We start from the raw sequence: 72,089 nt of genomic DNA, 5'->3' as shown, positions 1-72,089 counted from the left end.
ATGGACCTCTGTACCATGGAGAAGAAGCAGGAATTTGCAGAGAGAAAGGTCCTCGGTGTGTAATATGCCATCTGCCACAAACGAGACATCTCCTAGGGCCACAGCTCTCCCATCTTCTCTACTGATTGGTCCACTACTCTGGACTATGAAAGTACCAGGTTAAAGGAGACCTGAAATGCGGCCAGAGGCTCATGAAGCATCAAACCACATCCTGCAAAGATGCAGGAGCTCCATTTGATATTTATGAAGCCCTCGTGGAATCTCTCCCCTCCCCGTATTGGAATTTGGTAATTGTCATGGGGGGCAATTACTAGTCATCTCTTTCCAATGATTAATCAGCAGAAGAGGCCAGACATGTGTGGAAACCCAAGCCTGAGCAGTTAGCCTGGTCCTCCCCAGTGTAGGAGGGGGACCAGAATGTGCCAAAGAGCATGAAGTCCAGACATCATTATTCTTTCAAAATTCAGCAAGGGGGAATTTTCACCTCCGGGGGAAGTCGGCTCAGTTTAGATGAAAAGGACACCATCAGCTTCCACTTGTGATGTAGAAATGGTCACTTCCTAATGCTTGTGTATCTTTTGAAGACTTAATACACTTCAAAAAGAACAAGGAAATAGTTCCCTGGAGCATGTCTTTTGTGACTCCTATCTTTTCTGGAAGAGAAGATGGAGCAGAAAAAAAAATGTAAATATGATAGGGAAGGCTCCAGGCCCCAGGTTTTGCAACTGAACAGAACTGAGTTGCATTTTTTGACTCTGTTTAGTGACTGCATGATGAATGATTTCCACTTCTATATTTCTGCAGAGTGGATAACAATATCAACCTCATAGAACTGATTTTAGGAATAGTTTTCCCATTAAAAGAGTGATAAACTCTCGATAAAAGAGTTCTCATATGATCAGCAATCACTACAATGTAAAGGTTACTATTGTTGTTTTACTCTCTGGGTTCCTTATGATCTTCCATTTGCAGGTGCAATGGTTTTTGAACACGTGACTGTCCTTATCATCCAGTGTTTAAAGTACAAACAGTACAAACAGTACTTTAAAATTCCGAAAGGGCAGGAAGCCCTTCTGTTTCTTTCATATCCTCCCAAGGACCTACAGGTTAGCATATGCTATCTCCCTGATGTTCAATCAAAACTATGCTTGCCAGCAGTATAAAGGTGATAAGAGGCACATGGTTTGGTGGAAAGGGCTCTGGGTTTCGAGTCAGAGGCCATGGTTTTTAATTCTGTTTCTACCACTTACTTGTTGGTGACCTCAGGCTGTTCCTACTCAGTTATCCTCTTTAGAACCCTGTGAGACAGATGCTGGCATCTAGAGTTTATAGTTGAGGAAATTCAGGCTCCATAAGCATTTGGGTGGAAAACACTTAACAGGCATAGCTATAACTTTCGTTATCAAAGGGTGAAGATTACACGCTTGGGTATAGAAGCGTGTGTATTAAGGTGGTTTTCAGGCTATGTGAATGGATTTTCACTAAGCCCTTCCCAGTCTCATTCCTTCTGAGAGGTGGGGTTCATCAGACAGGACAGGCCCACATGTGGACAGGCGAACACAGTAAACTGGCCCACAAGGTGATCCTGCCTATGCTTCAGACTGCTAGGCAGAGTCTGACATGAAAGTGAACGGTCCAATAAGATGGTTGAAAAAAAGTTTAATGTACACAAGGGTAGGTAGGGTTCAGGGAAAATTCTATAGATAATACTTAGGTGGGACAAACTTTGGAATTCTAACAGCCCCACTAGGCCTGAAAAAGGTACGGGGAGTGGGGGTAAGCAGTTTCTGGAAAACACTGTGTGTCGGACAGCACTTGAAAACTTTGGGCGAGTAAGCCACGCACCACCAGCCCAAAGGGATAGAGGGAGCTGAGGGAACAAACACCTCTTCCTCTTGTCATCCAATGAAGTTGAATTCATCCTGCAGGGGACCTGTTAATGGAAGTCAATGTCCTGTCCCCAGGCACAGAGCAAGTGAAAAAGGGAGGGGAGTGAGCAGAGTGGATCAGGAGGGGTCTACGGAAGGCACTCTACATATTGATTGTGTTACCATGATATGCACAAAAAGGTAAGTAGGCTTCTTTATTTATCCAACAAAGCAGGGCAAGTGATGGAGAGTTTCCAGGATCCCATGTGCCTCTGAATGGAGCAGTAACTTCTCTGGCCACTTCTAAAACTCAGATATTAGAAAACAAGCTAACAAATTGGACCCTTAGCAGTGAGATCTCAGTGGCCTCTTCTTTGGTGCTCGATCTTTTCAAATCATCAGTGTTTTAAACAACCAATCTTTGGATTTGGATTTTTCTGCTGAGGACTTGGGCTGCACTGATACGATCTCAGGACAGTTGGTCAATTCAGTGGGAGGAGAAACTTCAGTAGCCATGTGTTAATCTTCGAAAAGCCAATTGCTCTCATTTTCACTCTTTAATCATTTGCTTCAGGCATTGTGCCCTGTTGGTTCCTATTTCATTCTTGGCTACTCACACCTGAGTACCCACAGGTATCCATCTTCCCAGTCTGGTTGGGGTCAGTCTGAGTCTAACGGTGACTGAGTCTGCAGTACAATGAGAACCTTGTGAGCACCAGTTTGTGGGGGTTAGGATTAAGTTATTCACTTAACACAAGAATGGGGGGAATGGGCCTTACTCCTTTAGTTCTTTTGCTTGACAGCTAGACCCATATCTTTAGGATCAACCTTGAGGACAAATTTGTCCAAGATACACAACTTTCGTTTCATCCCCTTCTTCATATGCTGAGTTATCTCAGTCTATGGCACAAGTCTTCTGCCTTCATCTTTACCCTTAACTATATACATTCATTCATTCAGTATTTATGAGAGCCTGTTCTATCAGTCATGCAGTCCTTTGTCCTCCTGTTTGGTGGTCTTGATTATCCTCCTAGAAGTAGGATATAGAATTCAGCATAAACTCCACCCAACCCCAAACCCAAGGTCTTGTTGCCCTTGATCAAACACTTCCTGAAGATTGACAGTCTATCATTCTTTGAGACTTCCAGGTAAAAAGAGTCCCTGGACCACTTGAAACTACACTTTCCCAGCTAATTGGAAGTCTAACTACTACTTTCTGCTTGGCTCACAACTGCCTTAATCACTTCTGCCTGATTTCCCTGGCCCTCTGGATCAGCATTTACAGAGGGTCACACCTGGCTCTCAGGCCCCACTTTCTCCTGGTCATGCTGTTTGGAGCCAGTCATCATCTCTCACAGGAGAGTCCTCATGATTGCCAGGGAGCTCTAGAGCAGTTTCTATTTCATAGTCAAAAACTTTCAGAAAATTCTGTGAAGGCTTTCCCAACCACCTTAGACAGAAAAAAAAAAAAAAAAAAGAGTTGGTGGGAGGGACATGGCCTGTTATTTTGCTTTACCAACCTCTAGATATTTACCATCTTCTTTTTAAATGAATCTTTCTCTTCTGGAAGTTCTGTGAGATTAGGATCAAATTGTGTTTTTAGGGATTTGCTTAGGATGGATAATCATATTAGACTAAATGATCATCTGCCCTGATGACTCCATGACAGGGTAACAGAATGAATGAGTGTTAATCAATTGGAAGACATGGAGATGACAAAGGTAAGGTTCCTGACCACATACAGGCCTTTACAATCTTTGATAATCATGATCTAGCAGGTAAATGGTCATGAACATGCTCCACTTGCCTACATGCTCAGAGGAAGAAAGTATCAACTGAAAGAATAAGAAAAGAACTGCAGAAGCCCCAAGGAAGGAGATATTCTTTGTCCAGAAGGCCCACGGAAGTACTCCAGAGGAGAGGGTTCCTGGGGGGAAAAAACAAAAACAAAAACAAAACAGTTTCCACTCTTCCTTGTCTTTCAGAAGTAAGATTTACTAAAAATCCCCTTAGAAGGTCCTATTGGGCTGCATTGGTATTGAATTCTCCTATTTTCAGGCCGACTTGGTATGATGCTTCTCAAAGAGGTATATTATAAGTGAATTGATGTTTTTCTCAGACTGTAACATGTTGCCTTCACTGTATCTCCTATGCTTTTCTCCCCAAGACAACTAGTGCAAGCAGGTCTGACTTCTCCCTAGCAGTTCAGAAGAGATTATTTGCTTGTCCATAGAAAACGAAACAGGTTGATAGCATTGGAGTTTCAGGCACTGTGGAACCTGACAGCTATGGAAGGTCAGTATTTTGGAATAGAGGTACCTCTCTCATCCATTCAGAAAAAATTCAGTTCAGTTTAGTCGCTCAATCATGTCCGACTCTTTGCAACCCCATGAACCGCAGCACGCCAGGCCTCCCTGTCCATCACTAACTCCCTAACATCACCCAAACCCATGTCCATCTAATCGGTGATGCTATCCAGCCATCTCATCCTCTGTCGTCCCCTTCTCCTCCGGCCCTCAATCTTTCTCAGCATCAGGGTCTTTCCCAATGAGTCAGCTCTTCGCAATCAGGTGGCCAAAGTATTGGAGTTTCAGCTTCAACATCAGTCCTTCCAGTGAACACCCAGGAATGATCTCCTTTAGGATGGACTGGTTGGATCTCCTTGCAGTCCAAGGGACTCTCAAGAGTCTTCTCCAACACCACAGTTCAAAAGCATCAATTCTTTGGCACTCAGCTTTCTTTATAGTCCAACTCTCACATCCATACATGACCACTGGGAAAACCATAGACTTGACTAGACGGACCTTTGTTGGCAAAGTAATGTCTCTGCTTTTTAATATGCTATCTGGGTTGGTCATAACTTTCCTTCCAAGGAGTAAGCGTCTTTTAATTTCATGGCTGCAGTCACTATCTGCAGTGATTTTGGAGCCCAGGAAAATAAAGTCAGCCACTGTCTCCACTGTTTCCCCATCTATCTGCCATGAAGTGATGGGACCGGATACCATGATCTTAGTTTTCTGAATGTTGAGGTTGAAGCCACCTTTTTCACTCTACACTTTCACTATCATCAAGAGGCTCTTTAGTTCTTCTTCACTTTCTGCCAGAAGGGTGGTGTCATCTGCATATCTGAGGTTATTGATATTTCTCCCAGCAATCTTGATTCCAGCTTGTGCTTCTTCCAGCCCAGCGTTTCTCATGATGTACTCTGCATAGAAGTTAAATAAGCAGGGTGACAATTTACAGCCTTGACGTACTCCTTTTCCTATTTGGAACCAGTCTGTTGTTCCATGTCCAGTTCTAACTGTTGCTTCCTGACCTGCATACAGGTTTCTCAAGAGGCAGGTCAGATGGTTTGGTATTCCCATCTCTTTCAGAATTTTCCACAGTTTATTGTGATCCACGCAGTCAAAGGCTTTGGCATAGTCAGTGAAGCAGAAATAAATGTTTTCCGGTACTGTCTTGCTTTTTCGGTGATAAGTATGTGTAATTGTTGGAGAGGAAATGGTAACCCATTCCAGTATTCTTGCCTGGGAAAATCCCATGGATAGAGGAGCCTGGTGGGCTACAGTCCATGGGATTGCAAAAGAGTTGGCCATGGGGTCCCCAAAGAGTCAGACACGACAAAGAGACTAACCAACAAAATGTGTAATTGTACCTTTGGAGGAGGGGTCCACTTAATATCACTAGTCAGACAGCTTTGATTCTTGTCTACTTCCAAACATCCTTGAAATAAATTATCCAGATACTTTTCCAGTTCATGGACAAGAGATCCCTTTCCTCTCTTTGCTCACAACACAGACAGGAGTCAGGGAGGGTGGACAGCATAATAAGAGTATTGCTACATTTGCTACATATTGGAGAGGAGTGTGCCCTTGGAACTCGAGGCTCAGCACTCGGGCCTGCCATGCTCACAGAATGACTCAGAGATTACATTTTTATAGAACAGCCACTTCCACTCACCTAAAGTGATCTTTACTTAATAATAACAGAGCCGGTTAAGTTGCTATTCACATCACCCACAGACCATCTTGGAAAAATCTTATTTTAAACTCTTTGGCTTCTCCTACCCAAACAGGAGAGAAAATGCTATGCTTTCCTCCAAGAGCTCGTTATCTAGAGAATCGGATGTTTCCACCAAAGATTCAGGAAGTCTTGAAATTATGGCTCTTCAGGCTTTTCCTGAAGAAGGGAGGGGACAGTATTCTGAGATTTTTCATATGTTTGAGTCTCATCTCCTCTACTGAGCTTTCTCTGACTATTCTAGTTCCATTGATAGTCTCCTCAAATTCATTTTCTGTAGAATCTTGTTGACAACCATGAATGAATGGCTTTGGGGCTGCACATAAAGGCGTAGTCATTTAATTTTTACAATAAAATGTATATTTATGTATTAGTCTTACCTCTAATTTTATCATAAGTCCTAGATGGCAGGGGCCATGCCGCAATGTGTAATTCTTTATATAACACATAGTTGCCTATGTAACATAGCATCTCACTTAGGGACATGCTTTTTATCTAGGGAAAAAAGAGAATATAGGCAGTTCATTGGGTTGGAGGTACCTCTCTATTTTTATTACACTTGGCTTCTACTTTTTCCTTTTATCAATGTATTACAGTATCTTAACATAGTGCCTGGCACTAAATGGGTGCCCAATAAATGTTTACAGAGTCATTAAATGATACGAGGACTCAGAATTCAATGGTTATTTTTTCCTAACTTCTCCCTCACAGGAAACAAACAAACAAACAAACAAAACTCAATAACCTGTTTATATCTAGAAATGTTAGAATGGGAAAAGATGTTGAAGATGCTACCTTTTCATATTCTTTATGAACACTAATTCCATTCACAACACACTTAGCGAAAAATCAAGAAGCTCTGTACTTTTCAGGGCAGTTCAGTCTAACTAGAGACACCTCTAACTATTGCAAAACCTTCCAATGTGTGTCCTATTCCTAAGCAATAGGTTGCTTCCATAGAGTTAATGACCAAATCCCAAAACTAAAGAAAGAAAAGAGGAGACTGTCCTTAGTGTTCTGGAAGAAGCCTCCCACATTTGGGGTCTGAGCTAATAAAGAGATGATGAGGCAGCCTTGCAACCACGTACCACAGTCTCTAATTCCACATTGCTCCTCACAACCCATTCCCAGTCTATATGCGTGCATGCATTGTGCTCAGTCTTGTTCGACTCTTTGTGACCCCATAGACTGTAGCCGGCCAGGCTCCTCTGTCCATGGAACTTTCCAGAAAAGAATAATGGAGTATGTTGCCAATTCCTACTCCACCCAATCTATATGAGAAGAGGCTAAAAACGGAAGCTGAATGTGAAATTATTTAAGTCATGTGCCCTTGAACTCATTTTTAGCCACACACCAGGGTATGTAAGGAAGTTTCAGGAGAACCAGTGCAGCTGTTGAAATATACCTGCAGGAATGGACACCAAGCTTTCACTCCCAGGCTGCATGCTTATCGAGCTACACAATACATCAAGTCCACAGTGGTGCTGCCCAGGAGTGATGAAGGGAACTTGACATGAGTATTTTGAAGTTTAGGATATACATAAAGATAGAGATTGTGCCAGATTCCTTCCTGGACATTTTTTACAGAAAGTGGCTTGCTAGAATAGGTCTAAATCAGGAAATTTAATATGGACTATGTGTGTGTAGGGGGGTGGTTCTCCTGGGAAAAAGATGGGACAGTTTCCACTCCAAGAAAAACTCAGAAGTTTCAGAAGTCCATCCAAACATTCAGATGAGAAGACGAACACCGTCAGCCCTATGAAGAGGGCTTGGGAGCATGACAGCTCCCTGCTTCTTCCTTCTCCCAGGAAACATGAGAACTCCCCTCTGAGACATCCAAATACTACCCCAAGAAATCTAGGCTTACAATTTACAGGGCCATCACTGGATCAGGGATGCCACAAATAGCAGAAGAACCAGACCAACCTAGGGACCATATCGTCAAGACCACCTCTTCCAATATATTTTGTCCTCTTATATCAGTCTCTGACAGGAGCAGTAACAGTAACAAGAACAACCTAGAGAGGGAGCAAAGAGGAACAAAAGCATAAACTATATAGGCCCATCACACTTAAGATCCTGAGCTAGGTCAAAGCTGAGCTGAGGGGAAGGAGATAGATGATAACATTTAAATTTAAAATGGACTTTATTGAATTAACAAAAAAATACTGCAGCATATATCATTGAATTTTGACAAAACATTGGATTTATCAAACCATGGTTGAAGGCATTCATTAAAAATGAAAAACATGTATTTAAAAATGTTTGTACACGACTAATTTTGACCATTCAAGAAACTAGCTATATTACCATTGAGGCAAAATAAGATTCCCTATAATGTCCACCCATTGATCTTTGTCCTTCCGTCTAAAGTCACACTCAATTTCCTCTTTCATATAAGGACCCTTGAGCTACCAAAAGATGGTTGCTTTTTCTTCTCTAGACTGAACTTGTGCTGTTTTATTAACTGTTTTCCTAGGCTTTTGCTTCCAGATTCCTTACTTTTCTGTGGCTCTCCTTTGAATAGTGTCCTGTTTGTCAGGATCTGTTTAAAAATGTGGTGACAGACACTATATCTAGCATTCCTGCTAGCCAGAATAGAATAGAATGGGAAAGTGTTCTTTCTCTTGATCTGGAAGCCATGTGTATTTGTACATGCTCAGTCACGTCTGACTCTTTGTGACCCTATGGACTGTATCCCACCACGTTTCCCTGTCGATGGAATTTTCCAGATAAAAATGCTGGAATGGGTTGCCATTTCCTCCTCCAAGGGATCTTCCCGATCCAGGGAGTGAAACTGGGTCTCCCGCATCGTGGACTGATTCAACAAATAGCAAACAAATAGCAAGCAAAAGACAGAACAATAACAAAAGAAAACTCTAGAGTAGCTACCTTACTTTCAGACACACAGATTTCAAGGAAAAGAATATTAGCAGGAATGAAGAGAGTTATTTTTAACATACTAAAGCAGTTAATTCATCAAGAGGACATGACAATTCTATATGTTTATGCACCTAATAACAAATTCCAAAATACATGCAGCAAAAACTGACAAATAAATCCACTTTATGTTTGGTGATTTCAATATCCCTCTCTCAATAACTGACTTAACAAGTAAAAAGAAAATCACTAAGAATATGAAAGACTCGAACAATCCTATTAGCCAACTTGACCTAATTTACATTTATAGAATATTTTATCCAACAATATCCAACGGCAGAGTACCGTTCTTCTCAAATACACGCAGAATATTTACCAAACCAGACTATATTCTGGGTTATTAAAAGTGTCTCAATAAATCTAAAAGAATTTAAGTCATACCAAGTAGGATCTCTGGCTGTTGTGAAATTAGATAAAAAATCAATTAACAGAAAGATATTTGGAAAAAATAGTACAATATTTGCTTACTAAATTGTTCCTTTGAATCATCCTTAGGTCAAAAAATAAATTGAAAAGCAAATTAGAAATTATTTGAATTTAATGAAAAACTTGGGGACAAGATCTAAATGTTAAATGTAAACTTACAGTTTCTAGAAGAAAAGAAGAGAAAATAGTCGTGATTTTGGATTTAAGTCAAATATTTTTTAGATAGATATGATACCAAAATAATTATTTACAAAAGAAAAAAAGGCAATTAACTGGACTTCAGTGACAAAAAATGAATGAACTATTGGTATATGCAATAATATAAATGAATCTCAGAATAATTATATTGACTGAAAGAAGTCAAAAAGTGATTCCACTTATATAAAGTTGTAAAAAATGCAAATTAATCTATAGTGACAGAACACGCATCAGTGTTTGCCTGGGGAAAGGGTGGGGGTGGAGTTTGACAGAGGCATTGCAAAGGAGGAGATAATGACTATGTTCATTATCTTGATCATGATGATACTTTTATAAGTGCATACACATGTCAAAACATATCAATTATACACTTCGAACATGAGCCATTTATTGAATATCAATTCTGTTTCAGCAAAGCTCTTAAAAAAATCCTTTGTAGTGAGTCTTCTCATAAACCCATCTCACAGATGCAAAAGCTTAGCTACAGAGATGGAAGTGAGGTCTTTCAGGTTTTATATCTAGACGTGACCAAGCCAGTATTTGAACCCAACTCTGATTTTAGAGTTCATTGCTACACTAGAATAATTCTTTCCACTTAAAATGTTACCTCAGCATTCAGGAGGCTCATATTAAGCTAGTATTTCATTAGATGACTGAGAACTTTCTCGTGTAAGCTGTGAACACGTGGTGTAACCTGATGCTCAAGGCTGAGCTTTTGTCAGTTCTCTGTTTTTGCTCCCTAAGTGATATCAATCAGCTCTGTATGGTCAAACACCATCTTTATGTTTGATAACTTTCAAATTTGCACCTTCATCCTGAAGTTCCAGACTTCTGTATCCTATGCCTTAGACACAGAAAAGAATTACCCCTAATGCTATGGACTGAATATCTGTGTCCCCTCCCCCAATAAATCCATATGTTAAAAACCTAACCCAGCAATGTGATAGTATTAAAAGGTGGATCCTTTAGTGGGTAAGTCATGAGGTCATGGGGCTGGGGTCTCATCCCTTTCTCCTTCTGACACCTGAGGACACAGCTAAAAGACAGTCTTCTATGAACCATGAAGTGGATTATCACCAGACCTGAAATCTGCCAGGACCTTGATCTTGGCCATCCTGCTTCCATAACATGAGAAAAGAATTTCTGTTTATAAGCCAGCCAGTCCATGGTACTTTGTTATAGTGGCCTGAATGGACTAAAACATCTAACAACAACGAAATATATGCTGAGAGACACTTCACTGACAAAAGGGACCCATTGAAGGAACCATCTCTAAAAATAAAGTAGATGAGTTTATAACAAGAAAAACCTTGCCAGGCTTCATCTCATAAACACCTGGAAAGTGAAAGTCACTCAGTCATGTCTGACTCTTTGTGACTGCATGGACTATACAGTCCATGGAATTCTTCAGGCCAGAATATTGGAGTGGGTAGCCTTTCCCTTTTCTAGGGGATCTTCCCAACCCAGTGATGGAACCCTGGTCTCCCACATTGCAGGTGGATTCTTTACCAACTGAGCTATCAGGGAAAACACCTGGAAGTGGACAGGAAAAAATTTTCTTCATTCTTTCTCATCTTACTCAGGTCTCAAAGACCCACGTCTTCATGTTCTTCATCAGAGAAAGTGACTCTTCCATTAGCAGGAGTATAATCCACATATCCTGCATGTTGGCCAATGCTAGAATCTTTTAGGCTTATTGAGAGCTATAGTGGGAACAAAGTCAAAGAAGCATGTCCTGATGACTCAGAGGAGGATCACTCCAAAAACATCTACTGCAGGATGAAAAGAAAATTCAGGAAACTGTTTGACATTTTCAATGAAATGCAAAATAATTGGTTTCCAAGGAAAAAAAAAGAAAAAACAAATGATAAAGAAAAGAAGTAAAATAAATAGAGGCAGAAAATTATAAGGTAAGGACCAAATGGGACAAGATATAACCAGATGAATTTAAAAGGAAAAGAAATAACGTTGGAAAGAATTACAAGAAAATTGAAAAATGAAGAAGCAAAATTAAAATCCTTTTTTTGAGAAACTGGCACAGACCAGGGACTCTGGAGAGACATGGTGACTAAATGCATTTTAATATCCTGGATTGGATCTTTGATCAGAAAAGGAACATGAGTAAAAAATTAATGAAGTTTAAATAACTGGAGTTTTGTTAATAATAACGTTATGTTCTGTGACTTCCCTAGTGGTTCAGATGCTAAAGAATTTGCCTACAATGCAGGAGACCTGGGTTCAATCCCTGGGTTGGGAAGATCCTCTGAAGAAGGGAATGGCAATCCACTCCAGTATTCTTGCCTGGAGAATTCCATGGACAGAGGATCCTGGTGGACTATATATAGTCCATGGAGTTGCAAAGAGTCAGACACGACTGAAGCAACTAACACTATGTTCTAAGGTAGGTTGAATAATGCCTGCCCCCTCCTCCCACCTCAAGATGTCCACCTCCTAATCCCTGGAATCTGAAAATGTTACCTTACATAACAAAAGGAATTTTGCAGGTGTGATTAAATTAAGAATTTTGTGATGAAGAACTATTCTGGACTATCTGGGTGAGCCCAATGGAATCACAAACGTCCTTCTAAGAGGAAAGCGAGAAGGTCAAAAGTGCAAGATGAGACCACAGAAGCAGAGATTGGGATGATTTGCTTTGAAGATGGAAGAAGGGACGGTAAGGCAAAGAAAGCTGTCAGCCTCTAGAAATTGGAAAAGGCTAAGAAGTACATCTGGCCTTAGACCTCTGGCAAGAATGCAGACCTGCCATTACCTTAAATGTAAACTTCTGAACTCAGAGGAAAGGGTTCCTGACAGTCTGTTACCATGGAAGTAAGAAACTGATACACTTACTAGTGTCAGCTTCCCAGTATGACAAATGTTCCACCATAATGTACAATGTTAACCTTTGGAGGAACTGGGTGAAGGCATATAGGAATTCCTTGTTTTATCTTTGCAACTTTTCTAAAATTTAAAATTATTCCAAAAGAATAGCACATTTAAAAACTTCTTTTTTGGAGCCTTAAAAAACAGAAATCAACACTGAAAAAAAAAATCACTTAATCAGTGTAGAGATCAACTGTGAGTCCCTCTTGGACTACAAAAGAAAAACACATAAAAATGGTCACCAATAAATTACAGATGTGGAGATTGCATTTGGACAACTGGTGTTTTAGAAGAAGATATCAGAACGACAAAAAATAGAAACAACCGACTTACTGTGCTAGAAGAAGATATTTCAGACTAAAGAAAAATCTAAGATTCTAAACCTATCTGGCTCTCTTTCTCCTTAAATAACAGAAAGGAAGAAAAAATCCTATAAAATGTCATGCAGAAAAGCTAATTACTATGGTGGGCACCACTCAAGTTGACTCCTAGATCTAAATGATTTCCTCTTGCTGAGTATGTCCTTAGGGTACAGTGCTAGGTCCCCTGCCAATTGGCATTCCATGTCATTCCAAGGCTGTTTGATATTATGATATAGCTGGCTTAAGCTGGACCAGTCTAATTTTTTTCTCTCCCAGAAATGGGAAACTTCGAATCAATTAATTGTTGAAAGTTTTCAAGTTAAATTACCTTAATAGCATCACCCTACAAAGATCTATGAATGTGTGTGTGTGCTCAGTGGCTCAATCATGTTGATTCTTTGCAACCCTATGTATTGTAGCTTGTCAGGCTCCTCCATCCATGAGATTTTCCAGGCAGGAATACTGGATCAGATTGTCATTTCCTACTCCAGGGGATCTTCCCAATGCAGGGATCAAACCAGAGTCCCTTGTGTCTCCTGTATTGGCAGGCAGATTCTTTACCACTAGTGCCGCCCATGAAGAACTTGTAATTACCTTCTTTCCTGACTTTTCCAAATTTAGGATTTCAGCTTTTCCTTCAATTCTGTAAAATAATCCTTTCAATAAATACCTTGTTTTCTTAAGTTAATGTCTTAGTCCACTTGGGCTATTATAACTAAATACTAATAAAAACAAAAATTTATTTCTCACAGTTGTAGACTGGGAAGTTTAAGATCAAGGTGCCAGAATAATCACCCTCTGTTGAAGGTCCACATTCTGGTTCATAACTGGTGACTTCTTGTCTGACTTCACATGGAAGAAGTGTAGACAAATCACTCTGGGCTCTATTTCTTTAAAAAATAATCTCATTTGTGAGGGCTCCATCCTCTTGACCTAAGCACCTCCTAATACCGTCACAATGGACATGAATTTGGGCAGACTTGGGAAGAGAGTGAAAGACAGGCAAGTCTGGGATGGTGTAGTCCATGGGTCTCAGAGTCAGACATGGCTTAGCGACTGAACAAAAAACAACAACAAATACCATCACATGGTGCATTAAGATGTTAATATGAATATTTTTTTGCAGGGTGTGGGGTACAAGCATTTAGACCATAGTAGTTAATCAGTCATTTTCCTTCTCTTACAACCAAAAATAACTTTATACAGTTATAAAAGAGTGAGATTATACTGGCCTCAGAATTCTCCTCTGTAACATCGAAAATCAGAAGGTAATGGAGCAACCTTACATGAAATTATAAAGAGTGGGAGCCTATTTTGCAATAATTTTATAGTTATTAAAATTTTCTTGGCAGAGAAAGACACATATTATATGATATCAGTTATATGTGGGATCTAAAAAAGTGATACAAATGAACTTATTTATAAAACAGAAATAGACTCACACACATGGTAAACAAACTTATGGTTACCAGTCAATCCTAGAGGAGACCAGTTCATTGGAAGGACAGATGCTGAAGCTGAATCTCCAATACTTTGGTCACCTGATACAAAAAACTGACTCATTAGAAAAGACCCTGATGCTGGGAAAGATTGAAGGCAGGAGGAGAAGGGGACGACAGAGAATGAGATGGGTGGATGGCATCACCGAATCAATGGACATGAGTTTGAGCAGGCTCTGGGAGTTGGTGATGAACAGAGAAGCCTAGTGTGCTGCAGTCCATGGGGTTGCAAAGAGTCGGACACGACTGAGCAACTGAACTGAACTGATGGTTACCAAAGGGGAAAGGGGGGAGGGGGAATAAATTTGGAATTGGGATTAACAGACATACACTGTTATATATAAAATAGATAACCAACTAGGGCCTACTGTATAGCACAGGGAACTATATTCAATGTCCTGCAATAACCTGTAATGTAAAAGAATCTGAAAAAGAATATATATTCACATATATATATTCATATATATGTATATATGTATGACTGAATCACTTTGCTATACACCTGAAATATAGTAAGTCAACTATGTTTCAATAATTTCTTTTTTCTTGGCAGATGCACACCTGCCCAGGTAATATAGCACCCAGATATACTTCTAGCAAAAAATTACTTGAAAATGCATTACTATCCTGGACAAAATAAGAGTGAAAAATGGGAAAACTACTCCAATATTCTTGCCTGGAAAATTCCATGGACAGAGGAACCTAGTGAGCTATAGTTTATGAGGCTGCAGAGAGTTGGACATGACTGAATGACTGACCACACACACACACAGTATAGAAGAAATAGTGATGTCATGCAACCAGTAACACATAGAATTAAGTCTTAAAATTTCAAATCTGGTTCAAAAGGAATGCATGCATTAAAGTGTCTTTTGAAAGGGAGAAATTATATTGTAAGGTTTAATAATTTGAAACTGATAAAGTAGCTGCAGTTTTATTAACAGATTATATTACATTATACTAATGAAATTATATTAACAAAAATGTGCAAAGGTGAAAGGGAAAGAATGGAATAAATAAAAAATGTTCCCAAACTCTTGCCTGAGGGATATACAAATATAATGCTGATTCATTTTTCACTTTGATAATTAAAGATAAATAGATTTAGAAAATGCTTTTGAGAAACATCACAAACAAATCATCAATGTAATAAGTTATATAATTTAAGAAGAATAGGCATGATAAAAACCAAGCTAAATGTAAATCACATAGTCAAAGACATTAAGTAAAAAAAAAAAAAAACATAGAAAACTCCAAATGATAAGATTTTAAAAGTAAGACTGAACTTTTAATGACGGCAGTGGCTAAAACTGTAAATGATAGTTTAAATGTATTTGTTGCTGCTGTTCAGTTGCTAAGTTGTGTCCCACTCTTTGAGACCTCATGGATTGCAGCACACCAGGCTCCTCTGTCTTTCACTATCTCCTGGGGTTTCTTCACATTCATGCCCATTGAGTCAGTGACGCTATCTAACCATCTCATCCTCTGCAGGCCCTTTCTTCTTTTGCCTTCGATCTTTCCCAGCAACAGGTGGCCAAAGTATTGGAGCTTCAGCTTCAGCACCAGTCCTTCCAATGAATATTCAGGGTTGATTTCCTTTAGGATGGACTAGTTTGATGTCCTTGCAGTCCAAAGGACTCTCAAGACTCTTCTCCAGCACCACAATTTGAAAGCATCAATTTTTCAGTGCTCAGCCTTTTTTATGGTCCAACTCTCACATCCATACATGTGTACTAAATATATTAAACTCTTCAATTAAGTCAAAGAGTTGGAGATTGGCCCAAACAGTAAAGTAAATTGTTTCAGTAAGAGAAGACTAAACAAGACAAAACTATGACAAAACTAAATGTGAATAATGAAAAGAAATGAATAAACATATACCAAAGGAAATTTTTTTCAAAAGACAGCTTATTAGACAAATGAAAATTCAAGGCAAAAAAGCACATTATATAGAAATGGAATTCTGCACATAAATTTCAAGCTGTTCAGCATATTAGTGTAAAACACATCTTTTTTTTAAAATAAATTCATTTATTTTAGTTGGGTGCCAATTACTTTACAATATGGTAGTGGTTTTGGCCATACACTGACATGAATCAGCCATGGGTTCACATTTGTTCCCCATTCTGAACCCCCCTCCGACCTCCCTCCCCATCCCATCCCTCTGGGTCATCCCATTGCCCCAGCCCTGAGCATTTGTCTCATGCATCAAAACTGGAATGATTTTAGTGCTTATGAAACTTTATAAACTTTTATCATTTAATAGGCAAAAAAATTCAATAAATTTCAACAATTCCTATAGGTGATATTCTTTATTAATAAGAATATATAGTAATTCTAGAAAATAATAACAAGTTTATATTTTAAAATCCATAGTCACTCATAATTAAAAGCCATGAAAAATTCCTAATTAACTCTTTGTTCAAAGAGAAAGAAAACCATGTGATTAGAAACTGTGTACAAAAGAATAACAAAATAAATGTTTCATGTCAAACTATGGGTTATAGCCCAAACTGTATTCAAAATGAAATTATTAATCTTAAATGTTTATATTTTTTTAGTTTGAAATGATGAAAATAAATTGAGTATTCAACCAAAGAAGTTAGAGGAGGAACATTTCACATGAAAATTAACGAAAAGGAATTAATAAAGTTTTATTTTATTTTTAAAATTTTATTGAAGTATAGTTGACTTACAATATTGTGTCAATTTCTTCTGTAGAGCAAAGTGACTCAGCCTGAATTTATATATGAGTGTGAAGTCATTCAGTCCTGTCCAACTCTGCAACCCCATGGACTGTAACCCATCAGGCTTCTCTGCCCATGGAATTTTTCAGGCAAGAGTACTGGAGTGGGTTGCCATTTCCTTCTCCAGGGGATCTTCCCAACCCAGGAATCGAACCTGGTTCTCCCGCATTGCAGGCAGATGCTTTACAATCTGAGCCACCATGGAAGCCCTAATATATATATATATATATATATATATATATATATATATATATTCTTTCCATATTCTTTTTCATTGTCACAGGATGTTGAATATAGTTAGTTCCCTGTGCTATACAGTGAGACCTTGTTGTTTATCTAAACACTATTTAAAATAGCCAAGACATGGAAACAATCTAAATGACCATTGACAGATAATTATATAAGAAGATATCCAAAGGAATAAAGAGTTTTTAAACTACTGAATTCAAAAAAACAGAGGAGGAATTCAATATAATAGGGTATCCTCTTTTCTTTACATCATATTGCTTCTATACAAATAAATAATACAAGTATTTATTAGAGAATAATCTAGCTGATGTTCAGTGTACTAACATTAAAAGAAAAGAGAAATAGAAAGAGCAGAGGATACATCACTAAGTTGGGTTTTGACCAACATCCAGACTCAGACAATGCTGGGAAATCCCATGTCACAGCACTTCTGGAGTCCCAATTGGGAAAAGGTCCCTGACAGCATGTCCGCGCCATGGGTGAGACTTCGAAGATTGCAGTTTGGGGTTACCGATTATAATCCCAGGATACAAACTGGTATCATCATAAATCTGTGAGAGAGAATTGCAGCTCTGGTTTCATGTTAATGCTGTTGGCTTTGTTGTATAAAACTTGGAACGTTGTTAAGTCTGGGGCTTTGTTGGCCAGGCCCCTTCCACGGGCTCAACAATCTCAACACTTGTCCCCCATCTAATCTAAGATTCCAGTGTCCCAAGGCTTGCACTCAGAGCAGATTGTCACTCAGAGTCAGGGCAGTGTCCAGGCAGGTTAGAAGCAAGGTCAGAGGCCTGCTCTGCTTTGTCTCTGAAGCCTGAACAAGACTATTTAACTTCCCTGTCAGAAGGGTGAGCTTCCACTAGGAATTTAAGAAACACACTTTGGCCGAAAGTAAATCAGAATCCACTGTACTATTTGTAGTTCAACAGAACACTGGTCTAGGATCCCCAAATGAATGTACATGCTGTCACCTCCCAGCCTTACCTCTTCTGCTACTTGGTCTTAACAAGTAACCTTGTCAAATAAAAATAATACTACAGCGAGCAATTATACACAGTATAATCACGATGATAAAACAGTTATTGTGTCTTCTTTTTGCCAATTTATATTTTACCTTACTTGCTGCCGTGTACAATACTGGGTCACCTGAAAAGCAGACTGAGAATATTGATAGAACAAGAGCAAAGGAAGGGCAGCCCAAATCATTGGCTGGTGAAGATTTAGACATTTTGTATTTCAGAAGAGTTATCAGAGTAGTCATCAGATTTGTGTTGGGCTTCCTTGGACTTATATTAGTTTAGTATTGGTTTTACTGAGTTACAGAATGGTTTTAGCTCCTAGGACACCTACAGATTTTCAATGGGCTCTCTCCACAAGCTTTATCTCACATCATTCCAGGTGGTAAAGATGATAGGTTCTCTGGAGGCACAGAACTCTGGCTTTACATCCTAGCTCCACCAGTTTCAAGCTGTATGACTTTGGCAGTGTTTCCTCTTGATTAAATGGGGTCTTTGGCTGATATTCTCAACAGCAAATAGGAGTAGGTTTCCTATGAGAGTTTGGTAGAACAATTAATATACAGTGCTTGGTAGAGAGCAGGAATCTGGTACATGTTCATTTCTTTTCCACTAATGGGTGCAACCTTCTGTGTGCTAGGCATGCCCCTCATTTTGTAGGAAAGATAAGGACCCTTCTCCCAAGGATAAGGAGTTCTTAACCAGCCTCAATACTCCCCACAAAACTAAGAACACTGTTTTCTTACCATGATTCAGTTCAGTTCAGTTCAGTCGCTCAGTCGTGTCCGACTCTTTGCGACCCCATGAATTGCAGCACGCCAGGCCTCTCTGTCCATCACCAACTCCCGGAGTCTACCCAAACCCATGTCCATCGAGTCGGTGATGCCATCCAACCATCTCATCCTCTGTCGTCCCCTTCTCCTCCTGCCCCCAATCCTACCCAGCATTAGGGTCTTTTCCAATGAGTCAACCCTTCGCATGAGGTGGCCAAAGTATTGGAGTTTCAGCTTCAACATCTGGCCTTCCAATGAACACCCAGGATTGATCTCTTTTAGGATGGATTGATTGGATCTCCTTGCAGTCCAAGGGACTCTCAAGAGTCTTCTCCAACACCACAGTTCAGAAACATCAATTCTTCGGCGCTCAGCTTTCTTCACTGTCCAACTCTCACATCCATACATGACCACTGGAAAAACCATAGCCTTGACTAGATGGACTTTTGTTGGCATAGTAATGTCTCTGTTTTTAAATATGCTATCTAGGTTGGCCATAACCTTCTTTCCAAGGAGTAAGCGTCTTTTAATTTCATGGCTACAGTCACCATCAGCTGTGATTCTGGAGCCCCAAAAAATAAAGTCTGGCACTGTTTCCACCGTTTCCCCATCTATTTCTCATAAAGTGATGGGACCAGATGCCATGATCTTAGTTTTCTGAACGTTGAGCTTTAAGCCAACTTTGTCACTCTCCTCTTTCACCTTCATCAAGAGGCTCTTTAGTTCTTCTTCACTTTCTGCCATAAGGGTGGTGTCATCCGCATATCTGAGGTTATTGATATTTCTCCTAGAAATCTTGATTCCAGCTTGTGCTTCTTCCAGCCCAGCGTTTCTCATGATGTACTCTGCATAGAAGTTAAATAAGCAGGGTGACAATATACAGCCTTGACATACTCCTTTTCCTATTTGGAACCAGTCTGTTGTTCCATGTCCAGTTCTTACTGTTGCTTCCTGACCTGCATACAGGTTTCTCAAGAGACAGGTCAGATGGTCTGGTATTCCCATCTCTTTCAGAATTTTCCACAGTTTATTGTGATCCACACAGTCAAAGGCTTTGGCATAGTCAAGAAAGCAGAAATAGATGTTTTTCTGGAACTTCTTGCTTTTTCAATGATCCATCGGATATTGGCAATTTGATCTCTGGTTCCTCTGCCTTTTCTAAAACCATCTTAAACATCTGGAAGTTCACGGTTCACGTATTGCTGAAGCCTGTCTTGGAGAATTTTGAGCATTACTTTACTAGCATGTGAGATGAGTGCAATTGTGTGGTAGTTTGAGCATTCTTTGGCATTGCCTTTCTTTGGGATTGGAACCCATGAACAGTACCATGAGAACCCCATGAACAGTACCATGCTTCACTCACCTTTTTCCTCATCTTTCTGTTTTTGTCAGCTCTAATGACCTGGAAGAGGACTGACTCCTGTAAAGTTCTAGTGAGAATAAAGATTTAGTGGTAGTAGTGTTAGTAGCTCAGTCATGTCCAATTCTTTTGTGACACTATGGACTGTAGCCCACCAGGCTCCCCTGTCCATGAAATTCTCCAGGCAAGAATACTGGAATGGGTTGCCATTCCCTTCTCCAGGGATATTCCCAACCCAGGGATCAAATCCAGGTCTCCTGCTTTGCAGGCAGATTCTTTACCACCTTAGCCACCAAGGAATCCCCTGAGAATAAAAATTTGGAATCCCCCCAAACCTCAATTAACAAGGGTAATTTCTGGCATATCCCTTGTCTTCTACCCCTTACAACAGCCAGCAATATGAAACTTTCACCTGCTGCTTCTTCCCTTCACCACCTCCCAAATGCTCCTAGACCACAGGTCCCTTAGCCTCACAAACAGTTTAGGTCAATCACCACATCCACCATCCAGAGGACATTCCAGCTTCTCCCGGGGCATGGGACCCTTAAATCATTAAAGCCATTCAATGTTTTTCAAAATGAAAACACTTCCTCCCTTTTGAAAGTTTCTAGCTATCAAAAATATCTGAAATATGCTCTTATGATCCCCCTCCAAAAATTCTTAGATGACATTTTTGTAAAAACATTTGTTCTCTACTTTTAACTCTCTCAATTCTCAGTATCTGTATATGGTAGATATTAGAAAGGGAACAGGGCTGGTTGACAAATCCCAGAATTTGCCTAGAATTTTCCTTTCTGGAGCAAGCAGTCTTGGGCCTTTTCTATTATGATGAATTTTCTCCCAAGATGAGAAATAGATTTCTGATACGCCCTTGTGTATCTGAATCTCCTTGATGGAAACAGCCAAACTCCATTGTTCTGTACACTGATGCCACAAACCTGTTCTCTTGAGGCTTTCTTGGCAAACTCAATCTCAAAGGGCAAGTTTTCCTATATGGAGGCTTAGGAATCTCTTAGAAAACTATGTATATTTTATATTGAAAAATAGAAGACAGAAAGACAAAAGGGAACACAAAGTGTGGAATTTAGTAAATCATTATCAACACCTGTTATTAACAGTAGCCATGTCAAGAAATAGAATATTATCAGGCCCCTTCCTCATAACATAACCCATCTACCCTGCTAAAGGCAGCCATTATCCCAACTTTTATGATAATCACTTCTTTGCTTTACTTTATATTCTATATTAGTTTCCTAGAGCTGTCATAACAAATAACTGCTAACTGGATGGCTTAAAACAAGAGAAATTTATTTTCTCACAGATCTGAGGACTAGAAATTTGAAGTCAAGGTGTTGGCAGGGTCATACTCTTTCTGAAAGCTCCAGGGAAATTTTTTTCCTTTACTGTTCCCAGCATCTGGTGGCTTCAGGCAATTTTGGCCCTCCTTGGATTGTAGATGTATCACTTTAACACGGCATCCTCCCCATGTGTCTCCACATGGCCTTCTTATAAGGACATTCATCTCTGAATTTGGGCTTGCCCTAATGCAGGATGACCTCATCTTATCTTAATTACATCTTCAAAGACTCTGTTTCAAAAAAAATGTGACATTTCCAGGTGTCAGGAGAACATGACTTCTGGGACATCACTATTTGACCGAGTACATACTCTTAGCACTTAAATACATGCATTCCAAAGTACTCTAGCTTCATTTTCCCTGATTTTTGACTTTATTAAATGGTATAACATATACACAGTAGTATATCTCAAATAGAAAACCAACAAGGACCTACTGGAGAGCACAGAGAACTACACTCAAGTTTTTGTAATAACCTAGAAGGGAAAAGAATCTGAAAAATAATATATATAACTGAATCACAGTGCTGCACACCTAAAACTAATACAATATTGTAGATCAAATATATTTCAATTTAAAAAAGCACAAATTACAAAGAAACATAAGACCTCAATAAGAGGACCTCATTCATTCTGTCAGTATTTTTGTTAATTTTATATATATATATATCTGTATATTATATATATACATATAGTATATATATATTATATATAATTTAATGTATATATATATATAGCAGTATTCCTGAATCTTTACAGTCATCATCGACTCTTTGCAACCCCATGAACTATACAGTCCATGGAATTCTCCAGACCAGAATACTGGAGTGGGCAGCGTTTCCTTCTCCAGGGAATCTTCTAAACCCAGGGATCGAACCCAGTTCTCCCACAAGCAGGTGGATTCTTTACCAGCTTAACCACCAGGGAAGCCCTAATAAGAGATAGGTAGGCCTTTAAAAACTTAAATTTCCACATTTGTAAATGGGAAAATATATTAATTATGCTACCCAGTTTTTGAGACTCTAATGATGCAATGTATATGTAATACATTATAAAGTATTGTGGACTTAACAAGTTAAATTAGGAAAATGGAAGTGGAATTTCCCAGTGGTTCAGCAGTAAAGAATTCACCTGCCACTGCAAGAGACACAAATTCGATCCCTGGTCCAGGAAGATTCCACATGTCTAGGAGCAACTAAGCCCATACACCACAACTATTGAGCCTGTGCTCTAGAGTCCAGAACCCCAATTACTGAGCCCAGTTACTGTAATTACTGAGGCCCATGTGCTCCAGAGCCTGTTCTCCCCAACAAGAGAAGCCACTGCAATGAAAAGCCCATTCACCACAACTAGAGAGTAACTCCCACTCCCCTGCAACTAGAGAAAGGCTCATACAGCAGTGAAGGTCAGGCATAGACCTAAATACATAAATAAATAAAATTATTTTTAAAACACATTTATAAAAAATAATAAAATGAAAATTTAAAAAATAATATCATACAGTATGTATTCTTTTGCACCTGGTTTCTTTCAATCAACATTAAGTTTATGTTATTTAACTATCAGTATCAGTTCAGTTGTTCAGTCATATCTGGCTCTTTGCAACCCCATGGACTGCAGCACACCAGGCCTCCCTGTCCTTCACCATCTCCCAGAGCATGCTCAAACTTATGTCCATTGAGTTGGTTATGCCATTCAACCATCTTGTCCTCTGTCATCCCCTTCTCCTCCTGCCTTCAATCCTTTCCGGCATCAGGGTCTTTCCTAAAAAATTGGCTCTTCACATCTGGTGGCCAAAGTATTGGAGCTTCAGCTTCAGCATCAGTCCTTCCAATGAATATTCAGGACTGATTTCCTTTAGCATGAACTGGCTGGGTCTCTTTGCTGTCCAAGAGACTCTCAAGAGTCTTCTCCAACACCACAGTTTGAAAGCATCAATTCTACTGGCACTTAGGCTTCTTTGTGGTCCAACTTTCACATCCATACATGACTACCAGAAAAAACACGGCTTTGACTATACAGAGTTTGTCGGCAAAGTGATGTCTCTGCTTTTTAATATGCTGTCTAGGCTTGTCACCTTGGACTGCAAGGAGATCCAATCAATCCATCCTAAAAGAGATCAATCCTGGGTGTTCATTGGAAGGTCTGATGTTGAAGCTGAAACTTCAATACTTTGGCCACCTCATGCGAAGGGTTGACTCATTGGAAAAGACCCTAATGCTGGGTAGGATTGGGGGCGGGAGGAGAAGGGGACGACAGAGGATGAGATGGTTGAATGGCATCACTGACTCGATGGATATGGGTTTGGGTAGACTCCGGGAGTTGGTGATGGACAGAGAGGCCTGGCGTGCTGCAATTCATGGGGTCGCAAAGAGTCGGACACGACTGAGTGACTGAACTGAATTAGGCTTGTCATAGCTTTTCTTTCAAGGAGCAAGTGTCTTTTAATTTTGTGGCTGCAGTCACCATCTGCTGTGATTTTGGAGCCCAAACAAATAAAGTCTCTCACTGTTTCCATTGTTTCCCCATCTATTTGCCATGAAGTGATGGGACCAGATGCCATGATCTTAGCTTTTTGAATGCTGAGCCTTAAGCCAGCCTTTTCACTCTCCTCACATTCATCAAGAGGCCTTTTAGTTCCTTTTCACTTTCTTCCATAAGGGTGGTGTCATCTTCATATCTAAGGTTATTGATATTTCTCCTAGCAATCTTGATTCCAGCTTGTGCTTCATTCAGCCTGGCATTTTGCATGATGTTCTCTGCATATAAGTTAAATAAGCAGGGTGGGAATATACAGCCTTGACATACTCCTTTCCCAATTTGGAAGCAGTCCATTGTTCCAAGTTCGGTTCTAACTGTTGCTTCTTAACCTGCATACAGATTTCTCAGGAGACAGGTCAGGTGGTCTGGTATTCCCATCTCCTGAAGAATTTTCCAGTTTGTTGTGATCCACATGGTCAAAGGCTTTAATGTAGTCAATGAAGCAGCTGTAAATATTTTTTTGGAATTCTTTTGCTTTTTCTATGATCCAGTGGATATTGCCAATTTGATCTCTGGTTCCTCTGCCTTTTTTAAACCCAGCTTGAACATCTGGAAGTTCATGGTTCACATACTGTTGTAGCCTAGCTGGAAGATTTTGAGCATTACCTTGCTGGCATGTGAAATGAGTGAATTGTGCTGTAGTTTGAACATTCTTTGGCATTGCCCTTCTTTGGGATTAGAATGAAAAGCAACATTTTTAAGTCTTGTGGCCACTGCTGATCTTTCCAAATTTGCTAGCATATTGAATGTAGCACTTTAACAGCATCATCTTTTAGGATTTGAAGTAGCTCAGCTGGAATTCCATCACCTCCACTATCTTTGTTCATAATGATAAGGCCTGCTTGACTTTGCTGTCTAGGATGTCTGACTCTAGGTGAGTGATCACATCATCATGGTTATCTGGGTCACTAAGATCTTTTTTGTATAGTTCTGTGTACCCTTATAGGGCTTCACTAGTGTATTCTTACCGGGCTTCTCTTGTGACTCATATGGTAAAGAACATGCCTGCAATGTGGGAGATCCAGGTTCAATCCCTAGATCAGGAAGATCCCCTGGAGAAGAAAATGGCAAAGGCTACAGTCCATGGGGTCACAAAGAGTAGGACACGTCTGAGTGGCTAACACTTTTCTGTGTATTCTTGCCACCTCTTCTTAATATCTTCTGCTTCTGTTAGATCCATACCATTTCTGTCCTTTATTGTGCCCATCTTTGCATGAAATGTTCCCTTTGGCATCTCTAGTTTTCTTGAAGAGTTCTCTAGTCTTTCCTATTCTATTGTTTTCCTCTATTTCTTTACATTTTTCACTTTGGTAGGCTTTCTTATCTCTCCTTGCTATTCTTTAGAGCTCTACATTCAGATGGATATAGCTTTCCTTTTCTCCTTTACCTTTCACTTCTCTTCTCAGCTATTCGTAAGGTCTCAGATAACCACTTTGCCTTTTTGCATTTCTTTTTCTTGGGGATGGTTTTGATCAGTGCCTCCTATATAATATTCCAAATCTCTGTTCATAGCTCTTTAGGCACTCTGTCTATCAGATCTAATCCCTTGAATCTATTTGTCACTTCCACTGTATAATCATAAAGGATTTGATTTAGGTCATACATGAATGGCCTAGTGGCTCTCCCTACTTTCTTCAGCTTTAGTCTGAATTTTGCAATAAAGAGTTCATGGTCTGTGCCACAATCAGCTCCCAGTCTTGTTTTTGCTGTCTGTATAGAGCTTCTCCATCTTTGGCTGCAAATATAATCAACCTGATTTCAGTTTTGACCACCTGGTGATGGTTATTATATGTGCTATTATAGTTACATTTATCTCTAAAAGAACATACAAACAAAGTATATTCATTTTCATTGCTGCACGATATTCCATTATATGACTATCCCTTATTTATCAATTTCACCCTTAACACCTGTTTATGCTTTTCAAGTTTGTGTTTATTATCAATATGTGCTACATACGTTCTTGTCCATGCCTCCAGGTAAATATGTCTATGCATATATGTTGAATATATACTTGTAGTGGGATTCCTCAGTGGCTCAGCAGTACAGAACCCATGTACAATGCAGGAGATGCTGGTTTGATCCCTGGGTTAGGAAGATATCCTGGAGAAGGGCATGGCAACTCACTCTAGTATTCTTGACTGGAGAATCCCATGGACAGAGGAGTCTGGTGGGCTAACAGTCCATAGGGTCGCAAAGAGTTGGACATGACTGAAGCAACTGAGCATGCATGCCTGTAGCAGGCTGAAAATAGCTCTCAAAGATATCAAGTCTTAATTCTTGTCATTAGGATTAGCATTCCCCAAAACATGTTATCTTACTTGGGTAAAGGTTTTTATGTTACAGGTCTTGAGATGAGGAAGTCATTCTGAAATCTCTACATAGACCTTGAAAGCAATCAACCACAAGTGTCCTTAGAAAGGAGGGATGAAGGGAGGTTGACACAGATAGAATAGGAAGCGGCAATATGATCATATAAGTGGAAATTGGAGTGATGCAGCTGGAAATCAAGGAATGCCAACAGCACCAGAAGCTGACAAAGTCAAGGGACCAATTATCTCCTAGAGCTTCCAGAGGGAATGCTTCCTGTTGTCCTCTTGATTTTGGCTGTGTAATACTGATTTCTGACTTTTTTGAAATATGAGAGAATAAATTTATTTTATATTAATCGACCAAATTTGCCAACAAAGGTCTTTCTAGTCAAGGCTATGGTCTTTCCAGTAGTCATGTATAGTTGTGAGAGTTGGACCGTAAAGAAGGTAGAGAGCTGAAGAATTGATGATTGTGAATTGTGGTGTTGGAGAAGACTCTTGAGAGTGACTTGGACTGCAAGGACATCAAACCAGTCAATTTAAAAGGAAATCAACCCTGAGTATTCACTGGGAGAATTGATGCTGAAGCTGAAGCTCCAATACTTTGACCACCTGATACAAACAGCCAACTTATTGGAGAAGACCCTGATGCTGGGAAAGATTGAAGGCAGAAGGAGAAGAGGGTGACAGAGGATGACATGGTTGGATGGCATCACTGATGCAATGGACATGAACTTGGGAAAACTCCAGGAGATGGTGAGGGACAGGGAAGTCTGGCATGGTGCTGCAGTCCATGGGGTTGAGAAGAGTTGGACATGACTGGGTGACTGAACAATCAAGTTTGTGATAATTTTGTGGTTACAGCAGAACAGGACATAATATAATACCCAAAATAGAATTGTTTAGGCACAGGTATGCTTATTTTCAAAGTTGGCATATTAACACTCCACAGTTTTCTTAAATGGTTGTAGCACTTTACATCATCAATATAGAGAAATCCCTGTTACCCCATGTCCTGGAAATGGAGCAAAGGCCCTAAGATGCAGTTAAATTATTCTGTGCAGGTTGCAAAGATTTCAAGCCAAAGGCACCTGCTCAGCATTTCATCTACATCTTTCAGGATGATTACCTGCTGTGGGAATGAGAGTTCTAGTTGGATTAGTGAGCTTTCTGGTATTAGACTTCCGAGACTAGATAAACTATCTTGTCTGGAGTTTGGAATTGAATAGGCCCAGGAGAGACAGGGCTGGCATCTACAGTGCAAATTCAGTTCACAACTTTAGACAAAGATAGCATTCAAGGATTAGGCTTTATTAATTTAGGAAGTGAACTATGTTTTCTCAGCACAAAAGGAAAGATAGGATCTCTTAATTACTGGGGCTCAGGTAGCAGTAGCTTCCTCTTTTGGGGGTACATTGAAATGACTAGATATATATTTAGCAAGGAGTACCAGAGGGCCTAGGAATAAAATACCCAGTCAGGGAGAGGCCAACTTACAAAATCGATGCCATGCATTTTGTTTGTTCATAAGCCACTCTGTATTTCAGAAGATGCAAGTAACAAGATGGGGAAAGCTCAGGGACAGAATTCCTTCTCCCAGAAAAAACAGCATAAATTAGCAAGAGGCAACTGTTACAGGCGGTTTGGTCAGGATATGCCGAGGAAAGGAAACAGACATGGGAAAAGGCATTAAAATAGAAGGTAATGAGGACTTTGAGACAGAGGTTCCATAGGAGAGCTTTTGGGTGGCAGGGCTTTGGCTTCAGAAACAGCAGAGAAACTGGGCATACATGTAAGGAGGGAGAATAGATTAAGGTAGAAATAAGCCAGAATGAAACTTTCCAAAGGCAATCATTCCAATTCTAGATAAGCAGATGCTGCCCCCCAAAATGATGATACATCAGGAAGATGGTCAAAGGAGAGATCAAGAATGAAGTTTGTGGGGACTCAGAGGTCCAAGACACAAATAGAACATGGCCAGGCAATTCTTGAGCCTCTTTGGGATCTGCAAGGTAGCTTCCCACAGAAGTTATTGAGGTGATATAATGGTGGCATAAGAAGAGTATAGATTTCAGAAATAGACAGACCTGAGCACTGTTCTCAGTTCTACTGTTTATGACCATGTGCAACCATGTGTGACCATCTGCAAGTGAGTCAGCTTTTCTAAGCTTCAGTTCCTCGTTTGTAATTCAGGAACAATGATATCATAGGTTTGTTATTATGATTAAATGAGACAAGGAATGCAGAGAGAGTCTCGTGGTGGCTTAATAAATGCTAAAAGTCCTCCTCTGCACCACCTCTTTCTCTGCCCAGCTTCCTCCTTGGTCATAATGAAACAAACTTCTGGGACCTGTGAAGGTTATGGCTTGGTGGGCAAGAAAATACCCACTGTTTGATCTGGAAACACCAGTTTTCAAATCCATACCAGCCGGATTAATTTCAGACCTCATCCCCAAAGGACCGAGAATTCTGGTTTATTTTTTCTCTTATACTAATCAGAATAAATTTATAAATTTGCTGATAATGAATGAAATCAAAAGATGGAGGGCTATATTGAACCATGCAACAAAGGCAGTGAGGACAAGAAAGGCAGGATCTGACACTGGATAAATCAGGAGGAGCTTTAAAAGTCTTCTTTGAAAACACCAAGTAGTGCCTAGAGTGAGTGATGTGATTGTTAAAGTGGAATGGTGCAGAACTGAGGACCTCATTGGGTGACCCAGGGACCTCAATTAATGAGGAGAAGACCATGGAGACAGGATGCCTCCAGCTGGGAAAGATTTTTCCAGAAGGGCAATTGTTTTCTTCTTAGTCACATATGCCTCCAACAGGACCTGGTTATTCTACAACTTTTAAGAGATACAGTAAGTCCCTTACATATGAACCTTCAAGCTGTGAACTTTCAAACATGTGAAAATGTGTTTGCGTGTCTAGTCATGTAAGTTAGTTCACTGTCTGGCATACATTTGTCATGGGTGTGCATCCTCTACAAGTTGTTGTCTTTTGTATGCTTTACTGCAAAGTACTGTACAGATTATAGTCATACAATATCTTTATTTCAAGCCCAGGATGTCTGGAAGCAAGCGTAAAAGCAGCAGCGATGTAGTTGGTATTTCTAAGAAGCACAAGTTGTTACACTGTCCTATTGTACTTTTCAAGGCATTGTACTATAAGATGAATTATTTTTGTGCTTTTTCTATGTATTCACATTTGTGCTTGTTTTTACGTATTCACACTTTCGTGTGAAAAGTATTATAAAACTATTACAGTACAGTATTATACAGTACTATATAGTCAATTGTATTTGCTGAGTACCTAGGCTGGGAATGGCAGCCCACTCCAATATTCTTGCCTGGAGAATTCCATGGACAGAGGAGGCTGGCAGGCTAAAGTTCATGGGGTCCCAAAGTGTCAGATGCTACTGAGTGACACAATAGGCTAACTTTATTGGACTTAAGAACAAATTGTCGTTACAAATGCATTCTTGGAACAGAACTCATTCATATGTAGAGGACTTACTGCACAGCAAAATATTTCTGAGTACCCCAATTACTATTAGCAATTTTATCCTTCCTAGGTAGGCCTTCCTGCCATAGGTAGGCATCCACAAGAGTTTAAGTTCTATACAAAACAAACAGGACCAGTCAACATTGTTCTCTATCTCCTGTTGCAACCTGCAGTTTTGTGCTTCTTATCTCTAATGTCTGAGTAAAAAAATAGTTCAGAGACTCATAACTGATTCTGTTTAACCTCCCAGCTGCCAGGCCCATGTCCCACCCGCTGAAATGACCTCAGAATTCCACCTAAACTCACCAAATTCCCATGATAGCAGTAGTATAAAGGCAAAAACCCTGAAAAGAGAAACGTTGAATGAAAAATAAAGCAGAAAGTTAATCTGCTTGGCATCTTGTTACCTCTCTTCTGAGTATAATATGGGAAACTGCTAATTGCTTGATTTACTGTAATAGTCATTCTGCCAACAGCAATAAATAAAGGTAATTAATAGAAGGTAACTCACTGCCAGGGAAGCTAGTAATTACTAGGAAATTGGAGACAAGTTTTCTTCATGATACCTTTATTTTTTTTAACTTTTTATTTTCTGTAGGAGTATAGCCACTTAACAGTGTTGTGATAGTTTCAGGTGGACAGCAAAGAATCTCAGCCATAAATATATATGTATCCATTCTCTCCCAAATTCCCCTCCCATCTAGGCTGCCACATAACATTGAGCTGAGTTCCCAATGCTGTACAGTAGGTCCTTCTTGATTATCTATTTTAAATATAGCAGTATGTACATGTCGATCCAAAATTCCCTAACTATTCTTTCCCCTCACCTTTCCCCCTGGCAACCATAAGTTAATTCTCTAAGTCTGTGAGTCTGTTTCTGTTTTGTTAATAAGTTGATCTGTAACATTTCTTTTTGGGGCCCACATATAAGGGAATACGATATTTTTCCTTCTCTGTCTGACTTACTTCACTCAACATGACAATCTCTAGGTCTATCCATGTTGCTGCAAATGCTATCATTTCATTTTTTAATGGCTGAGTAGTATTCCATTGTATATATGTCTTCATGATATCTTTAGAAGAGAAAAATAAAATTCACTATCCTTTTTCCTGAGTATCTATCATGTTTGTATTTGTTTGCCTTAAACTATCTGAAGAAATACTCTTGAGTTCTATCATTTATTTTCTTTCCTTCCCTCCATCATGATGACTGCTTATTTGTGGAGCAAGAGTAAAGTGAAGTGAAAGTCGCTCAGTAATGCCTGACAGTCCATGGGATTCTCCAGGCCAGAACACTGGAGTGGGTAGCCTTTCCCTTCTCCAGGGGATCTTCCCAACCCAAGAGTCGGACCCAGGTTCCCCGCATTGCAAGCAGACTCTTTACCAGCTGAGCTATGAGGGAAGCCCCTAGAGCAAGAGTAACGGGCATATCTATCTATATCTCCTACTACCATGGAAGGCTGAAACAGCTTTAGATCCTGTGGTCAACACAGTGGGGTTTATGAATATATCCAGTCTCTTCTATTGGAAAGGATCCACTAAGAGAAATAGACAGGAATATCTTGCTCTGACCACCCAACATGTTTTTACTTAGTATTATTTTTTTAATCCAGGGCTCGTTCTTAAACAAGACTTACAAGTGGCATGTTGTAACGGAAATGGAATGGTTTTTGGAGTTGGAGACCTAGGTTTATACTTAACAGCTGAGAAAATTTTTAAATATTTTTAAAACATCTTGGACCTTCAGTTTCCTATTCTCTAAAATAGGAGCCAGTGTATTTTGCATAGCATTTATTTTGGAAATAAATGAAATAGTTGCTGAATAAATATTAGCTTCTCTTCCCTCAGCCTATTATTAGAACTTTCCTTAAAATTATAGCAATCTTTCTTTGTTTTCCATCTTGAGTTGGGTGCTGGAGAGTTTAGAGACAAATTTATCTACCACTTTACTAAACAAATGTACAATATCTATGTGTACTAAGCACTTGTGACATCTTATCTTTGCTATTCTGATTTTCCTTTTCCCCACTTTCTTCATTTGAATATTCTGAACTTTCTTTCAACTTTTTGTATATATTTATGGAGTCACCTTGAATCCTTTCTAGATAAAGTATTTATGAATACACACAGGTATATGCATATACAGATTTCATATATGTATGTATGCTTATGAATATGTGGTATATAAGTTATATTCTGCATTATTCTCTTTTTCTCATAGTCATATACAACACTGTTTTGTTCACTAGTTGGTTTTTAATTAATTCATTTTATTGAAGTATAGTCGATTTACAATGTTGTGTTAGTTTCAGATGTGTAGCAAAGTGATTCAGTTATACATGCATATATATCTATTTTTTCAGATTATTTTCCCTTATAGGTTATTATAAAACATTGAGTAAAGTTCCCTGTGTTATACAGTAGGCCCTGGTTGGTTATTTTATATATGTGGATGCTAAGTCGCTTCAGCCACGTCCGACTCTTTGTGACCCTGTGGACTGTAGCCCATGAGGCTCCTCTGTCCATGGGATTTTCCAGGCAAGAATACTGGAGTGGGTTGCCATGCCCTCCTCCAGGGGATCTTCCCAACCCAGGGATCGAACCTGCACCTCTTAAATGTGAGGGTGCACACATTTCTCATGTACCCTTTGAGAATACATTGAAAATTTATCCCCTGTATAGATAAATGCAGGCTTCTCTGGTGGTTCAGATGGTAAAGAATCTGCCTGCAATGCAGGAGACCCAAGGTCAATTGCTGGATTGGGAAAATTCCCTGGAGAAGAGTACGACAGTCCACTCCAGTATTCTTGCATGGAAAATCCCATGGATTTTAATCTTTTTGGATATGCAGGATCTTAGCAGTCAAGCAACAGTGCTACTTAAATTATAACTCAAAATTGATAACCTTGGGATTGTTATCTAATATATGAATGAGAGCAATAGGTACATCCAAGTAATGTATATGTTATCTCTAAAATCCACAGAGACCCTCCAAGCATTTAGCATCTCTATGAAAGATAGAGGAAGCAAAGACAGCAAATTTTCTTCACTTTGGAGAGACATTTCACATGTACCTGGATGAGATGGAAGAGGTCTGCATCATCATGGAAACTGTTTGCTGCTGCTGCTGCTGCTAAGTCGAAACTGTTTACATCTATCTAAAATGCATATGTTCTTATAGATGTCCAACTAACACATAAAAAGATTCTCAATATCACTGATTATTAGAGAAACGCAAATCAAAACTACAACGTAGTATTACCTCACACTGATAAGAATGGCCATCATCATAAAATATACAAACAGTGAAAGCTGGAGTGGGTGTGAGGGAAAGGGAACACTTATACACTCTTGGTGGGAGTGTAAATTGATACAGGCACTATGGAGAATATTATGGAGGTTCCACAAAAAGCAAAAAAAGAGAGCTGCCATATGACCTAGGAACCCCACTACTGGGCATACACCCAAAGAAAACCATAATCCAAAAAGGTACATGTGCCCTAGCATTCATAGTGGCACTATTTACGATAGCCAGCACATGGAAGCAAACTAAATGTCCATCAACAGAGGAATGGATAAAGAAGATATAGTATACTATCTTATAAAGAAGATGTGGTATATATGCAGTGGAATATTACTCAGCCATAAAAAGGAACAAAATTGGGTCATTTGTAGAGCCATAGACAAACCTAGAGAGGGTCATACAGAGTGAAGTCAAAACGAGAACAGCAAATATCATATATCAATACATTTATGTAGCATCTAGAAAAAATGGTATAGATGATCTTATTTGTAAAGCAAAAGTAGAGACAGATGTAGAGAACAAATATATGGATACCAAGGGGACATGGGGGAAGGAATTGGGAGGTTGGGATTGACAATTATATGCTATTGATACTGTGTATAAAGTAGACACTAATGAGAACACACTGTATAGCACAGAACTCTACTTAATGCACTGTGGTGACCTGAATGGGAAGGAAGTTCAAAAGGGAAGGGATATAGGTATATGTCTGACTCATTCATTTTCCTGTACAGTAGAAAGTAATACAACTTTGTAAAGCAACTATACTCCAATAAAAATTAATTTAAAAATTTGATGCAGTGAAATGGTAGAAAAAAATCAAAATTAAATACATATGTCTTTTGGTTACATACTGCTTTTAATTCTGTAAGTTCTATCAAACCTAAACATAAATTCAGAGACTTATTCTCCTTCCAAAGGAGAAAAGTAGTGTAGGGAATATTTGCTGAACAATTATCAAGTCTATTACATCACCCCTGCATGTTTCTAAATTTGATGGCGCTACTATTTTTGTAATTTCTGCAAGATTGTGGCCTTATTTATTGTTTGCTTATTTGGAGAACTAACAAGCTTTTTCTATAATTACCCTTACTTCATGACTTCCCAGGACATACTGTAAAGTGACTTAAGTTAGAGGTATTGAGATTAGGAGAAAAGTGGGGACGGGCTATTAGAAAATTAGCTTCTTCTTGCAAGGTAATTCATTTAAGTGAGATCCTTACGGGATCTTCAGTCAAGACAGGAACATCCTAATTAGACAAGAAAAAAAAGATGCTGTTTTGACTATTAAATGATGCTTCAGATGAGCTTGGAGGGCATCACATTTTGAATTTTCTGATTTATGCTAAATATCTCATTGCAAGTTTTGGAGTCCCACTCTTTCCCCGTGAATATATTAGCTTTAACCTGAGAAACATAGTGAAGCTATGAATACAATGGGTATTATACCTGATACTTACAAGATCAAATTTTAAGCCTGGTGTTGATGGTCTCAACCTTTATTTATTTATTTTTTGATTTTTCTTTTTAATGTAGACCATTTTTTTTTTGAAGTCTTTATTGAATTTGTTGCAATATTGCTTCTATTTTTTTGTGTTTTCATTTTTGGGCTCTAAGGCATGTGAGATCTTAGGTCCCCAACCAGGGATCTATCGCCAGGGAAGTACCTCTTAATCTTTAATATGGAAGAAATTGGTGTCTCTTAGTATACTCATAGAAAGTGCCTCCTTTTCCTGTAGAATTTAGAAGCTTGATCCATTCACTTTCTTTTACTTTGCAGCACTATTTGAAAAATCTTTCCCACCCAACAGGGATTGATTTCCTCTTGCCATTCACACTGTTTAATGTAACTTATCACTTGATTTCACAAAGTTTTGCCTTCAATAGCCATGTTATAGAAGACCACAGGTGATCATTTGCTAAGCAGTTTTACCACTGCAGGCCACTGTCAGAATTCTCTCCTATAATGGAATTTGGATATTGACTTCCCCCCACATTAATAAGACCTGATTATCAATTCCAGACTTGAGGGTCTGTTGTCTTTGATTACACCTCATGCCAATTTTTGCAGGAGTTAGTTCTTAATTGCAAGCAACAGTAATCAACTTTAGTTGAGTTAACAGAAGAATAATTTTTTTTCCAAAGGAAATTGGGTGGCTCACAAAATCTTGAGGAAGATCAGAGAATGAGAGCTGATGGCTAGAAAGCCAGGAACACAGCCCCAAATCACATCACAGAACTAATGAGAGGAAAACATCAGTGATCCACAGGTTGTCTTGTGGTTTACCACAGAAATTGGACACAAGTCACAAATGCCATTATTGCCCTTGGGTGCAGATGTGGCTGTGGTTGATCTCCTACTGTCACCACTCTCTAACAAAAATAGATTTTGTATGGCTCTTTTTTTCTTTGTTGCTAATTTATGAGTTTATGTGTCTAGTTGATTGAGCCAGATCATGTATCTTTACTGAACTCGAAAGGCAATCTAGGATTATATAATGATTGTATAGTGGCTAGTGATTATATAATGGCTTTTGATACTATAGAATAGGATATTCATTATATAATGGCAGTCAGTTTCTGACTCAGAAGATGGGGAATTCTTCCAGTGTATAAGGGATCAGTTATTATATGGCTAAAAACATGCCCTTGACACTAAGACATAAGTGTTCTGTGAAAGAAAAATATTTTATCTGGTTGTTTGCATGAGTTTTGGATAATTTTTTTCCCCAAAAAATTCTGTTCCTCCGCCAGTATATTTGTGTATTTATGTGTGATGTGTATGTGCACATGAGTGAGATGTAAAACCCCTGGAAACCTACTTCTTAATAGTTTCTATCACATACACATGTACACACATACATGCACTGTTTAACTGTTTCAGAATACCTTCATCTGGCACTACAATAAACTTGATATTTCCAATGTTCTTCTTATCTGGCCTTTAAAAGCCAAACCAAAAGAGACATCTCATCAACCCCAGACCAAATGCACCTGGTACTTTCCAGGCAAAGCTGGGCCTAGGAATCACCCTGGGGAGGAGGCAAACCACAAAAGCCTGGAATTTATAAATAGCTGAGTTTGGAGACTTGGCTGGTGATGATAGATCTCAATCAGGGACGAGACACAGCTCATAAGCACATGCTATGCTTGCCATTTGCCAAGCGTTTGCAGAGTTCAGACGTCTCTCCATGAGTCTGAGAGATTCTGATGGTCTACAACAGCTGACACAGACAAATTGGCTTAGAGAAAAGGAATGACATCTAATGACCCCATTCCAGAGCCTTGATAAAATGGCACCTCATCATCCTGCTAGTCTGCATGAGGAGGCTTTACTAAGTGGCCCATGTGGTCTGGGCCACACTGCAACTGCTTTCAACCAATGAAGGGAGGCGGAGAGAGTGGGAGAGGCTTGTTCAGAACAGACGGTGCATGAGAAGCATGTGGAGAAGTGGGTGGGGTGGGTTGAGAGTAGAAGAGACACCGGGATTGAGGTTTAAATACCAGGTGCTGCCTGGCATCCTATTACTTCCAGCTATTCTACCCTCTGGGAAGATTTCCCAGTCTAATTATAATGTGGTTGTCAAGCTGTTTTCCCCGATCTGTGTGACCCAAGACGGGCTTGGCAGGATCATTTGAGCACTACAACGTCTCACCATATAGAGGGAATTTACAGACAGTTCTTGGCCTCTTTTCTAAGAACACTTGCAGAACAGTGGAAAGCAAGAAGGAAGTTCATATTAACCCAACGGCTTTGCTCAATCTTACCCTATTATCAGAGTGAGATTGTTAATCTGACCTCTCTCTTTAATCTGAACCCTCCCTCTCTCTTTCTTTCTTTTTTCAATGATTCCATTCTCATGGTCATGCCTGACACCTCCCATCAGAAATTAACCCCCTGGTGCATGCCTGCATTTTAGTTCTATAGGAGGAAGCTAGGAAGTGAGGTAATACTAATTTCTGGACAACGAGTGATTCAGGTCACAAAGGTACTTGAGAGGGAACATTTTGACACCCTGGGAGATGCTTTCACCAATCACATAGCACGTGCCAAAAAAAAAAAAAAACAGTTTCAAAAATCTTAACTGTGATCATCTACTCTGCAAAAACCATAGGCTATTCTTTAAATACAGTCTTAATGACTGTCAGAAATGGAATTGAACCCAACCATCTTCCTCTGTGCCACCTTTTCTCCTTTCTCCTCCTCTTTATCCTTCTTCTATCTGTTCTCCTATCCCCATCTTCTCTCTTTTCTCCTTCTCCCACCTCTAGCCCTTCATCCACCCAAATAAACTTCTCCTTTCATTCAAGGCCAAGTTTTGAGCAGCCTGCTCTGACTGGAGTAGACCAGGACATGCTGAGTTCCAATCTGTTGCTTAGCACCAAGGTTGCTTGGATACATCTCTCAATGACTACTGGCCTTTGCCTTTGACTACTTATGTATGTAAGCTATGCAGTGAATACCCCTGTTCAGAGAAGCACTGGGCCAGAACCAACTTTCACAATCTCCTTTTGAGTGGCCTTGGTGGTGGCAGGAGTAGGGGGTTGTTTTAAAAGAAAAAAGACCTGATTTTTTTTTTATTGCTGGTTTAGCAGTGATAAAGAACTAGACAGTGAGGAATGAAACACAATCATCCAGTGAACACAGCTCTGGGACTGTCTTCATACCAGCATAGGAATGAGTCAAGAGAAATATACCAGGATCTTCAGGAAAAAATAATTCTTATCCTCCTCCCGCATGAATCATCACCTGTACCTGTGATCTGTATTCTTAAGAGAAAAAGTGTTGGTGAATGTGTGTGCGAGTGTGGATGGTGAATGCATGTGAAGGGGATGAGGAGAGAAAAAAGGGAAAAACAAATAGGACCTTTCCACAAATGTCAAGGCAAAGTGAAGAATTATAGTCTCTGTGCATAAATACACCAAGGAGATAGAAATGGTACTTAGAGTTTGCAGAGGCCTTCGTTTTATTGGGTTCTCAGGCATACCCTTGTGAAGTGACAGCTTCTCTGTCCCCATTCTTATGTCCAGGCTTCACTTGTGCTAGAATCCTTTAATTCAATCTCTATGTCCCATCTTGTCTAAGAGACTGTGCTTGGGGATAAAAAGACCAAGGGAAAGGTGGATATGATTGAAATAGTGTACAAAGATGCAGAAAGGGCCAGACCAAGCATGAGAATCAGCTGAGGATGCAGATGGGGGTAAAGGAATGGACTGACCCAGGAATCCTCTTCTGTAGGAGGAAAGCATTCCCAGGGTGGTGAAGAGCAGGAAGCAAGACCCAGGGTCAAGATGGAGTGAGAGATGGAAGGGTGAGTAAGGGCTGATTAATGGTCTGTGCACTCGACTGAGGGGAGAGGGCGACATCCAAGGGCTAACAGGGTAGGTGAGGTGGGGTAAGCATGCTGAGTTTATTTAAAGAGATTAATACTGAGACATACATGTCCTACTATACAGTTCAGTTGCTCAGTTGTGTCTGATTCTTTGCAACCTGATGGACTGCAGCACGCTAGGCTTTCCCGTCCATCACCATTTCCCGGACTTACTTAAACTCATGTCCATTGAGTCGCTGATACTATCCAACCATCCCATCCTCTGTCATCCCCTTCTCCTCCTGCTCTCAATCTTTCCCAGCATCAGGGTCTTTTCCAATGAGTTGACTCTTTGCATCAGGTGGCCAAAGTATTGGAGCTTCAGCTTCAGCATCAGAACTTCCAATGAATGCGTGTTAAATCACTTCAATCGTGTCCCACTCTTTTCGACCCTACAGACTGTGGCCTGCCAGGCTCTTCTGTCCTTGGGATTTTCCAGGCAAGAATACTGGAGTGGGTTGCCATGCCCTCCTCCAGGGGATCTTCCTGACCCAGGAAGTCTCCTGCATTGGCAGGTGAGTTCCTTACAACTAGCGCCACCTAGGAAGTCCTTGCCATGGAGAGTCAGATTTGATACATGTGCTAGTGCTCTGCATCCTTGCTGTAGCATTTTCCTTCCTTTTCTAAGTGATGGTTATCACTGCCCTGATCAAGTTAATGTATCTTCGCTGAATATCTATTCTGGGAATAGTCTCATACATGGAGGACACACAAAAGGCACAGCGCCTGTCTTGTTGAGGGTCTAGTCATAGGGACAAGATGTAAAGGAATAAGAACGCAACATATAATGAACTTCTCGGCGGCAAGAATATTACAGAGTGAGTTTATATGAGCTCACAGAGGAGAGATGGAGTGAGCTAGAAAGAGAAAAAGAGAAATTGGAATAGACTTAAGAAGAAAAGGTGAGTTTTAGTGATGTGGCACTGAGTCAGAACTCACCTTTCTGAACTTCAGGTTCATCCTCTGTTAATGGGAAGGCAGGAATACTAGATTACTTCTAGCACCAGACTTCACATGCTATGGCTCTAAGATGAGAGCACACCTAGTGTGTTTCTGAATCTGAAGGTCTGCCCATGGACTTTCACAGCATCACTCACTGTCCCTTGCCCCTGAACCTCTTCTTTGCACCTGCACCAGCAAACTTGAGGTTCATTTCCAGTGACAAATGGTCTTGGCTGAGGCTTGGGAGAGAGGAGATGTGTGCAGCAGAGAAGAGAGCTGCGATGGTTTTTGCCAAAATAGGGAAAGTTTCTAGGCACCCCTTCCCTGTCCCATATCCTTATGAATAGTGTCAAGAAACTGTAGGCGCATGCTTGCTTGTATCAAGCCTCAGCCCTATTAATGACCAACAATGGGGCTGAGCCTTCCTTCCTCCCTACTTCTCCTATATGAAGCCCCTAACATGTAGTAGTAATTGTTGTCATTTGCCCTGATTTCAGTATTAGCACGTTGCTCAAAGTTGGGTACTCTGCTTGTCAGCAGGGTTCCAAACTTGGAAAGAGATCTTAGAGTTTCTGAGAAAAAAAGATAGATACTTGGAAGGGAAAAATAATTTGCCCCACATCACCTAGTTAGTTAGACAAATTGCAGAAAGCTAGGTTTAGAACTCAGGTCCTTTAATACCCATCCTGCACCAAGTCTGGGTTCCAAGACCCTTGGCAGTAGGTAGGGGCTTACTAAATACTTCACAGAGTTAGGATTTCACTGGGTCTGAATGATAAAGGTTAAGGGAGTGTAGCCTTGTTCTTGTTTAGTCACTAAGCCATGTCTGATTCTTTGAGACCCCATAGACTGCAGCACACCAGACATCCCTGTTCCTCACTATCTTCTGGAGTTTGCTCAAACTCATGGACATTGAGTTGGTGATGCTATCTAACCATCTCATCCCCTGCCACCCCATTCTCCTTCTACTCTCAATCTTTTCAAGTATCAGGGTCTTTTCTAATGAGTTGGCTCTTCACATCTGGTGTCTAAAGTATTAGAGCTTCAGCTTCAGCATAAATCCTTCCAATGAATATTCAGGGTTGATTTCCTTTAGGATTGACTGATTTGATATCCTTACAGACCAAGGGACTCTCAAGAGTCTTTTTCAGTACCACAATTCAAAAGCATCAATTCTTCACCACTCAGCCTTTCTTTATGGTCCAATTCTCACATCAGTACGTAACTACTGTGGCCACACCCCTTCTAAATGGTGCACTAGCTAGTTCTCTCTCACATCAGGGGCATTTTTTTCTTTTCCGACCTTAGAGATGAGCTCCTTAGTAGAAAGTCAAACAGAGAAATTTTCCTTTGGAATTGAAACTGAGTCCCTGTAGAATCAAATTCCTCTGATGAGCTTATGATTAACCTCTCCATCCAAAACTTTATTTCCTTTCTTGTCCTGGACCTGTTTCCTTCAGGACTAAAAAGAAAAATCAAAGAAAAACCGGGTATGGGAGGCATTGAAATCAAGCAGGACTCTGCCAGACCCTCCTGGGTACAAAAGTTATTCTGTGTCCCCATCTCTTGCTTTTACAAAAAGGCTTTGGTCTCTTAGGCTTTCCTTGAGTTACAAAGAGCAGCTCCAAGCAGTTACTAATTAGGACAGTGAGAGAATGTAGAAATGAAGTAAAAGCGGTCAAGAAACAAAATGCAGTGATAAAGCAGAATCTTAGTTCTCCTCAAGGGACAAGAATAATGGTCTGATACATGCCTTCAAGTTGTTCTCCAGGAAAAAAGGTCCCAGCCCAGTGAAGGATGTTGACTTGATGCTGAGCACAAGTGCAGAGATCCCAGACTGTATGGAACCAGGAGGTGGATGATGAAGATTTCTCATCACCCTCGTCCCTCACCACCAACCTATCAGAAGAAAGGCATGTCCCCTGCAGCCCTTGCCCCAAATATTTTTAAAAATCCTTCCTTGAAAGCTATCAGAGAGTTTAGGTCTTTTGAGCATGAGCTGCCCATTCTCCTTGGCTGATGCCCTACAATAAACCTTTCTGTGCTCCAGACTCTGATGTTTTGGTTTGTTTGGCCTCATTGAGAATCAGGCATGTGGACTTGGGTTCAGCCATCAAATATGAGGATTCTTATTTCTCCCATGTTGTTATTGTTCAGTCACTAAGTCACATCCACCTCTTTGCAACCCCATGGACTATAGCACGACAGGTTCCTTTGTCCTTCACTATCTCCTGGAGTTTATTTAAATTCATGTTCATTGAGTCAGTGGTTCTATCTAACCATCTCATCCTCTGCCATTCTCTTTTCCTTTTGCCTTCAATCTTTCCCAGCATCAGGGTCTTTTCCAATGAGTCAGCTCTTCACATCAGGTGGCCAAAGTATTGGAGCTTCTGCTTCAGCATCAGTCCTTTCAGTGAATATTCAGAGTTGATTTCCTTTAGGATCAACTGGTTGTATCTCCTTGTAGTCCAAGGGACTCTCAGGAGTCTTCTCTCATAGGTTCGCTGAAGTCTATTGATTAGGACACAAGGCTGGCTAATGGGGAGAAACATTAGCAAAAATGTTCTTGCTCAACATACATGTTAGCTTGAATAGGTCCCATCTATAACCTTAGTTTTCTGATCTTTGAAATATCAAGATGCATCTCCTAAGAGTCTTTAAAATAGGCACATTCCCAGTATCCTCTCAGGACACATGGAATTAAAATGTCTGGGGCTATGGTCCAGGAATCTGCCTTCATAACAAGCTGCTCAGATGATTCTAGTGATTTTGGTGTGCAAATTACTCCACTGCATAAGCCTTGAAATTCCTCTGGCCTTATACTGTATGTGGAGAAGGGATGTAAGGAAATATTTCTCAAAACCAAGAGGTTTATACTCTCTAGGTGTCTTTATCTAGTAGAGAAGTAAGAGAAAGAAAAGCAGCAATTTTAAAGGCGAGAATTTCCTGGGGCACCATTGTTTTCTTTCTAGAGTTTCTGTGGAATGAGACAGAAAGACTTCAGAGCATTGGGCCATCCTTTTTAAATCAGGTTGTCTGAAACCCTATTGCTTTATGTTTTCATTTCCCTTCTGTTTTCCCATCCCCTTTGATGAGGTCTTGTGTAAATGTTTCAGCGTGGTTGCAATTGTGCTATAAAGTACTGTGATTTGGGTCATGTTTTGTCTAAGCACATGGTCCATGTGCATGTATACATGCTCAGTCACTTCGGTCATGTCTGACTCTTTACAACCCTAAAGACTGTACCCTACCAGGCTCCTCTGTCCATGGGATTCTCTAGGCAATATGCTGTAGTGGATTTCCATGCCCTTTCAGGGGATCTTCCTGACTGAGGGATCGAACCCATGTCTCCTTCCTTGCAGGTGATTCTTTACCTCTGAGCCACCGAGGAAACCCATGTGGTGCATAGTCAGAGGGAAATTCTGATCCTACCCTCTACATCCCCATCTGAGATCAGGTCATAATAAGTGAGACACTCTAAGAAGGTGAAATTCAGCTGCCAGAAGCAAAACTATCCTCCTTCCAAAAGGAATATTCTTCCAATGTTTGTCTTGGAGGTCACCATGTTAATTTTAATTATTAAAGAGAATTTTCCTTCTAGAAAATCCTACAGGGGCAAGGAGAGGGTGATACAGAGACTCTGAGATTTCCTGCACACTCACTGAGGGAACACCAGCATGTCAGTCACTCCAAATGACACATGTTGGTGGTCACTTGGGACCTTGAAAGAGGAGTGAGGATTTGTAGCTGGGGGATGGAAACAAGTCCCTGGAATCGAGCCTTTATCAGAACATAATTTGAAAGAGCCTTAGTTGATACCAAGCCAGTATACCTGTGCTTTTCTTAGGCTATAGACTACAGATGCTGTGCTGTGCCTCCCTGTGGTGTCCTCTGTCCCCTCCCAGGGCAAGACATCCCAGATTTCTCAAGAGAAGAGGCATCTGTTAGAGAATAGAGAGCCAGTCTCTCTGATCAGAAGGCAAATAGTAGCCATAGGTAGACTGGTTTCCCTTGCAAGTGAGAGCAAAATTGTTGTCTGTGATAGAGAGCAGGAATGTTCAGGCATGTGCCAGAACCAGAAGCCACCATGATGATCACCATCAAAGGATTTAGAGGCCAGGGTCACCAATGGTTAGCACTATCATATTGACTCTTCCTATAAGGACTCTGGACCAGTGAAGCAAACGGATAATTCTAGGAATCTACTCAGCTCCTCTTTTTTGCCCTGAGAAGGCAGCTTTCCCCAGGGGAGAGAAGTCACCGAGCTGATGATGCAGACCCATGCATCACCTTTTGTAGGTGGTGCATTTCCACAAAGGTATTTTGAATTTGTACATACAATATAATACAAAGACATACATATGTGCATTTCCTATGGTTCCAATAGTTCCAAAAGTCCAATAGTTCCAGTTCTCCTGTTGGTCATCACCTATGAAGCCACATGTGTGACTTGTGTGTGCATTCATGCTCAAGTATGCATCCATAGATGCCCGTACATGTGCCTCCTGACACACACACGCATCTGTGCCCACATGGTGGATGCTGTCAGCTGCAGTGCCAGGTGGAGCCCCTGCTATTCACATATAATGAAGCACAGAGATTTGCCTTCTGTTCGGGGTGTTTTCGCTCCTTTATCATCCACATTAAATGTTACAAGCACTTGACTTTATGACTCCTTCCATCTGCATATTAAGCAGCTGACACAGGCAGCCTCCTCTTGACAGTGGTCTGTGCAGGCCTGCAGTGTTATTTAGAGTCCTGCCTTGAGGGGAGACAGAGAAGGGTCTTTCATGTCAGGCCAGGTAACCTTTGATGGCAATGGGAGTGTTCGCATTTCAAAGCTGCTCTTCTTTTGTTAGAGGGGGAAAAAAAAAGGATTGGGAACTAGACTTCCTGCCACCCCTATGCAGATGGATAACCAGCTTCTCAGCTGCTATATTTGCTTGCTCTCTTAATAAGACCCTGGGCTTCATATTACCTAGAAAGTTCAGGTGTCCTTTTCAAAGCCCTTTTCCTCCTGCTGTTGGAGCTGAGAGTGCCTGTGTGTAGGGAAGGCTGCTATCACTTCTTGCTTAAAAGTCATCCGGAAGGTGACAAAGCCTCATTAGGAAGCTATCCTTTGCTGACCACTGGATAGAGCTCTGACTCTGAGACCAGGGAAATCCCTTCCTCGCCTTTCTCTCTGCTTCCCCTTCCTCCCCCCTTTCCTGTCCTCATCTCCTCCTGCATCCTCACCTCCATTTAGACTCTCTCGCCCTCATTCTGTTATCCCTTCTCCTGACTTCTGACCTGGACTCCATCTGTATTTGTTAATCAGGAGTTCTCGAAAGTCTATAATCTGAGTCCCAGAAATGACAGGCAGGCTCAATTGCTCATTTTGAAGGCAAAGAAATGAGCAGCAGAGGAGCACAGGGGCCCTCCACTGGGTCTACACTCCTCAGTGTGAATGTCCTCCCGCCTGATCTTCCAACCCCCTACTTATTTCCCACATCCTCTCTCTGCAGCCTGCCTGTTTTCCCACCGATGTCTGTGACTGCTCAGTTTGTGAGCGGCTTTGCAATGTCAGGGTGTGATTGAGAGGCTCGGGGACAAGCTGCCAGGGAGGCATTCTTGCTTTGCTTTTCATTTCTGTTCTCCCATGGCCCACCAACCAGGTATGAAAACAACCGTGCCCTGGGTTTACACAGAGCCTCTCATCCAAGAAATCTCAGAACAGTTTTCCAGCCAGTCTGATAACACTCATTTTTCTAGACAGGGAAAGAGTCTTTTTAGGAAGGGAATTTGGTTGCCAAAGACTGTTCTAACTACCTCTGGGAAGAGCTGCAGGATGACTGGGCAGCTCTCCCACTGGCATTCTGGGCTGCCTGCTGGTTCTCCCTAGCTTTGGATGGATAGATTTAGATCATGGGGACCACAGCCCAAAAGATATTTCCAGAACAGAAATCCAGCCTTAAAACTGTGGGATGAATTAGGACACACTATCTTCCTCCATATCAACTCCTTGCTTTTTGGTTAAGTAGAAGATAATTTTGAGTTATCACAATCTCCAAGGCCCTATTTTTGTGATATCTAATTCATTAAACCCCATAATCCTAAAAACAGACTGCCCTATGAGTATCTGGGTATCTCACCTGATTGCTACTCTTCTGTGAGTCGAGCCAGCCCAGGAAAGTGCCAGAGTCTTTCTTTCCCATTTTGAAACTGTTAGTCGCTCAGTCGTGTCCAACTCTTTGTGACCCCATGGACTATAGCCTGCCAGGCTCCTCTGTTCATGGGATTCTTCAGGCAAGAATACTGGAGTGGGTTGCCATTTCCTTCTCCAGGGGATCTTCCTGACGCAGGGATCAAACCCAGGTTTACTGCCTTGTAGACAGATTCTTTACTGTCTGAGCCCTCAGCAAAGCCCCAGTGAAGTGCTCAGCCATGTCTGACTCTTTGCGACCTCATGGACTGTAGCCCACCAGGATTCTCTGTTCATGGAATTCTTACATGAACATAAATGCTGCTTGGACTTCTTCCCTACCACCAAGCCTCCTTCTTCAAGCTGAGAGTCTAGCAGTCTGTGTATTTTGAGTGAAGCAAAGAAATAAGGAGAAGGATAAATAGAAGAAAGGAGAGAGAGAAGGGAGAGGAGGGAAGGATGAAAAGACAATAGAGAAAACAGGAGGAGAGGGGGTCAGTTTGCTGAATTTGCAGAGATCACTCTTGACTGGGGGTTGATTCCAAGTATGTGGGAATTTCAGACATTGTATTACATTATGAGTGCACCCCTCCTACCATCTTGTCGGGGTTTTTACGTCTTTGGATGTAGAATATCTTTTTTGTAGGATCTAGTCATTTTTTTTATCAGTGTTTGTTCAGCAATTAGTTGTGAATTTGGAGTTCTAGTTGGAGAAGGTGAGCTCAAGGTCCTCTATTCTGCCATCTTGTCTCTGACTCTCAGATACTGTGTTAGTTCAGTAGGGCAACAGAAATGTGTTTTCTTACAATTCTGCAGGCTGGAAGGTCAAGGCGTGAGAAGGGTTGGTTTCTCCTGAGGCCTCTCTTATTGACTTATAGATGCCTGACTTCTCCCTGTGTCCTCACATGGTCTTCTTTCTGTCTGTCTATGTCCAAACTTCCTCTTCTTATAAGGACATGAGTTGTGTGGACTAGGACCCATGACAGACCTCATTTTAACTGAGTCACCTCTTAGAAGGATCTGTCTCTCAAAAGTTACATTTTAAGATACAGTACTGGGGCAGGGAAGAGGGGTTTAGGACCTTAACATACAGATTTGGAGAGGACACAGTTCAGCCCATGAAAGACAAATTATCTCTAATCTTGATGATACCTTTCAATCATTATAAGTATCCCCATTTTAAAGATGTGAATCTGGAACATAAGAGAGATTGGGAAACACACCCAAAGTCACACAGCTAGTAAGCAACAGAGATGGAAGGCACACCAGTCTCATCTCTCCAATGCTGAGCCACTACAGCCATGCCATGTGGCCTCTGGACAGAGGAGGGGTGGCTAGATAGTAGACAAAAAGGAACATGGCTTCCAGAGCCACACCAACCCCAGCTCCTTCCATCACAGCATGTCCATGACCATGACAATGGTGAACATCTCCCTGTTTCGGATATCTCATTTTTAATATGTTTATAAGGCCTGTAATAAAAAATTATGGCTAACAATAAACAACACTTTCACTCTTCATGGCCATTCTGCATGTCATACACAAATGTGAATGGGTATGAGAGTCTATGGCAAATATCTAGTTATATTATTTACTATGCCTTTTCAGAGTCAGCATATATGCAAATGTTGCTTCCCGGGTGGCTCAGTGTCAAGAATCTGCCTGCCAATGCAGGAGGCGCAAGAGATGCCAGTTCAAATCCTGGGTAGGGAAGATCCCCTGGAGGAGGGCATGACAACCCACTCCTGTATTCTTGCCTGGAAAATCCCATGGACAGAGGAGCCTGGTGAGCTACAGTCCATGAGGCCCCTGGGAGTGGGCTACAGTCCTTGGATCACAACTGAACGACAGCACACATGCACACACTTGTGCAGGACACAAAAGGTGGGGCGTAGAAACCTAAATCCCTGACAAGATCACTTGGCAACTGGTTTGATTCTCCCCATTCTAATGACTATGATTTAGCTACAGTGCAATGCCATGTTAAGCTGTGATATTTGTTTTATCACCCCTATGTAAACAGTGATATCTCTGAGGGCAGGCAGGGGGCTTATTTTCCACTTCTCCTGTGTCTCTGCAGGGCCTACCAGTATGCTGGCTGGTAGCAGATCTTATAAATCCTCTCTGAGTTCGGGAGAGACCTGCGGAGGGAGAATTTAATAGCCACACAAATAAGTTCTTATATTAGTTCGGCATTGCCACAATGATGCTATAACAACCAGCCACAAGATATCAGCGTCAAATAACAGTAAATGACCATCTCTCACTCATGGGTCTTCAGGCTGACTGGGCAGCTCCCCTTAGTAGGGTGGGCTTGAGTGGCTCTGGTCCATGCGTCACTCACCCTTTCGCTGCTGGTGAGCTAGCCAGGGCATGCTTTTCTTAAGGAGGTGGCAGAAAGCAAGCCCCACTGCTCAAGTACATTCCAAGACCCTGTTCATGTCTACTAAGACTTTTGTTCAATGCAAATCCCTTGATTGTACCCCAAGTCAAAGGGTAAGGAAGTGTGCCTTTCCCACAATGAGGCAAGAGTTTGGTTCCCAGGAAGGGTGAAGAATTGGGACAAACAATATAATCTATCATGGTTCTTCTGAATCCTCAGACATTATTATCACTCTGCCATGCTCATCCTGTATCCCCATTCATAGGAATTGTTGGGAGAACACCAGCCTTTTTTTTTTTTTATCTCTTTCAGATAATGTTCTAAGAGCATCACTCCAGTATTCTTGCTTGGAGAATCCCCATGGACAGAGGAGCCTGGCGGGCTATAGTCCATAGGGTCACAAAGAGTCAGACATAATGAAGCGACTTAGTACGCACACAAACACACACCAAGAGCATATCTCCTGTGTCTAGAGATTGATTACAGGGAGCCATGACATGGTTGGGTCTAGAAATGAAGTCAGCCCTAAAGCAACCAGAGGATTAACATCCCCAGCACCCTATCTCAAAACAGTCATCTGCCTGGGCTGTGCATGTCATGCTTTGGAAATCACGAGAAACACTGGATGTTGACCTTCTGTGCAAGATAAGCTGAGTTCATCCTCATCACTGGCTGTGACCCACATCTCCAGCTAAAAAGTAAAACTAGTAATCTATAACCCAGAGGCCAGGAAACCCTTGCAGGGCTCCCCATCCCTCCTTCCCAGTGTTCTGCTGTTCAGAGAGGTCTTTTTTAAAGCTTTTAATTTAAAGGGACTTTCAAGTGCGGTGCTAGGGCAAATACAATTACAAGGAGATGTGATAAAGTGATTTTTTTTTAAGTGGACAGCCTGAGGCAGAGCCAAAGGACAGCCACAAGTCTGTAAGGGCTGCTGGAACAACCAGTTTCAAGGGAATTACAGTTTGGTACAATCTTAAGTGGCAGAATCTCCTTTCCCACTAATTCCTACCCTAAACCACTGAGCAAAGCTCAGTGTCTGGGAAATATTTTCCATCTTATTACTGGCGTATTTTCTCTCATAGACATCTGTGGGTGGGCACATGACAAGTGACCAGGTGGAATAATGCATATGCAAGGGATTATATATGTGCAATTATGATAAAATAGCTATCCATTTGCTCATCTGTATGTACGCTTAGAATAACCCACCTTCTTCCATGAAGATTTGATGTGCGTGAGCATGTTTCTGCTTCAAGTAACAGCATTCTCTCCCAACTGACTATCATGAGCATGTTTCTGCAACTCTAAGTCAGACACACCATTGGAACAATAATGCTTGTACCACTTCAGATCAGAAAGAGTTCCTGGCTCTGCTGGTTTCAATGTGAACTTGGGGAAGTCACTTAATCTTTTACAGTATCCATTTTTCATCTATAAAAGTGGGGTTAATGACCCTTGCCTCAGAGGATTGTGATGATGAATATCAGAGATAATATACTGGTACTTGGCAAGCAACTTTTCAATAAGTTAGTTTCATTTCATGCAATGGGGATGATGAGAATGGATACTCTCAATCCCCTTCAGAGGGATGGGACTTTTGAAAGTCTGGACATATGGGGGTTGTACAGCTGAAGGTTTAGCCTCTTAAAATGGGAACAGAGACCACAGCTGTAGCTTTATTGGTCATTTGGGAATTGATGTTGCCATTTTCATAGTGCCTAAGCAATGGGGTTAGAGAATGAGGTTTCCACCAGCATCAGCAGCAGAGGATGCCAAGGTGGCTGTGGTAAATGGGGATGCAGAGAGGCAAGGAGGGTCCCAGAGGAGCCTATGGGTTACAGCAGGGAGAGTCTTGGTAGGTGGATCCCCACAACTCAGGTCTCTGCAAGACCACTCAGGCTTGAGTCATTCTAGAAGATGGGGACCAGTGTCATTGGTATGGAAGTCAACTTTTTTAGTAAGAGGTTTCAACACCTTTGGGCTTCCCTGGTAGCTCAGATGTTAAAGAATTCAGGTGTGATCCCTGGGTTTTGAAGATCCCCTGGAGAAGGGAATGGCTACCTACTCCAGTATTCTTGCCTGGAGAATACTATGGATGGAGCCTGGTGGGCTACAGTCCATGGGTTGCAAAGAATTGGAGACTACTAAGCAACTGACACTTTCATTTTCAACATTCTCAAATATATTTTGTATTTATAAATATATTTATATTTATAAATATATTCACCTCTTTTTCATCTTTACATGAGGTAAATAAGGTAAATAGTTTGTCAATCTTATTTTCTGGAGGAAGAGACTGATTTTATAGGTTAGTGTACTTTGCCTGAGGTCACAGTGAGAAGACTCTATCTGACTCCATAGCCTACATATTGGCACTTCTGCAGCAGTTAAGGCTCCAGCCCCCTGAGAACAGGAAGCAGGTCCAACCCAGCAGGCACAGAAATGCACACAAGCATGAATAAAGAAAGATCTCACAGTTTCAACACAGCTTAAAGCACATTTTCTTGGGTAACCTTCCTAGACTACACCAGTACTGCCTCTTTGCCCCTCTCAACACCTATGACACTTAGAATTGGATCCAAACAAAGTCCGTCCTTGAGCCATCTACTCTGTGATTGTCTTATTTCTTGTATTGGACCATTTTCCCAAGGCATTCTACCCATTTCTCAGAAAAGCTGAAATACCTATTTTTTCTCTAAATCCCCTCAGATTTAGAGAAACACAAACCTCAGCCTCAAAGATGCCTATTACTATATTTTTAAAATCCCCTGGCATTTGAATAGCAGACTTGTTTCCTCAAGCCACACTATTTGCCATTCTTTGTGATGATGGGTGCTGTGAGCGATGGGAGCTTTTCATAAAGAGAGGCCCTGTAGCTAGAATAATGGTGAGAGCCAGGTAGTTCAATGGAGGAGAATTGCAGAAATGTTGCCAACTCACCTTAAGGGCCTTTCAGACCCATCAGCCCCTGTCACACTGAATCAGAGCAAGGCAGTGGTTTACAGGGGTCCTGAAGGAAGCAGATGAGTGGATAGTGACCACCACTGTGGGCTTTTCAGATGGCTCAATGGTAAAGAATCTGCTTGTAATGCATGAGACTTGGATTCAAACTCTGGGTAGGGAAGACCCCCTGGAGACGGAAAATGGCAACCCACTCCAGTGTTCTTGCCTGGGAAATCCCATAGACAGAGGAGCCTGGCAGGCTACAGTCCACAGGATTACAAGAGTCAGACATGACTGAGCAACTGAGCATGCACCCCACTGCAGGCCTACACAAACTCTAGGTATTGTGTAGGTGCCCCTTCCTAAAATATATATATATATATCCTTCTCTAAATAATCTCAGTGTCTGAAAGTCCACTGTTCAGTTTCAGTTCCTTTTGATTTTGTATTTTTTCTGTTAAATGGAAAGTTTTTTCATTAAACTATTATCAAGCTAGATTAGTGAGTCCTCTTGAAAGGCAATGAAGGAAGCAAAAGAAGAGAATTTCCATGAAGGAATGGGACAAAGGGTGCAGATTTGATGAGGGGGCAGGGACAGATGAGAGCTAGTTCTGGTATTAATGCATGGGAGGCTGCTTGGTGACAGCAGAACATTTAGGGAGAACAGAGGGAGGACCAAGCCATATCCCTGCTTTAGAGTCTCATCGGCATCTCCAAGCCTCCTGGAGGCTATCCTAGCCAGGGCCCTGCCTTGTTGTGTGATGCTCCATCCCATGTACCAGGCCTCCTTCCGTACTGCCTCTCATACGCTGCCACCCCAGGGCCTTTGCTTGTGCTATTTCATCACCCTAAAGCCCCATTTATACCTTATCTGCCTGTATATCTCATTTATTTCTCAGAGTTAAACTCAAGTGCTGTTTCTAAGAAAAAGCTTTCTTGGATCCTTTCAAGTTCCAAAGTATTCTTCTTCCCACTCTATCTGTCTATCATTTACAATTCTCCAACTTAGGCTATGAGTCCCTGGTGTCTCAGATGGTAAAGAATCTGCCTGCATTGCAGGAGACCCTTGTTCAATCCCTGGGTTGGGAAGATCCCTTGGAGAAGCAAATAGCTAGCCACTTCAGTATTCTTGCCTGGAGAATTCCATGGACAGAGGAGCCTGACAGGCTACAGTCCATGGGGTCACAAAGAGTCAGACATGACTGAGCAACTAACATGTTCACTTTTCTCAAGGACAGAGGCTATAATAGCCCTAAAACCTAGGGAAGTGCCTGCTAGTGTAGAGATTCCAAACCTTTCCAAGGAAGAAGTAGCAAAGGAGGAGAGAAAAGGGTCTGGAAGAATGGGCTTGGCAGCGTGCCACTTGGGCTTTTCTTTCTAGGACCAATCCCTGTGACAGAATCATTTGCCTTCAGAGTAAGAAAAATAAAATCCACTGGGAAAGAAGTAAAATTTATTTGACTCTATCCGGTGAATTATAAAGAACCCAGACCCTCTGGCACTCCCACACTGCAAAATGAGGAGGGCAAGATTTACCACCTGCCACCTGCTTGAGGTTCTTATGACCTTCACATTTGGAAAATTCATTAGATCTTTGAGAAGTGAGAAGAAAATCCTTGTCCATCATTCTTAGTGAACATCCAAGATTTTCAATGCTTATTAAAAGTTCCCCAGAATCTTAGACTGGGAAGAAAGCATTTAATGCATCGCCTCCCTTTTTAGATTGGCATGATGTCTCATAACAGAGCCGACACAATAAATAATTGTTGAATGAATAACCGAAGGAATTGTTGAAGCCTGAGGCTGCACAGTTTATTAGAGTCAGACCTCATTCAAAAGCCAGGTCTCCTGTCCCCCAGTCAAATTTACTCTCTAAGAGACCACCCACCCCTCATGGCAACTTCTGTCTCATTGCAACTACTAAGTATCATGCCCACATTCTCTTCTGTTTAAAATGCCGGTGTGTGCTACTTCAATTTCAAATGTAAGGCATATGAATCATCGAATCATTGAACTGCAATGAATCACTGAACAACAAAAAATGTATTCCATGTGGTAGATTTCCAAGCTGATTTTCCATCAGGTGGATTAACACTATATATTGAATAGAAATACAGTCCCAGATACAGTTTCGCCTAATTCTTAAACATCAGAATTGTGTGGCAAACCACAGCTTCTGGGGTCTCCAAGACAAGGAGGTAGGTAAAAATTAGGGAGTATGCCTGTGTGGGCTGACTCCAGAGAATTGGAGGCCGAAATCTTCAGGCTTCCTCTCTTATTTTTGTTTTAAATATTTCACTGAAGTGATAAAGAGCATCTCATGAATCTGAAGGCAGAAAAAAGGATTTTGAAAACATGTAAAATAATACTGTTCTAGAAACCCTGACAAGTCTTTAAGAAGGGTCTCTGTCTTTGTCTCTCTCTGTCTCTCTCTCTGTATCTCTCCATCTTTGTTTCCCTCTCTATGTGTCTCTCTGTCTCTCTCTCTCTCGGTCTCTCTGTCTCTGTCTCTCTCTCTGTCTCTATCTCCCTCTCTGTGTGTTTCTCTGTCTTTGCCTCTCTCTCTCTCTCTCTCTCTCGGTCTCTCCGACTCTCTCTCTTTCCGTCTCTCTGTTTCTCTGTCTTTGTCTCTCTCTGTCTCTGTGTGTGTGCCTCTCTGTCTGTGTCTCTCTCTTTCTCTCTGTCTCTCTCTCTCTCAGTCTCTCTGTCTCTGTCTCTATATCTGTGTGTGTCTCTCTCTGTCTTTGTCTCTCTCTCAGTCTCTCTGTCTCTGTTTCTGTCTCTCTCTAGGTCTCTCTATCTCTCTCTGTTTCTATCTGTCTCTGTCTCTCTGTCTCTGTCTCTCCCTCTCAGTCTCGCTGTCTCTGTCTCTCTCATGCTCCATTTCTGACTGCAGTCCAGGCAGTGGGTAGAAGATGAGGAAGGACTTCAGAGAAAGGTCTGTACAGGGTAGGTGATGAAGCTGAGGTGTACCTCCAGGCCAAAGGAGCCAGAGTAATGCAGCAAGTGAGCAGCATCACACAGGAAGGAGAGTGGCTCAGGCTCTGCCACTGGACTGAATGGGTGGGAAGGATATCCAGGAACACCACACAGGAAGTCATCAGGGTGTCCACAGGGCACTTGCAAAAACTGTTGGCAGTGGTTACAGTGCTTCCAGTGATGCTATTCTCTCAGATAAGACAGAGGCTGGGAAGGCTCCTTCAATGAGTTACAACTTCATCTTGACCCACTCATTTGGTCCTTCTGATGCTGGAGCCTGTGAGCCTTTCCCCACCCAGTGCACTCAAAGCCACAAGCTACTGGCCTTTTATTGCCATGCATATGAAAAAGTTTGCTTCCAGGTTTCCCAGCTCTCATGATTCCTCTTTCAATCCCTGCTTCCCCCACCCCTCGCCTTCCAAGTGACTCCATTCCCTGGAGCTTGGGACATGTATATGATCTCCATCTTTCTCCCTTACCCCAGCTATTTCTAAAGAAAAGGGTCTGATCAATAAATCCACCATGGGATATAAAACACTAATAAAGTTTAATAACTTGCCTCTCCCAAGAGTATTTGCATTTTAACAGGGGAATTGCAGCCTAAGCTAAAGGAATTAGGCTGTAATGGTACAATTTCAGGCACCATCAAGCAGCTAAAGAAGGTTTTGGGGGTGACAGGGGGTCTCCCTAGCACCTCTGGAGCTCTCCTGTTAGATGCTACCTCCTCTAAGGTCGACCAGTTGATCAAGAGAGCAGGAGCGAGCACACTTCCTGAAGTTTCTTTCTCAGCCCAATCTGTAGGCTTACCTTTCCGGAATTGCTTACTCCTTTACCCTGCCCTTATTCTCTTGTTGACCTATTGTTTCAGTCTGCAAACTCTGACTGTCCTGCTTTGTGCCTGGAGACCCCCTGTGAACTCGGCAGTTCCAAAGATCAGAAATAGCTTAGACCCAAAAGTCAACTTGCCTAGACTCTACTCCTGCTGCCGTGTGCCCCTCCTTCAGACTCCTTCTTTATTAAAAACAAGATAATCATATTGCCTACCTTAAGGATTAGAATGAGATGCTGCACGCAAATTTAAATAATAATTGCTTGGTAAATATTTTATATTATTTTCATAATATGAGTATCTGTAGATTCCAGGAGCCTGTAGCCCAGAAGCAAAGTGGTATGCAAATAACTCCAAAGCCCATAGGGATTTTCTCTCATTCTTCCAGGCTAAATGGAGAAGAGTTGTCCTGCTGGAGCAACTCATTCTCAGGAGGGGCTGAGGAGGGAGCAGCCAGGAAACAGCCAGTCTGGTGTCTGTGGATCAGAGGCAGAAAGCAAAATGGAGGTCACTTCTGTAGACCCTTGCATATCAGGGAGCATTTACTGTCTTCTTAAACAGACACCTCATCTGTGCTTTGAGAAGACAATTCTGTCCAGGTAGGAGGCGGATGAGAGGCAAACAGAGCACTTAGGTAGCTATTTGCAAATGAGGCAGATCAGATCTGAGACAGTGGATGGATGCAGAAAAGGAAGCAATAGGTTTCCCAAGGTCTTACAGCTCTCTTTCTCATACTGTTGGTTGACGCATTCCAAAGGTGCATTTGTGCATATTCAGATTTCATTTTGGTGACATTGAATATTAGTTCACAAGCAAAATACAGTAAGCCCCCACATATGAATCTTCTAGTTGCGAACTTTCAAAGATGTGAAACTGTGTTTCATAAACATCAGGTGTTAGTAAAATCCCAGCTTGCCCTCCATCTCCTATTGCTGATGATCCTTCAGCTCTACCATCTCCCACTTCCTCTCCCTCCTCCAGTCAGGAACTCTTCTTGCCTGTTCACTTGATGCCAGCCCCTGTATGCCAGCTGTTGTACTGGACTACTGTACTTTTCAAGGTGCTGTACTGTAAGATTTCTTTATTTTTAGTGCTTGTTATGTGTTATTTGTGTGTAAAGTATAAACCTGTCAGAGTGTAGTACTAAATAGCCAATTGTGTTAGTTGGGTAACCAGGCTAACTGTCAGCCTTACAAACAATTGGGCTTAGGAACTTGCTCTTGGAACAGAACCCATTCGTATGTAGGGCACTTACTATATTTCAATTTTAAATATTTTAAAGATTTGCTTTTGTTCTCAAGAAAGTTCCCATTCTCTCCCCACATCAAACATACCTTGCATTGTCTTTCTCTTTCTTTTAACTCTTCATCTTTCCTGTCATTTCTGAGTATCTCCCTACAGTGACTTTTGGACCAATGTATGTCTTTTTCAAGAGCTGCATAGAGAAGATACTTTCTCTGACTGTGTTCCTTCACACTCCCCATGCCCTCTTTCCACCTGAGCAAATCTTCCTCTAGAGTTTGAGGAAACTTCTGAAAAAGAATGACCTCCTGGACCTATTTCAAAAGGGCAAGTACATCAGCTCTTGGTACTTTTCTGAGTCTGTGGGCTCGTGTGGGGCCCTGTGAGCCATGGGCACCCCACATGGTATATATAACTGAGGGGCATGAATGGGATTTGATCCAGCAGCACCTCCATTCTGATTCCCAGTCATGACCTCGGGAATGGAACGATGGATTGGAGAGATTCAGGTGACCCAATATCAACATGGAATGCTCCCTCTGATATTTCATAGTTTCATGAAGAATAAGGGCAGAGGGAAGTACAAAAAGGGAACAGAAATCCAGTGGGTTCTTGACTAAATCCCATTAGATTGAGGACCACTAGAAGATGAATAATGGGTCTTATATTTGTGTCTCCACATCCCAGTTCCTCAGTGTCCGGCGTAGTATAGAAATTCAGTGACAAAATGAGGTCACTGGAAGTGTCGGGTGAGGGCATTGGAGGGCAGAGAGTCACTGCTTTTCAGCTGGGGTCAATAACAATATTTCCAAACAATATTTCCAAACCAACTCTGATCAGAGGAAACAATGTTAGTCACCTTGGCCTGCCACAGGATGCAGTCTAGAATACCCTTACTCCCCTGGGCCAGGTTTCTACTGTATCTGGCAAGGGTCCTGGGCACCTGCTTATTCAACTCCCTGAGCATCTGCCAACCCCTAGCCTCAACTAGCAGAGAGGTAACTGCCATCCTTGATGGCCTGCTGCCTCCCCCATACTTTGGGCCTTTTATATATTGACTATAGCTCAAACCAAGCCTGTGTTAGCTCTAGACTTCTGTGTGTCTTATGTTTTCTATATTAACTATAGGGCTTCCCAGGTAGCACTAATGGTAAAGAATTTGCCTGCCAAGCAGGAGATGGGGATTCTATCCCTGGGTTGAGAAGATCCCCTGGAGAAGGAAATGGCAACCCATTACAGTATTCTTGCCTGAGAAATTCCATGGACAGAGAAGCCTGGCGGGCTACAGGCCCTGGGGTTGCAAAAGAGTCTGACAAGACTTAGTGACTGAACAGCAACAACAATCCTACCCGGGGCCCAGCTTGGCTCACCTTCACACCTGCCTGCATTTTGACACACGAGCTGGAGCTCAGAGTCTCACAGCAAGGCTTAGAGGAGGTAGGCAGAGCCCTGGATAGATGTGAGCCTGTCCCCTCCCTCTCGGCCCAAGGATCAGTGACAGTTGCTCAGAAGGGAGCAGTAATGGAGTTTTTATTGCTTGTGCTTCATTGCATTTGATCCTAATGCCAGAAGGTTATTGTTCAGTTTTTTTTTTTCAGGTCAATGCTAATTAACTTTATTAATGCATTTTTGGTAAGGGGAAAGCAATAGAGCTAGGTTCCGCTCACATTTGTTTGGCCCTTACTGTCAAGCAGCATTGGGTTTAGCATGTCTATTTAGAATCTGGGGCTAAGAGGCAGTGACCTTTCTGGATGGTCCAGAAAATTGAGAGTAGAGCCCACAGGGCTGAGAGAGAGCCATCTCCTAAGGAGAGAAAGCAGGGAGAGGGTGAAGAAGGACAAAAAAGATAAAGACAAAATAAATGGGTGAAATGGAAAGAAAAGCAAAGCAGTATGCTAGAAGGAGCTCTGAATTTGGAATCTTCCCCAATGTAACATTTAACTTGTAGTAAGTTGTCAATATATGTTAGTTGAATTTTAATGGGATCAGTGTGACTGAGGTGTGGTGTTTCTACTGAGGTTCATTCATTTTTCTTCTTTGAATAAATATTTACTTGGTGTCTATGGTAATCCAGGCATTGCAGTAACTGAGGATGTAGCAGAAAGACATAAATACTAATAGGACCTCACATTCTAGAGGGCAAATACGTCCCAGAATAAAACCACTCAGTACCTTATATTTTTATTGGACTTTGCCTAATTGCTACCTCTTCTTGTTGACCCCAGAGGGTAGGGACCATGTCTTATACCCCTTGACATCAACGCTTTGAGCCTCCAATCTACATGTAATACATGACGTAATACCACTACATGTAATACCATGATGCTAACCCAAGGAAAGTGTTCTGGAAAGGACCCTACCACCTTTAGAGAAGGGGCAAGAAGATGACAAGATGGGGGCCAACCCAAGATCCAGAAACATCCTATTCTCTCTTCTCTCAGATGGGAGCAAGACAGAGGTCAAAGTTTATCTTTTCAAACTTAGGAACCCATCATGTCAGAAGAAGAGCTTGAGCTGCATGAATATGAGAGCCTTTGAGTTCTCCGCAGCGATGTATGCTACGTGCCTCAATCAGAGAGATTCCCTGGGAGATACTTATTAATTTCTTCAATAACCAAGCATTGGGATGATGCCGTGTCATCAGCCTTGAACAGAGGAGGGAGAGGGACCTTGGAGGCAGAGTGTTTGGGCACCAGAGAGGTCCTTGGCTAAGGTCAAAACTAGGCACCTGTTTTGGAATCTAAGGACTAAAGAGAGGTCCAGGTCACTGTGCATTTCCTTTGGTAAAAGAAAGCTTGGTAAAGGAAAGATTTGGTAAAGGAAAGACTGTAAAGGAAGACTTCTTGGTGGCCCAGTGGTTAGAACTCAAAGCTTTCATTGCTGAGGGCCTGGGTTGGGGAACTAAGATCTCACACACACACACACACAAAACGGGGTGGTGGTGGTGGGGAGAATGTAAAGGGTAGGATGAAGAAATTGAGGGTCTCAGGGGGTACAGAAGAGTTTCAGTAGGCACATTCTCAATAGCGTACACATGTCTTCTTTCTCTCACATGCACACTAACATACACACGCCACAAATAAAGACTCTAGACTCCTAAAATATAATTCTACACAAACTATGTCCAACTCCCACTCTCAGAGAGCATGAGTGTCTGCAATAGAATGGGAGACCAGTGCACAAACACACATGCTCACAACACACTTCTGGGCACGCGCACACACACACACACACACACACACGAAGATCCAGATGAGGAAACAGCCATCAAGGGGGCTCTGCTGCCTTACTCTTCCCACCGACTTTTTTTTGACAAATATATAAATAATAAAATAGTAATAAAACTCCGTTACAGTTTGTCTGCTGACATGGAATGGCTCATCCCCTTAATTCTGCTTCCGTTTCCCAAGCGGCTCCGTAGATCACAGAAGAGATTAAATGTCCTCATGTGTGATTGGGAACATTTGCACAGCTGAGAATTCACAGCATGCTGACATGCCAGGCTGAGCCCAGTGACTGGCTGCCACATTGGGCAGGTAAGCAAGCTGACTGATGCTGGGTGACCTGAGTTCAAATCCTGGCTCTGCCACTTCTATTGCCTAGCCTTAGGCAAGTTGATTGGCCTCAGTTCCCTCACCTCGAAGATAAGAATAAGAGTTTACCTAGCTGGACTCTGTGAGCCTTAGTGAGGTAATTTTCATTGATTTAAGTGTCTCTTATTTGTTAAGTAAATGAATGTCCTTTTGGTGTTAACAAATGAATATTCTAAACATTTCCCCAGTGTGTCTCTGAATATTAATATATGGTCTCAGAGTTCTCTATTTTATTTCAGCAGTCCTCCTTAAAAATGGAGCTTTCAATTACTTATTTGTTTAAATTAAAGTGATTTAAAATGAATTATCTTGAATTCTGACAAAAAAAATTAAAGACACCCTAGGACATCTGAGAATTTAACCTAAGAAGATTAAAAGACTCAAATCCTGTGGATGATAATCCGTAATATTCATACAGAAATCTTACTTTTAAGATCATCTCTCATGTAGTAGGGGGCTTCCCCGATGGCTCAAGCAGTAAAGAATATGCCTGCAATGCAGGAGACACAGAAGATGAGGGTTCGATCCTTGGGTCAGGAAAATCCCCTGGAGGAGGAAACTGCAACCCACTCCAATATTCTTGCCTAGGAATTCCCATGGACAGAGGGGCCTGGCAGGCTACAGTCCATGGGGTCGCAAAGAGTTGGAAACAACTAGGCCCACAAGCCACCTCATGTATTAGGTCCTCAAAACACACTGTGATGAGTGGAACGATGGAAATCATGGAGGCAGCCAAGCTTCAGAGCTGACCTGCCAGTGAGTGGGAAGACTGCAGAGCCTGTCAAATGATGTCTGGGCCAGGACAGAGTCAGCCCCAGCTCTCAGCTTCCAGACTGGCCCTGACTCCAGGAGGCTGGCCCTGTGACCAGCAAGCGGTCACAGCATAGGTCACTGTGCTGGCCTGGTCACGTACCACCTACCACCCATACTCTGCAGCATCTCACACTGCATCACTGCTATCTTATCTCAGGCCATGGTGCAGCCAGCTGGCCCATGAAGGACCCTCGACATAACCACAAACTGCCCGCAGGCTCCAGACACCCTCACCCCTCCCAGGCAATTTGAGCATGTGTATCAGTGTACCAGACTGAACTCTTCCTTAAATCCTACAGCTCCCACTCACCATTCTGCTTCACACAGCCTTTCTGTCTCAATTTCTTGGAAGTAGAGATCCTGATTAAGAGTGTATTTGAAGTCTTGATAGAAATTTCTAAATTGTTTTACCTAACCACCAACAGTAAATGAGAGCATCTGTCTGCCTCACACCTTTCCCAGTTCTGAGTACCCTGTATGTGTATGTGTGTGTGTTTATGTGTGTGTGTGTACACACGTGTGTGTGTGAGAGAGAGACAGAAGAAGGGTGGAGGGTAAATCTTAGTTATATTATCAGCAGGGAACACTCTTGGGAGTGGTCTTTCTGAAACTGGAGAGATGTGGAAACTGATTCTTCTGACACTGAAGGGCGTGAAGGCCATTCTCCTGCACTGGATAGCTGGAGAGTTCATTGTCAGCTGAAGCTGGGAGGATACATTCTCCTTATGCTTCTCTGTTTCCCCAGAGAACTTTGGGGATCTGAAGTAGTACAGTTGCTATCAGTTTCTTTTCCTCTGCCTCTGTCTTGCAGATCCCATTTTAATACAGGAAAACACTCAAGTAGAAAGTGTAGAAGCATGTTTTCCGGAGATTTGATTTCCTTCTTTTATTCTTTTTTTTTTTCTAATTGAAATGCAGTTGATTTAAAATATTGTGTTAGTTTGAGGTGTGCAGCAAAGTGAATTGGTTACACAAATATATACATATACATAGGGGCTTCCCTGATGGCTCAGTGGTAAAGAACCCACTTACCAATGCAGGAGATGTGGGTTCAATTCCTGGGTCAGGAAGATCCTCTGGGGAAGGAAATGGCAACCTACTCCAGTATTCTTGCCTGGAAAATCTCATGGAAATAAGGAGCCTGGTGGGCTACAGTCCATAGGGTCACAAAAGAGTTGGACATGAATTAGCAACTAAATAATAACAATACACACACACACACACATATATACACACATATATACATATATATATATGTGTGTGTTTGTTCTTTTTTGAAATTCTTTTCCAGAGATTTGATTTCCTGATTATTCAAACTTTTGTTTTATTTTTAATATACACTGATACAATGCTTACTCCTTGTCAGGTGCTGCATTAATCATGCTGCAAAGACTAACTCATTTAATACTCACGGAAGATCTAAGAATGGATCCCAATATAGCCTGTTCAAAAAAATAAGAAAACCAAGTTACCTCTATTTATAGGAGATGAACTCAGCATGTCCAGTTCCATATCCATGAGCTTATCAGCTTCTCTAGGCTTTACCTAACATGCTTTGTTTTGGTATAAAACCTTGTCACTGAAAAGCTTTAAAATTTTTTATGTACTCTTCAGCAAGTGAAGTGGAGTGAAGAAAATAGAATTTCCCTGGGGTGACTTGAGAATCCCACAGGGTCTTGAAGTCATTCTGCTGGGTTCCTGGTCTCAGTGGACAGGCCTGTGGCTTGGCCAACAGCAGGTTCAGGATCCCAGGGCAGGTGTGTCTTGATCCAAGAACTACACCCCTGCCCACCACTCACTGCCAGAAATTGTTTTTTGCTCTTTTTCATTTTCTGCTAAATTGCTGCTACAAATTTGCTTCTGGAAAGAACACCAGGCTTTGAAATAAAATAAGACACATGTCACTGTTCCATTGCCATTAGCTGGGTGACTTTTAGCAAGTCACTTATCTTTTTCAGAGGTCCTCACTTTTCTCATCTGTAAAAATATCGTGTTGGCCAAAAAGTCCATTTGGATTCTGATATAAGATAGTATGAACAAATCCAAATGAAATTTTTGGCCAACCCAATAGGTTGCCACATTTGTAATGGTTAAAGAAAAGATAACTTATCACTACTTAAATCAGAGGTTGGCAAATGTTTTCTGTAAATGGCCAGATAGTAAATATTTGAGGTTCTGCAGACAAAGAGATAAGATTGAGGACATTTTGGCTTTTCTGTCCATGGAATTCTCCAGGTGAGCATATTGGTGTGGGTTTCCATTCCCTTCTATGGGAGATCTTCCTGACCCAGGGATTGAACCTCGGTCTCCTGCACTGCAGGCAGATTCTTTACCATCTGAGCCACAGGGAAATGCCAAATATTTGAAGTTCTGTAGGCAAAGAGATAAAATTTAGGATATTATGTAGGTTCTTATACAAGAAGAGAGAAAATAAATTTCCTCAAATTTGTTGTTGACAAAATTTAAAATATGATAATAATAATTAATACTATGTAATTAAAATAATTAACTTATATGCAGAGTACATCATGAGAAACGCTAGGCTGGAAGAAGCACAAGCTGGAATCAAGATTTCCAGGAGAAATATCAATAACCTCATATATGCAGGTAATACCACCCTTATGCCAGAAAATGAAGAAGAACTAAAAAGCCTCTTGATGAAAGTGAGAGAGGAGAGTGAAAAAGTTGGCTTAAAGCTCAACATTCAGAAAACTAAGATCATGGCATCTGGTCCCATCACTTCATGGGAAATAGATGGGGAAACAGTGGAAACAGTGACAGACTTTATTTTGGGGGGCTCCAAAATCACTGCTGATGGTGACTGTAGCCGTGAAATTAAACAACACTTACTCCTTGGAAGGAAAGTTATGGCCAACCTAGATAGTATATTAAAAAGCCGAGACATTACTTTGCCAACAAAGGTCCATCTAGGCAAGGCTATGGTTTTTCCAGTAGTCATGTATGGATGTGAGAGTTGGACCCTGAAGAACGCTGAGTGCCGAAGAGTTGATGCTTTTGAACTGTGGTGTTGGAGAAGACTCTTGAGAGTCCTTTGGACTGCAAGAAGATCCAACCAGTCCATCCTAAAGGAGATCAGTCCTGAGTGTTCATTGGAAGGACTGAAGGTTGAAGCTGACACTCTAATACTTTGGCCACCTCATGCGAAGAGTTGACTCATTGGAAAAGACCCTGATGCTGGGAAGGATTGGGGGCAGGAGGAGAAGGGGACGACAGAGGATGAGATGGTTGGATGGCATCACCGACTTGATGGACATGAGTTTGGGTAAACTCCGGGAGCTGGTGATGGACAGGTAGGCCTGGTGTGCTGCAATTCATGGGGTTGCAAAGAGTCGGACGTGACTGAGCGACTGAACTGAACTGAATTAAAATAATAAAAATTGAGGTCAGTATTTCCAACTTTATTAAGGCATAATTGACAAATAAAAATTGTGTAAATGTAAAGAAAGCAAAGTAATGTTTTGGTATATGTACACATTAAAGAATCATTACCACAATCAAGCTAATTAACATGCCCATAACCTTGTATAATTTGTGTATGTGTGTGTGGTGAGAACACTGGTTATCCCTCTCATAGCAAATTTTGAATATAGCTTTTTACAGTGTGCATGTGTGCCTGCTAAGTCACTTCAGTCGTGTCCGACTCTTTGTGACTTTACAGACTCTAGCTCGCCAGGCTCCTCTGTCCATGGGATTCTCCAGGCAAGAATACTGGAGTGGGTTGCCATGCCCTCCTTCAGAGGATCTTCCCGACCCAGGGATAGAACCCTCGTCTCTTACGTCTTCTGCATTGGCAGGCCGCTTCTGTACCACTAGTGCCACCTGGGAAGCCCCAGTTTTGGGGGGTTTTTGCAATATATGTCAACTAATGGAATTGGGGTGAGGAGGGATTGCATTTCCCTCATTTGGGGGTTCAAAGTTAGCTTTCTCTGTCATCAAATTAGTTGCAAATGTTCATTTGTGGGAGAAAAAAAAAACAAAAACCTTTAGTTTACAAGCTATAAAAAAGAAAACAATAAATAAAGGATCATATTTGGGTCACTGGCCGTGGTTTACTGGCATCTGACTTAAATCATTCATGGGTGCATCATAGATTTTTAACAAATACCTGTTTCCTTCTCCCTGAAGTAAGCTGACTGGATCCTACTTAACAGAATGGCAGCCCTTTAAAGGAAATGATGGTTTCAAAAACCTTCTAAGACTTTCTTCTTAGTCGTCAAGTCTCACACCTGGCTCCAACTGTCCATTGCAGTGGAAGCAGCAGGTCTGTTAAAAAATCTGTGCCTTGGTTTTTCTCTTCCAGCAAATGGTGATAAATGCTTTCTTTATGTTTTATAATCCAGTCAGGCTAATGGTGGTAAGTGGGAATAGTATTAGAATAGAGAGAGAAGGAAAAAAACTGTATTTAAAAAACTCAGTCCTGAAATCATTTACAAAATATATATCTGATAAAAGCCCTACATCTAGGCTTTGTAAAGAACTCTCGGGGGATTGGTTGTAGGTGGTGTTGCAGATAAGCTCCTGTGTGGTGACAGCAGGAGACTTTGATGTGATGTTTCATGCCATTGTGTGGGTACAGCCTACCAAGAGTCCAGAAGGCAGAACTTCCACTGACTATGAATTTGTGAATAAGTGCATGGAAGGTGTTTGTAAAATATACAAAGAGCATCTGAAACAACCCCTCTATCCCATATGATATCAGTCAGTTTTTTTATTTTATTGATGACTTGGCAGACCTCAGCTGCCTTATTTACCTAGCTGATACCCAGACATACCAGCCTTATAATAAAGACTAGATCAAAGAAATCTACCTGCTCCTTTGCAGACAGGCCCAACAGGCTGGGAAATAGTTTGAATACGGAAGCATTAGGGGGATGGGGGTGGGCTTGGAACACAGGTGTGTGCAGCGTGCTGTAGTGGAAGTTTCGTATTTTAAGATCGTGGCATCTGGTCCCACCACTTCATGGGAAATAGATGGGGAAACAGTGGAACCAGTGGCTGACTTTATCTTTTTGGGCTCCAAAATCACTGCAGATGGTGATTGCAGCCATGAAATTAAAAGACGCTTACTCCATGGAAGGAAGGTTATGGCCAATCTAGATAGTATATTAAAAAGCCAAGACATTACTTTGCCAACAAAGGTCCGTCTAGTCAAGGCTATGGTTTTTCTAGAAGTCATGCATGGATGTGAGAGTTGGACTCTGAGTGCCAAAGAATTGATGCTTTTGAACTATGGTGTTGGAGAAGACTCTTGAGAGTCCCTTGGACTGCAAGGAGACCAACCAGTCCATCCTAAAGGAGATCAGCCCTGGGTGTTCATTGGAAGGACTGATGTTGAAACTGAAATTCCAATACTTTGGCCACCTCAAGTGAAGAGTTGACACATTGGAAAAGACCCTGATGCTGGGAAGGATTGGGGGCAGGAGGAGAAGGGGACGACAGAGGATGAGATGGTTGGATGGCATCACCGACTTGATGGACATGAGTTTGGGTAAACTCTGGGAGTTAGTGATGGACAGGGAGGCCTGGCGTGCTGTGATTCATGGGGTCACAAAGAGTCGGACACAACTGAGCGACTGAACTGAACTGAACTAATCCTGTTTCCTAGGGCTTCCCAGGTGGCACTAGTGGTAAAGAACCTACCTGCCAGTGCAGGAGAAACAAGACACATGGGTTCAATCTTTGGGTTAGGAAGATTTCCCTGGAGGAGGGCATGGCAACCCACTCCAGTATTCTTGCCTGGAGAATTCCATGGACAGGATAGCCTGGTAGGCTACAGCCTGTAGGGTCACAAAGAATTGGACACAACTGAAGCGACTTAGCACACATGCAATCCTGTTTCAATTTTGGTAAACCTTAGCCAGGATTGAATTTATTAGATAAAATGTGACGATCTTGTTCAATGTGAAACCACCTTTGCCCCCTTCCTCGCTTCTTTTTACTTAAACATTTTTGTGATGATTTAGATGGAAATTGATTTTTGTCAGTTAATGTTGATTCCAGTCCCTCAAACTGTTCATACTTGCTTTATAATATTCACTGTACTAATCCTTCTTCAAATTGAGGTGAGGTGGTGGCACAGTTTAGTTATGTCCTCCGGATAAAGTCTTAGTGAAAGACAAATGTTCTTTAGTTATAAAAAAAAAAAAGAAAGAACTCTCAAAACAATAAAAAGAACAGAATTTAAAAAGTAGGCAAAATATTTGAACAAATACATCATCAAATAAGATATAAAGAAGCACATGAAAAGGTGTTCAATATCATAAATCTTAGAGGAATGCAAATGAAATCTCAATGAGATACTGACACACCTCAATCAGAATAGTTAAAATTCAAAACAAACACACAAAATCGAACTGAAAAAGCAAAAAATATCAACTGTTAAGGCTGCAGAGAACTGAAGCTCTCACAACCTTGCTGATGGTTGAAAAATGGTACAGCTATTTTGGAAAATAGTTTGCCAATTTCTAAGCTAAACATGTGCGTGTGTGTGCTCAGTCACTCAGTAGTGTCCGACTCTTTGCGAGCCCCTGTGGTCTGTAGCCTGCCAGGCTCCTCTGTCCATGGGATTTTCCCAGCAGGAATACTGGAGTGGGTTGACATTTCCTCCTCCAGGGGATTTTCCCCAACCCAGGGATTTCTAAGCTAAACATGTGCGTGTGTGTGCTCAGTCACTCAGTAGTGTCCGACTCTTTGCGAGCCCCTGTGGTCTGTAGCCTGCCAGGCTCCTCTGTCCATGGGATTTTCCCAGCAGGAATACTGGAGTGGGTTGACATTTCCTCCTCCAGGGGATTTTCCCCAACCCAGGGATCAAACCTACATCTCCCTATTGGCAGGAGGATTCTTTACCACTGAGCCAACTGGGAATCCCAAAGTTAAACATACACTTACCGTTTAACCCAGTAAATACCCTAGACATGTACCTGAAAAATGAAAACCTATGCTTCCGCAAAAATCAGTATGTGAGGGTGGGGGGTCCAGGAAGGGGAACACATGTAAACCCATGGCTGATTCATGTCAATGTATGGCAAAAACTATTACAATATTGTAAAGTAATTAGCCCCCAACTAAAATAAATAAATTTATTAAAAAAAAAAAAATCAGTATGTGAATGGTTGCAGTGACTTTTTTCATAATGCCTCAAACTGGAAATAGCCTGGTGTCTATCAACTTGTGAATGGATAAACTGTGGTATATCCACACAACTGAAAACTAGTTAACAATAAAAATGAAGGAATTATTGATTGACACAATAATGTGCATGAAACACAAATGCATTCTGTTAAGTAAAAGAAGTCAGATTCAACAGGCTGAATACTATATAATTTCATTTATATGACATCCTGGAAAAGGCAAAATTACAGAGACAGCAATTAGATCAATGGTTTTCAGGAACTGCAGTTTGAAGAAGGGTGGATTAAAAAAAGTGGCAGAAATGTTTTAGATCTTGACTGTGGTGGTGATTTACATAACTGTATGCATTTGTCCAAACTCATAGAACTACTTCCTCCCCCAAAGTGTGATTTTTTTTTATCAGAATAAAATTGCTTCACCATTCAATATCGCAGTAATCCAAGCCTATGCCCCGACCAGTAATGCTGAAGAAGCGGAAGTTGAACAGTTCTATGAAGACCTACAAGACCGTCTAGAACTAACACCCCCAAAATATGTCCATTTCATTATAGGGGAGTGGAATGCAAAACTAGGAAGTCAAGAAACACCTGGAGTAATAGGGAAATTTGGCCTTGGAGTACAGAATGAAGCAGGCCAAAGGCTAATAGAGTTTTGCAAAGAGAATGCTCTGGTCATAGCAAACACCCTCTTCCAACAACACAAGAGAAGAGTCAGACACGACTGAGGGACTGAACCGGACTGAACTGAATTGCTTCACATCGTTGTGTCAGTTTCTGCTGTAGAATGAAGTGAATCAGCTTTGTGTATACCTATACCCCCTCCCTGTCAGACCTCCTTCCCACTGCCTTCCCCACCCTCTAAGTCACCACAGAGCACCAGTTGAGCTCCCTGTGCTAGGTAGCAGCTTCCCACTAGCTATCTATTTTACACATGGTAGTGTATATATGTCATTTCCAATCTTCCAGTTCATCCCACCCTCTCCTTCCCCTCCCCATGTCCACATGTCTGTACTCCATCTCTGCATCTCTATTCCTGCCCTGCAAATAGGTTCATCTGTACCATTTTTCTAGATTCCACAGATATGCATTAATACACAATATTTGCTTTTCTCTTTCTGACTTACTTCAGTCTGTATGACAGACTTTAGTTCAATCCACATCTCTACAAATGACCTTATTTCATTTCTTTTAGTTGGAGAAGGCAACGGCAACCCACTCCAGTACTCTTGCCTGGAAAATCCCATGGACAGAGGAGCCTGGTAGGCTGCAGTCCATGGGGTCGCAAAGAGTCAGACACGACTGAGCGACTTCACTTTCACTTTTCACTTTCATGCATTGGAGAAGGAAATGGCAACCCACTCCAGTCTTCTTGCCTGGAGAATCCCAGCGATAGGGGAGCCTGGTGAGCTGTCATCTACGGGGTCGCACAGAGTCGGACACAACTGAAGCAACTTAGCAGCAGCAGCATTCCTTTTAGTGGCTGAGTAAATGCCATTGTATATATGTACAACATCTTCTTTATCCACTCTCTGTCATTGGATGTTTAGGTTGTTTATTGAGTTTAGCTCAACAACCTGACTTTAGTAAGAAAAAATAAGCATCCATCACATAGGGGAGGTTCACTGGTAGGGCTTAGATTTCAGGCAGTAATGTGTCACAGGTCATGTCAGGAATAAGTGAAAGGGGCATTGGGTCTGGGTGACCTGGAGATTGCAAACCATAAATCTGATTGTTCCTTCTGGAAGGCCATTCATCTGCTCTCTTCTTCCTCTGTCTTTTCTGTTCCCCACTTCTGGTCCTCAGTCCCAGGTCTGCAGAACACCTCCAGTGCTTCCTTCTACTCCAATACTCCTCCAGAATATGGGCCATGTGGAAGGGAGGCCTCCTCACATCAGCCCCCACTCCCAGCCAGAGCTCCTTTGTGTTTGGGAGAGGAAGACCAGACTACAGGTGGAGCCAGTCATCATGCTGGTTTCTGGCTGGTGTGGGGATGTAAACAGAAGGAAGCCAGAGCAGGAAATTACAGAAATCATGAGCTCTTGTTCTGTCTAGGCCAAGTTTAACCAGGAGGGCCCAGATTATAATTGGGCTATATTTTGTAGCCCTCAGGAATGATCTGAACTAAAGTCAATGAACATCTCTATTTCCAATTGAATTGCTGCCTAGAACTGAGCCAGCAGTGTTGCCTTGGTACAACTGGTGAGCCTCTAAACAAGGAGTATGAGTGGGCAGGAATGGACCCTGAAGAGCCTTGGGGATCCCACCTCTACCTCAAGGAGCCTGGGGGAAGCTATGCTGAAACTGGAATTCAGGTCTTTCACAGGATGCCTGGTTAATAATTGGGCTTCCCAGGTAGTTCTAGTAGTAAAGAACCCGCCTGCAAAGTCAGGAGACATAAGAGATGCAGATTTGATCCCTGGGTCAGGAAGATCAACTGGAGGAGGTTATGGCAGCCCACTGCAATATCCTTGCCTGGAGAATCCCATGAACAGAGGAGCCTGGCAGGCTACAGTCCATAGTGTCACACAAAGTTGGACACAGCTCAAGTAACTTAGCACACATGCATACACACACACACACACACACACACATATAGACATGACTCACTGAATTTTAAGTCAACTCAATCACTTGTTAACTAAATCACTAAATTGACTATAACTTCAATTAAAAAAAAAAATTATAAAAGAGTCTCAAGACACAACCCTGCTGCCCTGCAGCATAGGGATTACGAGCAGAGTTCTCACCCAGACTGGCTGCTGTTTCTCTGCCTCTTACCACTCACATCAACACAGACCCACTAAACAAACCTTTGAGCCTCAGTTTTCCCATTTCTAAATGGGAATGCTAGCAGTATCTATCTTGAATTGTTGTGAGAATTAAACATAGAATAAAAAATTAAAAGCTCTTAGAATGTTATCCAGCTTATGGTAGACAGTTGAGAAAAGACAGGCTCCATTGCTATTTGCTGGTCAAATTCAGAGTCCATTCTATTCAGCCCTGATTTTGGACAGGAAATCTGATGTAAGCAGCACTTTCTGGTAGCAGGAGGTGGGGCATATGTGGGAAATGCATCCTGTGGGATACCCTTCACGGGCTGCATGAGGCCATTTATGGGGAACATAACACCTACTGATTTCTGTCATCTGTCACCAGAGTCAGTGCTCCCTTGAGCTCCCTTACCCATAAGAGACCACTTCTAGGAAGGGGGGCAGAAGGGAGGTGTTGAAAGGGTGTCTGACAATGAGGTCTGTCCCATCCTTTCTCCTTGGCTCCCTGATGCCCTAATGCAGGCATTTCACATTTATTTCCATGGCTCTGGTTTTCTGATACAAGCTTGGCCTTTTGAGAAACTGAAGATCCCAGACACGGTGAATGTGATTTGATTCAAGACCCACTCACAGTTCCCACCTTGTGCTGAAGGTGTTACAAATTGTCCCTGGAGGCAGGATGTCTCTATATTGAAAATGAGAACACAGCAGTGCAAGAACAATCAACAAGGCCAAACACAGTCTCCTGACCTTTACAACAGTAGTGGGTAGCCCGGTTCTGAATTAATGAAGGATTATCATTTCAGGCCAAGCACCATACCTCCCACCTCCATCCCCAGCTGTTCAGTGCCATCATCTTCTGCCTTGTGTGTGTCTACTCTGGAAAACTACAAACACCCTCCAGCCCTCCAGCCCTATACTGGTTTTACTGATTTTCTCATTGTCAAGTGGAGTCTCTACTCAACAATACGTTTTTTTAAGATGTTTTATGTGGACCATTTTTAAAGTCTTTATTGAATTTGTTGCAATATTGTTTCTGGTTTATGTTTTGGTTTTGTAGCTACAAACCATGTGTAATCTTAATTTCCAAGCCAGGGGTCAAACCCGCATCCCCTGCATTGAAAGGTGAAGTCTTAACCACTGGACCGTAAAAGAAGTCCCTCGACAAAGCTTCTCATTTCAATTCCTTCTGGCCAGTATTGCTGGGACAGAGTGCTAAGGCTCTAATTTGGTCTAATTTGCTGATGCTATTCAACATTTCCTCTCTGATTATGGCACTCCTATACCCCACAGATTTCTTAGCTTTTCTATTAATACCTCTGCAGCTCACCCTCTTCTGCAATACACTCCAACTCTTAAGGAGCTGTGCTGGGAAACAGATACTGTGATCCTCACCAAACTTGACCTTGCTTGACTGCTCCATCAGCCTTTCCCAAAGCAGTGTCACTCACACTGGAAAATTCCTTCTGTTTATCCCACAACCCCCTCCAGCTATTGCTCTGTTCTTTTCCTTTACTCCAGTGACAAAGTTT

General features: G+C 41.5%; 1 long non-coding RNA gene and 1 pseudogene across 1 annotated transcript; both read left to right on the top strand.

The window, feature by feature from the left end:
- The first annotated feature begins 37,765 nt into the window (after positions 1-37,765).
- LOC145538606 (uncharacterized) lies at positions 37,766-62,098 on the top strand. Its single transcript, XR_014077079.1, has 3 exons — positions 37,766-37,798; positions 38,598-38,644; positions 60,440-62,098. It is a non-coding gene; the product is annotated as an uncharacterized LOC145538606 (long non-coding RNA).
- Positions 62,099-65,205: 3,107 nt separating this feature from the next.
- LOC145514427 (enhancer of rudimentary homolog pseudogene) lies at positions 65,206-65,503 on the top strand (annotated as a pseudogene).
- The last annotated feature ends 6,586 nt before the right edge of the window (positions 65,504-72,089 follow it).

This window comes from Giraffa tippelskirchi, chromosome 1 (assembly GCF_054371585.1).
Source record: "Giraffa tippelskirchi isolate mGirTip1 chromosome 1, T2T-mGirTip1v1.2.pri, whole genome shotgun sequence".
In the NCBI taxonomy this organism is placed as follows: domain Eukaryota; kingdom Metazoa; phylum Chordata; class Mammalia; order Artiodactyla; family Giraffidae; genus Giraffa; species Giraffa tippelskirchi.
The sequence above is the reverse complement of the archived record's forward strand: the minus strand, read 5'-3'. Positions and strand labels throughout refer to the sequence as shown.